The 72,089-nt window shown below is 46.2% G+C and overlaps 2 protein-coding genes, 1 non-coding gene and 1 pseudogene across 4 annotated transcripts; all 4 read right to left on the bottom strand.

The window, feature by feature from the left end:
- Positions 1-31,016: 31,016 nt before the first annotated feature.
- On the bottom strand, positions 31,017-35,347 carry LOC109786222 (trihelix transcription factor GTL1). Of its 2 annotated transcripts, none has more exons than XM_020344804.4 (3): positions 34,247-35,347; positions 31,829-33,422; positions 31,017-31,715 (listed from the first exon to the last, which is right to left on the bottom strand). In XM_020344804.4, the coding sequence occupies exons 1-3, from the start codon at positions 34,630-34,632 to the stop codon at positions 31,458-31,460; spliced, it is 2,238 nt and encodes a 745-aa protein (XP_020200393.1). In that variant the 5' UTR covers positions 34,633-35,347; the 3' UTR covers positions 31,017-31,457. The 2 variants fall into 2 exon arrangements, with proteins under 2 accessions (XP_020200393.1, XP_020200394.1); XM_020344805.4 differs by having other exon boundaries at positions 31,017-31,711.
- Positions 35,348-46,358: 11,011 nt separating this feature from the next.
- LOC109786216 (uncharacterized) lies at positions 46,359-47,429 on the bottom strand. The gene is made up of 2 exons (XR_012203880.1): positions 46,973-47,429; positions 46,359-46,865 (listed from the first exon to the last, which is right to left on the bottom strand). It is a non-coding gene; the product is annotated as an uncharacterized protein (transcript).
- Positions 47,430-47,433: 4 nt separating this feature from the next.
- On the bottom strand, positions 47,434-47,831 carry LOC141020643 (hydroxyproline O-galactosyltransferase GALT6-like). The gene is made up of 2 exons (XM_073507282.1): positions 47,648-47,831; positions 47,434-47,585 (listed from the first exon to the last, which is right to left on the bottom strand). The coding sequence occupies exons 1-2, from the start codon at positions 47,829-47,831 to the stop codon at positions 47,434-47,436; spliced, it is 336 nt and encodes a 111-aa protein (XP_073363383.1).
- On the bottom strand, positions 47,456-49,820 carry LOC141041166 (uncharacterized; annotated as a pseudogene).
- Between the last annotated feature and the right edge of the window lie 22,269 nt (positions 49,821-72,089).

Genomic DNA, 72,089 nt, shown 5'->3' with positions numbered 1-72,089 from the left:
GTTCCAGTGATTCCTATACCAATTAGTGAGGAAGCTAATGATAATGATCATGAAGCTTTTGATTAAGTTACTACCGAACCTCGTAGGTCAACCAGAGTAAGATCCGCACCAGAGTGGTATGGTAATCCTGTTCTAGAAGTCATGTTACTAGACCATGATGAAACTATGAACTATGAGGAAGCGATGATGAGCCCAGATTCTGCGAAATGGCTTGAGGCCATGAAATCTGAGATGGGATCCATGTATGAGAACAAAGTATGGACTTTGATTGACTTGCCCAATGATCGGCAAGCCATTGAGAACAAATGGATCTTCAAGAGGAAGACGGACGCTGATGGTAGTGTTACTATCTACAAAGCTCGAATTGTCGCAAAAAGGTTTTCGGCAAGTTCAAGGTGTTGACTACGATGAGATTTTCTCACTCGTAGCGATGCTTAAGTCTGTCCGAATCATGTTAGCAGTTGTCACATTTTATGAAAACTGGCAAATGGATGTCAAAACTACATTCCTTAATGGATCTCTTAAAGAAGAAGTTGTATATGATGCAACAAGAAGGTTTTGTCTATCCTAAAGGTGCTAACAAAGTGTGCAAGCTCCAGCGATCCATCTATGGACTGGTGCAAGCATCTCGGAGTTGGAATATGTGGCACCCCGATCCGCATGGAGCAGGGGGCCTTCGCACGTCAGCCCAGGATTACGCCTGACGCACGACAGGTCCATGATACAGCATTCCAGGTACAATAATATTCATCAAATACATGTGTATAAGATTACATCATTGATGAATACAATTTTCTGGCATAGCCCTAAGGCTATTTACATGGCAGCGGAAGTCCATATAAATGGCGGAAGTCTTGGTTTGGCAGCGTCTCACTAAGGCTGGGCTCCATAACGCACAGGACTGGCAAGATTACGACCTAGCACGACGGAACAAGCGAACGACCTACAAAACTGGCATGACACGCCAGGTCAGTACATTGAATGTACTTGCAAGACAACCAAATACATAGCATCCAAACAAACAGAAGACAAAGCAAGAACCAAGCATATGCAACAGTCTACATCAACACAACTTCTAAGCATGGCATGATATTACCTAGAATCATAAATCAAACTAGGCATGAACAACATCATAGCATCAACTATCATGGCATATCAAACTTACTTCTAACATAACAACAGCAAAGCATAGCATATCAAAACATGGCATGGCATCATGAAACTATGCTGAAAATAAACTACCAGTTACCTCCCGTGAAGACATGTTGTAATAACCTTATGCAACAATCACTTACTCTGCCACGGCTCCTCGGAGCACAATCATGACTTACCGAGACCTCATCTCGGGGTCATATCAACACATCATCATGACTTCTCACAATTATTTCATAGTCCAAGCCATCACATTAGTTATCACATCTTAGTTATCACATAATTTATTAGCTGATTTATCCTCCATTTCGACCGAGACCCGATAGTGTGACCTTCTACGAACCTGTGCCCATGACCGAGGACGCGGCTATCGATAGATTGAATACACTCTGTAGAGGTAGCGCACTTTACCCACACTACGGAACCCTGGTCTCGCACTCCCATACGTGCGGACTGCTACCTCTTGAGCACTGCGTTGGTTTTCCCTTGAAGAGGAAAGGGTGATGCAGCAAAGTAGCGTAAGTATTTCCCTCAGTTTTTTAGAACCAAGGTATCAATCCAGTAGGAGGCCACGCACGAGTCCCTCGCACCTACACAAACAAATAAATCCTCGCAACCAACGCAATAAAGGGGTTGTCAATCCCTTCACGGTCACTTACGAGAGTGAGATCTGATAGATATGATAAAATAATATTTTGGTATTTTTATGATAAAGATGCAAAGTAAAGAAAACAAAATAAAAATGGCACTAGAAATAACTTGTTGTAGGGAGATTAATATGATGGAAAATAGACCCGGGGGCCATAGGTTTCACTAGTGGCTTCTCTCAAGAGCATAAGTATTACGGTGGGTGAACAAATTACTGTTGAGCAATTGAGAGAATTGAGCATAATTATTAGAGGAATTACTAGGATAAGGCCTAGGATTAAAGTTTCCTCTATACGCGTTGTTACCAAAATTATTCCTACCAACAAAATTCACATCCATAGATTCCTTATTATTCTCAATCAAAGTAGACAAAGGCATATCATTAGGATCAGAAGAAACACTCTTATTAGCAAATAGATTCATAAGTTCTTCCATCTTTCCACTCAAAACATTAATTTCTTCTATCGCATGCACTTTTTTACAAGTAGATCTTTCAGTGTGCCATTGAGAATAATTAACCATAATATTATCTAGGAGTTTAGTGGCTTCTCCTAAAGTGATTTCCATAAAAGTGCCTCCCGCGGCCGAATCTAAAAGATTTCTAGAAGCAAAATTCATCCCGGCATAAAGATTTTGTATGATCATCCATAAATTCAAACCATGTGTAGGACAATTACGTATGATTAATTTCATCCTCTCCCAAGCTTGTGCAACATGTTCATGATCAAGTTGCTTAAAATTCATAATATCGTTTCTAAGAGGGATGATCTTAGCGGGAGGAAAATATTTAGAGATAAAAGCATCTTTGCACTTATTCCAAGAATCAATACTATTTTTAGGCAAAGATGAAACCAAGCTTTAGCACGATCTCTAAGCGAAAAGGGAAATAGCTTCAGTTTAACAATATCATTATCCACATCTTTCTTCTTTTGCATATCACACAAATCAAAGAAGCTATTTAGATGGGTAGCGGCATCTTCACTAGGAAGGCCGACGAATTGATCTTTCATGACAAGATTCAACAAAGCAACATTGATTTCACAAGATTCAATATCGGTAAGAGGAGCAATAGGAGTGCTAAGAAAATCATTGTTGTTGGTATTGCTGAAGTCACACAATTTAGTATTATCTTGAGCCATCGTGACAAACAAGCAATCCAACACACGAGCAAACAAGAAGCGAGCGAAAAAGGCGAACGGAAATGAGCGGGCGAATAAAACGGCAAGGGTGGAGTGGGGGAGAGGAAAACGAGAGGCAAATGGCAAATAATGTAATGCGGGAGATAAGGGTTTGTGATGGGTACTTGGTATGTTGACTTTTGCATAGACTCCCCGGCAACGGCGCCAGAAATCCTTCTTGCTACCTCTTGAGCACTGCGTTGGTTTTCCCTTGAAGAGGAAAGGGTGATGCAGCAAAGTAGCGTAAGTATTTCCCTCAGTTTTTGAGAACCAAGGTATCAATCTAGTAGGAGGCCACGCACGAGTCCCTCGCACCTACACAAACAAATAAATCCTCGCAACCAACGCAATAAAGGGGTTGTCAATCCCTTCACGGTCACTTACGAGAGTGAGATCTGATAGATATGATAAGATAATATTTTTGGTATTTTTATGATAAAGATGCAAAGAAAATAAAACAAAATAAAAACGGCGCTAGAAACAACTTGTTGTAGGGAGATTAATATGATGGAAAATAGACCCGGGGGCCATAGGTTTCACTAGTGGCTTCTCTCAAGAGCATAAGTATTACGGTGGGTGAACAAATTACTGTTGAGCAATTGACAGAATTGAGCATAGTTATGAGAATATCTAGGTATGATCATGTATATAGGCATCACGTCCGAGACAAGTAGACCGACTCCTGCCTGCATCTACTACTATTACTCCACACATCGACCGCTATCCAGCATGCATCTAGAGTATTAAGTTCATAAGAACAGAGTAACGCTTTAAGCAATATGACATGATGTAGAGGGATAAACTCATGCAATATGATATAAACCCCATCTTGTTATCCTCGATGGAAACAATACAATACGTGCCTTGCTGCCCCTACTGTCACTGGGAAAGGACACCGCAAGATTGAACCCAAAGCTAAGCACTTCTCCCTTTGCAAGAAAGATCAATCTAGTAGGCCAAACCAAACTGATAATTCGAAGAGACTTGCAAAGATAACCAATCATACATAAAAGAATTCAGAGGAGATTCAAATATTGTTCATAGATAAACTTGATCATAAACCCACAATTCATCGGTCTCAACAAACACACCGCAAATGAAGATTACATCGAATAGATCTCCACGAGAGAGGGGGAGAACATTGTATTGAGATCCAAAAAGAGAGAAGAAGCCATCTAGCTAATAACTATAGACCCGAAGGTCTGAAGTAAACTACTCACACATCATCGGAGAGGCTATGGTGTTGATGTAGAAGCCCTCCGTGATCGATGCCCGCTCCGGCGGAGCTCCGGAACAGGCCCCAAGATGGGATCTCACGGGTACAGAAGGTTGCAGCGGTGGAATTAGGTTTTTGGCTCCGTATCTGGTAGTTTGGGGGTATGTAGGTATATATAGGAGGAAGAAGTACGTCGGTGGAGCAACATGGGCCCCACGAGGGTGGAGGGCGCGCCCCCCTACCTCGTGCCTTCCTGATTGCTTTCTTGACGTAGGATCCAAGTCCTCTGGATCACGTTCGTTCCGAAAATCACGTTCCCGAAGGTTTCATTCCGTTTGGACTCCGTTTGATATTCTTTTTCTGTGAAACTCTGAAATAGGCAAAAACAGCAATTCTGGGCTGGGCCTCCGGTTAATAGGTTAGTCCCAAAAATAATATAAAAGTGTATAATAAAGCCCAATAATGTCCAAAACACAATATAATATAGCATGGAACAATCAAAAATTATAGATACGTTGGAGACGTGTCACGGACCAAAGCGTTCCGACAAAACCGATCTACTACCATGACACTCTCCCGGCCACTCCGACCAACACCCCTCAAGGGTTCAGTCCTGGGTGGCCCCGTACCTACCAAAGGTACCAACGGCCACCGTCGTGGCAAAACGGTCCCAAACGGGGACATGAGCTCAAAACCAAACCCGGGCACACAAGGCTTATGTCCGCCTACCTGGTCAGGGTAAGCACACCCATAACCTTCCCTCTCGGGAGGCACCGGCGAGAGGCATGAAAATAGACCCAGCTAGGACCTTCCCCACAAGGTAAATGTGGTTGCACTGGAGAAAGCTCGATTTGGTGGCATTATGATATCCCACAGTGATGGCGGAGGAGGTTAGTTATTAAGTCATATTATTAACTTCTCCACCATCATCAACATTATGAGCATATTAAACAAGAATGCAACAATGAACATGCAGCAAACAAATGCATTAACAAATATCACGCTACTCTAGTGAACAGTTATAGCATATGAAACATAACAATACTAGATACTAGTTTATTGACGGTGCAGCAAAATCATCATAACATCAAGACTACTGGCATGATCTAAACTAGACAGAGGCATGATATTATCAACAACAATATAACTAGCATGGCAAAAGCTATCATGAGAGGTAAGCAAGCAGTACTAACATATATCACAACCGAAATAACGGCAAACGAAACAGACAAAAACTACTGCAACTAAGCACACACACGAGGTACCAGCAAAGTCAGCATGCAAGTTCGGGGCTCATGATAAGAGGTTGGCTTGACTGGGGTCGAGGATTACTCCGAAAAAAGTGCGGAACGATCGCGAAAAGATTTGTCGGAAACAGTTCTCTCTTGGAGGGGGCTGTTTACGGGAAAGGGCAAAGTGGTCATTTTCTTTGTGTCAAAACATAATGAAAATGATACCAACGGAAAGAGTTCGACGAGACGAAGACGTGAGCATTGGTTTCACCTCAATCGGAGTTACGGTTGTCGAGATACGCAGGGTTGAAGTTCAGGGACCTATCAATGAAAGTTTTTCAGCAAACAGGCCCCTGGAGAAAAAACTGAACGTGCCTTTGGGCTGAATACCTTTTCCGCACAGGGAAACGCATTTTGAGCCGAAGTGCCCAGGGAATACGTTTTCTGACTTGGAAAGCGTATTCACGAGGAATACGTTTCCAGAGTAGGGAAATGGCTTTTGCGGGCGGGCGCGTCCACTTATCCGACATGGCCAGCGGGGCCATGCCTTCCTCTCGCCGACAGGTGGGTCCCTGATAACCCACAAGTATAGGGGATCGCAACAGTTTTCGAGGGTAGGGTATTCAACCCAAATTTATAGATTCGGCACAAGGGGAGCCAAAGAATATTCTCAAGTATTAGCAGTTGAATTGTCAATTCAACCACACCTGGATAACTTAGTATCTGCAGCAAAGTATTTAGTAGCAAAGTAATATGATAGTAGTGGTAACGGTAACAAAAGTAATATTTTTGGTGTTTTGTAGTGCTTGTAACAGTAGCAACAAAAAAGTAAATAAGCGAAGAACAATATGTGAAAAGCTCGTAGGCATTGGATCGGTGATGGAGAATTATGCCGGATGCAGTTCATCATGTAACAGTCATAACATAGAGTGACACAGAACTAGCTCCAATTCATCAATGTAATGTGGGCATGTATTCCGAATACAGTCATACGTGCTTATGGAAAAGAACTTGCATGACATCTTTTGTCCTACCCTCCCGTGGCAGCGGGGTCCTAATGGAAACTAAGGGATATTAAGGCATCCTTTTAATAGCGTACCGGACCAAAGCATTAACACATAGTGAATACATGAACTCCTCAAACTATGGTCACCGGGAGTGGTCCTGATTATTGTCACTTCGGGGTTGCCGGATCATAACACATAGTAGGTGACTATAGACTTGCAAGATAGGATCAAGAACTCACATATATTCATGAAAACATAATAGGTTCAGATCTGAAATCATGGCACTCGGGCCCTAGTGACAAGCATTAAGCATAGCAAAGTCATAGCAACATCAATCTCAGAACATAGTGGATAATAGGGATCAAACCCTAACAAAACTAACTCGATTACATGATAGATCTCATCCAACCCATCACCGTCCAGCAAGCCTACGATGGAATTACTCACGCACGGCGGTGAGCATCGTGAAATTGGTGATGGAGGATGGTTGATGATGACAACGGCGACGGATTCCCCTCTTCGGAGCCCCGAATGGACTCCAGATCAGCCCTCCCGAGAGGTTTTAGGGCTTGGCGGCGGCTCCGTATCGTAAAATGCGATGAATCCTTCTCCCTGATTTTTTTCTCCCCAAAAGTGAATATATGGAGTAGGAGTTGAGGTCGGTGGAGCGTCAGGGGGCCCACAAGGTAGGGGGCGCGCCCAGGGGGGCAGGCGCGCCCCCCACCCTCGTGGACAGGGTGTGGGCCCGTGACGTGGATTTTTCTTCCAGTATTTTTAATATTTTCCAAAAAGATGTTCCGTGGAGTTTCAGGTCATTCCGAGAACTTTTGTTTCTGCGCATAAATAACACCATGAAAGTCTGCTGAAAACAGCGTCAGTCCGGGTTAGTTCCATTCAAATCATGCAAGTTAGAGTCCAAAACAAGGGCAAAAGTGTTTGGAAAAGTAGATACGACGGAGACGTATCAACTCCCCCAAGCTTAAACCTTTGCTTGTCCTCAAGCAATTCAGGTGATAAACTGAAAGTGATAAAGAAAAACTTTTACAAACTTTGTTTGCTCTTGTTGTTGTAAATATGTAAAGCCAGCATTCAAGTTTTCAGCAAAGATTATGACTAACCACATTCACAATAACTCTTAAGTCTCATGTTTACTCATATCAATGGCATAATCAACTAGCGATAATAATAAATCTCAGATGACAACACTTTCTCAAAACAATCATGATATGATATAATAAGATGGTATCTCGCGAGCCCATTCTAAGACCGCAAAACATAAATGCAGAGCACCTTTAAAGATCCAGGACTGACTAGACATTGTAATTCATGGTAAAAGAGATCCAATCATAGTCATACGCAATATAAATTAATAATGATGGATGCAAATGACAGCAGCGCTCTCCAGCTAGTGCTTTTTAATAAGAGGCTGATGACTCAACATAAAAGTAAATAGATAGGCCCTTCGCAGAGGGAAGCAGGGATTTGTAGAGGTGCCAGAGCTCGGTTTTGAAATAGAGATAAATAATATTTTGAGCGGCATACTTTCATTGTCAACATAACAACCAAGAGATGGCGATATCTTCCATGCTACACACATTATAGGCGGTTCCCAAACAGAATGGTAAAGTTTATACTCCCCCTCCACCAACAAGCATCAATCCATGGCTTGCTCGAAACAACGAGTGCCTCCAACTAGCAACAGTCCCAGGGGGAGTTTTTTTTGCAATTATTCTGATTTAGTTTGCATAAAGCATGGGACTGGGCATCCCGGTGACCAGCCATTTTCTCGTGAATGAGGAGCGGAGTCCACTCCTCTTGAGAATAACCCGCCTAGCATGGAAGATACGAACAGCCCTAGTTGATACATGAGCTATTCGAGCATACAAAACAGAATTTCATTTGAAGGTTTGGAGTTTGGCACATACAAATTTACTTGGAACGGCAGGTAGATACCGCATATAGGAAGGTATAGTGGACTCATATGGAATAACTTTGGGGTTTAAGGAATTGGATGCACAAGCAGTATTTCCGCTTAGTACAAGTGAAGGCTAGCAAAAGACTGGGAAGCGACCAACTAGAGAGCAACAACAGTCATGAACATGCATTAAAATTAATAAACATTGAGTACGAGCATGAGTAGGATATAATCCACCATGAACATAAATATTGTGAAGCTATGTTGATTTGTTTCAACTACATGCGTGAACATGTGCCAAGTCGAGTCACTTAAATCATTCAAAGGAGGATACCACTCCACTATACCACATCACAACCATTTTAATAGCATGTTGGCACGCAAGGTAAACCATTATAACTCATAGCTAATCAAGCATGGCACAAGCAACTATGATCTCTAATTGTCATTGCAAACACGTTTATTCATAATAGGCTGAATCAGGAACAATGAACTAATCATATTTACAAAAACAAGAGAGGTCGAGTTCATACCAGCTTTTCTCATCTCAGTCAGTCCATCATATATCGTCATAATTGCCTTTCACTTGCACGACCGAACGATGTGAATAATAATAAGAGTGCACGTGCATGGGACTAAGCTGGAATCTGCGAGCATTCAATAAACAGGAGAAGACAAGGCAATATGGGCTCTTGGTTAAATCAACAATAATGCATATGAGAGCCACTACAACAATTTAATTATGGTCTTCTCCTATCGACCCCCAAAGAAAAGAAAAGAAATAAAACTATTTACACGGGAAAGCTCCCAACAAGCAAAAGAAGAATGGGAAATATTTTTGGGTTTTCTTTTTAATTATTACTACTACAGCAAGAAAAGTAAACTAGATAAAAGCTACTACTAATTTTTTGGTTTTTCTTAAGGTTTATCAAACACACGAGAAGAAAGCAAGAAAAAGAAAATAAACTAGCATGGATATTACAATGAAAGAGTATGAGCACCGACATCTAGCAATGAGTGTGTGTGAGCATAAATGTAATGTCGGTGGGAAATACGTACTCCCCCAAGCTTAGGCTTTTGGCCTAAGTTGGTTTATTGCCACGGATAGCCTGGCGGATATCCATAGTTGTAGCCGGGGTCGTACTGAGATGCAGCGGCTATCGCCTCCTGAGCTGCAGCGTGGCGACGAGCGGCCTCCGCCCTCCTCTCGTACTCATCTGCCTCCTCTCTGGTAATAACATATCTTCCTTTTTCCTGATAATCAAAGAAGGCAGGAGCAGGGAGAGTAATATGGACAGCACGGCGTCTGTCAAAGATTAAGCGATACTGGAGAGGTGATTCATTCCTCTCAACAAACTGGTGGTGAACCATAGCATTAAAGTCTAGGTAAGCAGGAGGCAATTCAATATCATCATTACGCATGGTTACACCAAGAAAATCAGCTAAGTGGGTTGCATAAATTCCACCGAAGAAATCTCCATTAAATCTATTATTATGCAACCTACGTGCAACAATGGCTCCCAAATTATAAGATTTGTCTCCTAACACAGCACTCCTAAGAATACTGAGGTCAGGGACACACATATGACATGCTTCATCTTTACCATTTATGCACCTACCTATGAAGAGAGCAAAATAATGTATAGCAGGAAAATGAATGCTCCCTATGGTAGCTTGTGCTATATCTCTAGATTCCCCCACAGTTATACTAGCAAGAAAATTTCTAAATTCAGATTTGTGGGGTTCACTAGCACTACCCCATTGCGGAAGTTTGCAAGCAGTGGTAAAATCCTCTAAGTCCATCGTATAAGATTTTTCATAAAGATCAAACAGGACACTTGGAGAATTACGTGAAGATGAAAATTCAAACCTCCTCACAAAGGAACTAGTGAGATAGTGGTATTGGCGGCATTTTTCTGCCTCAAAGCTCACAAGATCAGCGTTACGCAAATATGCGTTAAATTCTTCCTTGATTCCCGCTCGATCCATAAAATTTTCTGAAGGCCATTCACAGGGCCGCACTGGAGCGTCCCTTGGTGGCTCATCGTCAGCATCACGCATTGCAAGCATGGGTCCTTGCTTCCTTGAAGAACCACCTTGGTACATTTTCCTAAGCATATTTTCTTCCTCTGAAAAATTTCTGAAATTTTTAGTAACTTCAAATAAAAGTGAACCAAGCTCAATAAAATTGATAGCAACTACTCCTACAAGTGCCTAAAGACTATATCATGCATTAGAACTACTTGGAACCATATAAATTTGACATGCAAGCTCAAGAACATGGTCACCTAGGCAGCACAAATTTGCAATGAATAGAGCACTAGAACAAAAACTAATTGGACCAATGGAGGAGTCACATACCAAGGAACAATCCCCCCAAGCAGTTTTGTGAGAGGTGCTTTGAGCAAGGAGATCGAAAATCGCAGCAAAATGAGCTAGAACTCGTGCTTGAGCTGGATGGTGATTTTTTTGGGAGGAAGAATAAGTGTGTGGGTGCAGGAATAAGTGGAGGGGAGCCACCATGGGCCCATGAGGCAGGGGGTAGGGCGCGCCCTTGATACGTCTCCGTCGTATCTATAATTTTTTATTGTTCCATGCCAATATTATTCAACTTTCATATACTTTTGGCAACTTTTTATATTATTTTTGGGACAAACATCCAGTGCCCAGTGCCAGTTCCTGTTTGTTGCATGTTTTATGTTTCGTAGAAACCCAATATCAAACGGAGTCCAAACGGGGTAAAAACGGACGGAGAATTATTTTGGAATATTTATGATTTTTGGGAAGTAAAATCAGCACGAGCCGGTGCCCGAGGGGGCCACGAGGCAGGGGGCGCGCCCCAGGGGGCAGGCGCGCCCTGGACCCTCGTCTCGTGGGCACCCCTTAAGGCGGTTGACGCTCTTCTTTTGCCGCAAGAAAGCTAATTTTATGAGAAAGATCTGGGCGAAAGATTCACCCCAATCGGAGTTACGGATCTCCGGTTATAAAAGAAACGGTGAAAGGCCAGATCTGAGAACGCAGAGACAGAGAGAGACAGAGAGATAGATCCAATCTCGGAGGGGCTCTCGCCCCTCCCACGCCATGGAGGCCATGGACCAGAGGGGAAACCCTTCTCCCATCTAGGGAGAAGGTCAAGGAAGAAGAAGGAGGAGGGAGGCTCTCTCCCCCTCGTTTCCGGTGGCGCCGGAACGCCGCCGGGGGCCATCATCATCACCGCGATCTTCACCAACACCTCCGCCATCTTCACCAACATCTCCATCACCTTCCCCCCTCTATCTACAGCGGTCCACTCTCCCGCAACCCGGTGTACCCTCTACTTGAACATGGTGCTTTATGCTTCATATTATTATCCAATGATGTGTTGCCATCCTATGATGTCTGAGTAGATTTTCGTTGTCCTATCGGCGGTTGATGAATTGCTATGATTGATTTAATTTGCTTGTGGTTATGTTGCTGACCTTTGGTGCCCATCATATGAGCGCACGCGTGGATCACACCATAGGGTTAGTTGTATGTTGATAGGACTATGTATTGGAGGGCAAGGGTGACAGAAGCTTCAGCCTAGCATAGAAATTGATGCATACGGGGTTGAAGGGGGACCAATATAACTTAATGCTATGGTTGGGTTTTACCTTAATGAACGTTAGTAGTTGCGGATGCTTGCTAATAGTTCCAATCATAAGTGCATAGAATTCCAAGTAAGGGATGACATGCTAGCAGTGGCCTCTCCCACATGAAACTTGCTATCGGTCTAGTAAAGTAGTCAATTGCTTAGGGACAATTTCGCAACTCCTACCACCACTTTTCCACACTCGCTATATTTACTTTATTGTGTCTTTACTTAAACAACCCCTACTATTTATTTACGTGTTCTTTATTTTCTTGCAAGCCTATCCAACAACACCTACAAAGTACTTCTAGTTTCATACTTGTTCTAGGTAAAGCGAACGTCAAGCGTGCGTAGAGTTGTATCGGTGGTCGATAGAACTTGAGGGAATATTTGTTCTACCTTTAGCTCCTCGTTGGGTTCGACACTCTTACTTATCGAAAGAGGCTACAATTGATCCCCTATACTTGTGGGTTATCGGCCCTCCACCCTCGTGGCCAGGTGCTTGCCCCTCCTGCTGTGTTCTCAGTGCCAGATATTCTCAAATATTCCAGAAAAAATCATATTCCATTTTCAGGGAATTTGGAGAACTTTTATTTTCGGGGTATTTTTATATTGCACGGATAAATCAGAAAACAGACAGAAAAAATACTATTTTTACTTTATTTCAACTAAATAACAGAAAGTAGAGAGAGGGTCCAGAAGGTTGTGCCTTCTAGTTTCATCCATCTCATGCTCATCAAAAGGAATCCACTAACAAGGTTGATCAAGTCTTGTTAACAAACTCATTCCGAATAACATGGAACCGGAGAAATTTTGAATAACACTATGTTACCTCAATGGGGATATGCACATCCCCAATAATAAGAATATCGTATTTCTTATTGACAGTAGGAAGAGGAAATTCAAAACCTCCAAATATAATCGATGGAATTTTTCCAATAGAATTGATACTATGAACCTGAGGTTGCTTCCTCGGGAAGTGTACCGTATGCTCATTACCATTAACATGAAAAGTGACATTGCCTTTGTTGCAATCAATAACAGCCCCTGCAGTATTCAAAAAAGGTCTTCCAAGAATAATAGACATACTATCGTCCTCGGGAATATCAAGAATAACAAAGTCCATTAAAATAGTAACGTTTGCAACCACAACAGGCACATCCTCACAAATACCGACAGGTATAGCAGTTGATTTATCAGCCATTTGCAAAGATATTTCAGTAGGTGTCAACTTATTCAAGTCAAGTCTACGATATAAAGAGAGAGGCATAACACTAACACCGGCTCCAGGATCACATAAAGCAGTTTTAACATAGTTTCTTTTAATGGAGCATGGTATAGTAGGTACTCCTGGATCTCTAAGTTTCTTTGGTATTCCACCCTTAAAAGTATAATTAGCAAGCATGGTGGAAATTTCAGCTTCCGGTATCTTTCTTTTATTAGTAACAATTTCTTTCATGTACTTAACATAAGGATTCATTTTGAGCATATCAGTTAATCGCATACGCAAAAAGATAGGTCTAATCATTTCAGCAAAGCGCTCAAAATCCTCATAATCCTTTTTCTTGGATGGTTTGGGAGGAAAAGGCATGGGTTTCTGAACCCATGGTTCTCTTTCTTTACCATGTTTCCTAGCAACAAAGTCTCTCTTATCATAACGTTGATTCTTTGATTGTGGGTTATCAAGATCAACAGCAGGTTCAATTTCTACATCATTATCATTACTAGGCTGAGCATCATCATGAACATCATCATTGATATTATCACTGGGCTCATGTTCATTACCAGATTGTGTTTCAGCATCAGAAATAGAAATATCATTTGGATTCTCAGGTGGTTCAGCAATAGGTTCACTAGATGCATGCAAAGTCCTATCATTTTTCTTTTTCTTCCTTTTAGAAGGACTAGGTGCATCAATATTATTTCTCTGAGAATCTTGCTCAATTCTCTTAGGGTGGCCTTCAGGATGCAAAGGTTCCTGAGTCATTTTACCAGTTCTAGTAGCCACTCTAACAGCATAATCATTATTCTTATTATTTAATTCATGGAGCAAATCATTTTGAGCTTTAAGTACTTGTTCTACTTGAGTGGTAACCATAGAAGCATGTTTACTAATGAGTTTAAGTTCACCTTTAACTCTAGACATATAATCACCCAAGTGTTCAAGCATATCGGAATTGTATTTCAATTGTCTACCAAAATAAGCATTGAAGTTTTCTTGTTTGACAATAAAATTATCAAACTCTTCTAAGCATTGTATAGCAGACTTATAGTGAGGAATATCACCTTCATCAAATCTATAGAGAGAATTTACCTTTACTACCTGTGTCGGGTTATCAAGACCATGAGTTTCTTCAATAGGTGATGGATTAGGATCATATATTTCTTCAACAGGCGGTAAATTAAGACCATGTATTTCTTTAATAGGAGGTAAATTCTTAACATCTTCAGCTTTTATACCCTTTTCTTTCATAGATTTCTTTGCCTCTTGCATATCTTCGGGACTGACAAATAGAACACCTCTTTTCTTCGGAGTTGGTTTAGGAATAGGCTCAGGAATTGGCTCAGGAGCTGGCTCAGGAAGTGTCCAATTATTTTCATTTTTCAACATATTATTCAATAAAATTTCAACTTCATCCGGTGTTCTTTCCCTAAAAACAGAACCAGCGCAACTATCCAGGTAATCTCTGGAAGCATCGGTTAGTCCATTATAAAAGATATCAAGTATTTCATTTTTCTTCAGAGGATGATCAGGCAAAGTATTAAGTAATCGGAGAAGCCTCCCCCAAGCTTGTGGGAGACTCTCTTCTTCAATTTGCACAAAATTATATATTTCCCTTAAAGCAGTTTGTTTCTTATGAGCGGGGAAATATTTAGCAGAGAAGTAATAAATCATATCCTGGGGACTACGCACACAACCAGGATCAAGAGAATTAAACCATATCTTAGCATCACCCTTTAATGAGAACGGAAATATTTTAAGGATATAAAGATAGCGAGATTTCTCATCATTAGTGAACAGGGTGGCTATATCATTTAATTTAGTAAGATGTGCCACAACAGTTTCAGATTCATAGCCATGAAAAGGATCAGATTCAACCAAAGTAATTATATCAGGATCAACAGAGAATTCATAATCCTTATCAGTAACACAGATAGGTGAAGTAGCAAAAGCAGGGTCAGGTTTCATTCTAGCATTAAGAGATTGCTGCTTCCATTTAGCTAATAATTTCTTAACATCATATCTATCTTTGCAAGAAAAAATAGCTTTAGCAATTTCTTCATCCATAACATAGCCCTCAGGAACAACAGGCAATTCATATTTATTAGGGGGGGAGTCTTCATCATCACTGAAAGATCGTGGATGTCGCCTAGAGGGGGGTGAATAGGCGCTTTAAAATAATAACGGTTTAGGCTTGAAAAAATGCGGAATAAACCTAGCGGTTAATTTATCAAGCACAAAACCTACAACAACTAGGCTCACCTATGTGCACCAACAACTTATGCTAAGCAAGATAAATAACTAGGTGATAGCGAGATATATGACAAGAAACAATATGGCTATCACAAAGTAAAGTGCATAAGTAAAGGGCTCGGGTAAGAGATAACCGAGGCACGCGGAGACGACGATGTATCCCAAAGTTCACACCCTAGCAGATGCTAATCTCCGTTTGGAGCGGTGTGGAGGCACAATGCTCCCCAAGAAGCCACTAGGGCCACCGTAATCTACTCACGCCCTCGCACAATGCAAGATGCCGTGATTCCACTAAGGGAACCTTGAGGGCGGTCACCGAACCCGTACAAATGGCAACCCTTGGGGGCGGTCACTGAACCCATACACTTTGGCAACCCTTGGGGGCGGTCACCGGGATACCCGTCAAATTGCTCGGGGCGATCTCCACAACCTAATTGGAGACCCCGACGCTTTCCCGGAGCTTTGCACCACAATGATTGAGCTCCGAACACCACCAACCGTCTAGGGCGCCCAAGCACTCAAGAGGAACAAGCTCAAGGGTACCAAGCACCCAAGAGTAATAAGCTTCTCAACTTGTAACTTCCACGTATCACCGTGGAGAACTCAAACCGATGCACCAAATGCAATGGCAAGGGCACACGGAGTGCCCAAGTCCTTCTCTCCCAAATCCCACCGAAGCAACTAATGCTAGGGAGGAAAATGAGAGGAAGAACGAAGAAGAGAACACAAAGAACTCCAAGATCTCTATCCAAAGGGTTCCCCTCACATAGAGGAGAAAGTGATTGGTGGAAATGTGGATCTAGATCTCCTCTCTCTTTTCCCCCAAAAACTAGCAAGAATCCATGGAGGGATTGAGAGTTAGCAAGCTCGAAGAAGGTCAACAATGGGGGAAGAACACGAGCTCAAGGGATAAGGTTGAATGGGGAAGAAGACCCCCTTTTATAGGGGCTCCCGAATCCAACCGTTATGTGCTCAGTCCGCGCACAAGCGGTACTACCGCTCAGGGGAGCGGTACTACCGCCCGAGCAGTAGAACACAGAGAGCAGAGCAAAACAGAGGGCGAGGCAGAGCCGTATGAGCGGTACTACCGCTGGAGCCAGCGGTACTACCGTTGGCCACAGCGGTACTGCCGCTTGGCCCAGCGGTACTACCGCTGGGACCGCGCACAGCGCCTACCACGAGCACAGGGAGAAGGAACAGGGAGGAGGGCCATTGAGCGGCACTAGGGGCGGTGGTAGCCACGATACTACCACACACGAGCGGTACTACTGCTCCTACTGCCGCTACTACTGCCGCTGAACCCGACATGAGAAAACCACGTCTCGAGTCGAGGCGGTACCAGCGCGGAACCGGAGCCGTACTACCGCTTATGGCCATGGGCGGTACTACCGCTGTGGGACAGCGGTACTACCTCTTGTGGCGATACGCGGTACTGCCGCTCCGGCCCAGCGGTACTACCGATGGCGCCATCCTTATGCCACTTCCACGAAAACAAGTATACTCCAAGGAAAACCAAAACTGCCAAAACTTCTGCAAATGAGCTCCGAATTGAGCAAACTCAAGCTTGTTAGATACAAGACGATGAGTAGCATCAAAACAGCGACTGGTTATAGTAAGAAGAGGCAGGGGAGGTGTGCCTAACAAATAGAGGAGTGAAACCTCCAACAGAGAAGAACCGACATAACCTCCAACATCGAAAACATCATAGAAGATGCATGAGTGAACTCCGTTTTCGATGAACTCGAGCTTGTCATCAAGATGACCATAAGCTCCAAATCTCACAAAGAGAACCAAATAAGAACCAAGAAAGATGATGCAAGGATGCAATGGTTTGAGCTCTCTACGAACAATACGATCAACCTACTCATCGAGAGCCCCCCTTGATAGTACGACAATCGATCCTATAACCCGGTCTCCCAACTACCACCATGAGACCGGTAAAATAGAATACCTATTAAGGAAAAACCTTTGCCTTGCGCATGGTCCACTTGAGCTAGATGATGACGATCTTGACTCCCTCAAGTTGGACCACCTTTCTTGATTGCGTTGGCTCGATGAAGACTAGTTGATTGCTCCCCCATACTCCACTATGGGTGAGCCACTCTTTCGCACATCTTCACAAGTCCATTGACACCCCAATGGATGGCAAGCTTCAAGCATTTGATCTCTTCTTGATGCTCCACTTGAACTTGCACACCGCAACCTAACCCCACAAAGAAATCTCACATAGACCATGGGTTAGTGCACAAAACATAATGGACAATGCTTACCATACCATGGGATCACTTGATCCCTCTCGGTACATCTTCTATGCTTTGTGAGTTGATCAACTTGATTCACTCTTGACTTAGTCTTGATCAACCTTGCATCTTTCCAACTTTCTTTATTTTGATGATGTCTTGAACGTAAAAATTAATGATCACACAATCTTCTTATTCTTCAAGACATGCTTGCAATAAGCTCAACACTCACATGACCAATCTTTGGATAATTCCTTAATAGCACCTTCGTCACCACATAAACTCCTTGAAACCAACACATGGACTTCAAAGAAATGCCTATGGACAAATCCTTCAAATATAACTCAAGGCAACCATTAGTCCATAGAGATTGTCATTAATTACCAAACCAAACATGGGGGCACCGCATGTTCTTTCAATCACTCTCATCAATATTATCAGTTTCAATAATTTCATTCTCTCTAACCCTAGCAAGTTGTTCATCAAGAAATTCACCAAGTGGCACAGTAGTATCAAGCATAGAAGTAGTTTCATCATAAGTATCATGCATAGCAGAAGTGGCATCATCAATAACATGCGACATATCAGAATGAATAGCAGAAGCAGGTTTAGGTGTCGCAAGCTTACTCAAAACAGAAGGTGAATCAAGTGCAGAGCTAGATGGCAGTTCCTTACCTCCCCTCGTAGTTGAGGGATAGATTTTTGTTTTCTCGTCTTTCAAGTTCTTCATAGTGACCAGCAGATATAAATCCCAAGTGACTCAAAGAATAGAGCTATGCTCCCCGGCAACGGCGCCAGAAAATAGTCTTGATAACCCACAAGTATAGGGGATCGCAACAGTTTTCGAGGGTAGAGTATTCAACCCAAATTTATTGATTCGACACAAGGGGAGCCAAAGAATATTCTCAAGTATTAGCAGTTGAGTTGTCAATTCAACCACACCTGGATAACTTAGTATCTGCAGCAAAGTATTTAGTAGCAAAGTAATATGATAGTAATGGTAACGGTAACAAAAGTAATATTTTTGGTGTTTTGTAGTGATTGTAACAGTAGCAACGGAAAAGTAAATAAGCGAAGAACAATATGTGAAAAGCTCGTAGGCATTGGATCGGTGATGGAAAATTATGCCGGATGCGGTTCATCATGTAACAGTCATAACATAGAGTGACACAGAACTAGCTCCAATTCATCAATGTAATGTAGGCATGTATTCCGAATATAGTCATACGTGCTTATGGAAAAGAACTTGCATGACATCTTTTGTCCTACCCTCCCGTGGAAGCGGGGTCCTAATGGAAACTAAGGGATATTAAGGCCTCCTTTTAATAGAGTACCAGACCAAAGCATTAACACATAGTGAATACATGAACTCCTCAAACTATGGTCATCACCGGGAGTGGTCCCGATTATTGTCACTTCGGGGTTGCCGGATCATAACACATAGTAGGTGACTATAGACTTGCAAGATAGGATCAAGAACTCACATATATTCATGAAAACATAATAGGTTCAGATCTGAAATCATGGCACTCGGGCCCTAGTGACAAGCATTAAGCATAGCAAAGTCATAGCAACATCAATCTCAGAACATAGTGGATACTAGGGATCAAACCCTAACAAAACTAACTTGATTACATGATAGATCTCATCCAACCCATCACCGTCCAGCAAGCCTACAATGGAATTACTCACGCACGGCGGTGAGCATCATGAAATTGGTGATGGGGGATGGTTGATGATGACGACGGCGATGGATTCCCCTCTCCGGAACCCCGAACGGACTCCAGATCAGCCCTCCCGAGAGGTTTTAGGGCTTGGCGGCGGCTCCGTATCATAAAACACGATGAATCCTTCTCCCTGATTTTTTTCTCCCCGAAAGTGAATATATGGAGTTCGAGTTGAGGTCGGTGGAGCGTCAGGGGGCCCACGAGGTAGGGGGCGCGCCCAGGGGGGCAGGCGCGCCCCCCACCCTCATGGACAGGGTGTGGGCCCCCTGATGTGGATTTTTCTTCCAGTATTTTTAATATTTTCCAAAAAGATGTTCCGTGGAGTTTCAGGTCATTCCGAGAACTTTTGTTTCCGCACATAAATAACACCATGGAAAGTCTGCTGAAAACAGTGTCAGTCCTGGTTAGTTCCATTCAAATCATGCAAGTTAGAGTCCAAAACAAGGGCAAAAGTGTTTGGAAAAGTAGATACGACGGAGACGTATCAGTCCCGCAGGGTGGGGCCCGCCTGGCCTGGCTTCTTCTTCCACCCGCGCGTACGCGCGCCTGGCCGAGGGAGACGCCCGCCTCGACGGTGATTGCCGGCGGCTCCGGCCGCCTCAGACGATGGCCGACCTATCCACAAGCTCAGGAGCGAGAGGCGCATCCCGTGGTGGTGTCCATTGCCAGTGAGGAGCACGGGAGAAGGAGCAGCAGGGCTCGCGGCGGAGGTGGTCTTCGGACTCCGGCGAACAGGGGGCTCCGGTGGGGGAACTGGGTGGGCAAGGCTACGGGGAGGTGCACCGGACCTCGGAGAACGCATAGGTGGTGGGGGAACGGGGAGAGGGGCACGGCATCGCCGGAATCGGGCAGAGCCCGAGGCGGCGGCCATGGTGGGGATGGGCGTCAGGGAGCTCCTCGAGCTCGAGCTAGTGGTTCGGGGGCGTTGTGGACTGCGAGGAGGCTCGAGGTCGCTACTTATAGCCGCGGGGATGAGCTCTAAGGGGAGGGGCGAGGCGACACGCGGCACGGCTACGTGTCCGCGCGCCGGCGACGTGGATGCGCGGCCAAAGGCCACGGGAAGCGACGGGGACGCGGCGAGGGAGATGCGGACGACGCGCAGGGGCTAACGGAGACGAGGGGCGCTCGCGGACGAGAGAGAGAAGGGGACAAGAACGAGGAATACGACGGTGCACGGGCGTGCACTGTGCTCGGCGACAGCGATGGCTCAACGAGGAAGCAAACGAAGGGGGAAACAGGCCAAGGCGCACGGCGACGATGAGGCTGAGCTGGTTGACAAGCTTGGACGAGCCAGAGCCAGCCGGAGATGCGCTACTGTGGCCAACAGTGGCTAGACCACCGATTTGGCTGGCACTGCCCGTGGTCACCACCGACAACGCATGCTCTGGTCGTCTGCTTGGTGCCAAATGATGTCTATAGCGTAGTGCCTCCAACGCTCATTAAGACTGAAGTGATGGAACGAGCAAAGGTGTAGTGAGCAGAGGGAAACAGGCTCGACAAGTTTGTTGTTGCAAACTTGGCAACATCCTGGTGATCAGCACAGAGAGGTTAAGGGCAAAACTGGTTGTCTAGGAGGTTTAGGATAGCAAGGACTACGGTCCTGGGAAGTTGGAAAGGATTTGGGCAAGGATTTAGCATAGTTGCAGTTCAAATGCCAAATCTGACCCAGAAAGCAAATGATGAAGAAGCACTCACTAGGAGTGATGGATTGGGCTAAAACTTGGCAAAGCTTCCTTATTTGGTCATATGTAGATGCTGCAAAAAGATATACCAAATGGACTTGCCAAATTGGTACTTGTTTCACAAGCATCAGATCTGACCAGAAACTTTGGAAAAATCCAGGAAAATACTGGCTACATGAAATGAGCCAAAATTGGTTGGAGATAGGTTGTATGGAGAGGATAAGGCTTAGGAATATTTTCAGCCATAATGGAGCAAGATAAAATAGACTTGCTTCACAAACTGAAAATTTTGACAGAAACCAAGAATTGCTCCTGTGCTCACATAGTTCAATGAATTGAACTGAATTTAGGTGGAGGCTAATGATTTGGAATACTTGAAAGTATGGAAAAGTTTCATCCCATTTGGAATCTCTATGAAGGTACTTCCTTCACAAAGTTACAATCTGGTCAGAAACTTTGAACAATTGCACAGGGAGCTAGGATGAATGGATTGAGCTCATCTTTGGTATTCATGGGTGATTTATCAAGGTTAATCACCCTGCCAATTTGCAGCTCAATAGGAATTAGGAATAAGGCACTTTCTTTGCAAAATTTCAAAGAAGGCAGAAACTTGCATTGGATCATGTGCCAAAATTTTGAACTGAGGAACAGGAGATAAGAATGGAACTAGTGATTATATAGCAAGGACAAGCTCCACAATTTATGGGTGAATTTTCCCTGCTATAAAAATAGTAGTTCCTTTAGGAAGTGGCAGAAATGCAATATTTGTATTAAATAGGAAAAGGCATTTTTCCTTATTTAATTGTGGCCAATATCTTTGCCAGAGCTTGGATTAGACATAAATATCAACTCCACCAATTCTCATGAATTTTGGAGATGGCTAGATATGCCTTTGGATTTTATCCCTCAGAAAGGCAAGAAAAGGAATAAATCCTAATTCAAAAATATTGCATGGGACTTGGCAATATTTTTGCATATCCAAGGTTTAAAAGGATAGGAGGGTCTCAGGGAACAGATGGGATGATCAACAGCTCAAGGAAAATGATAGCTCCTTTGTAATCACAAAGGCCATCTTTAAATTCCAACAATTTGGAATTAGGGTTTGAGAGGGTTTGAGCTGAGGCAAATGAGGTCTTGCCCACTGAAAAAGACATGAGCAAGGTTTTGAAAGGTTGGAAATGAAAAAAATTCTCAGAGTCATCCAGCAATTTTGAGAATGAGTGCCAGGAAGGAATAACAGCACAAAAATTGATAACCCAATTTTGGGGCTGTTACAGAATATACGCTTTGATGAGTTGATCAAAGCATATAGTTTTATACAGACTTGCGGTGAAGCCTGTATTTACAAGAAAGTGAGTGGGAGCACTATAGCATTTCTGATAAGTATATGTGAATGACATATTGTTGATTAAAAATAATGTAGAATTTTCTGGAAAGCATAAAGGAGTGTTTGAAAGGAGTTTTTCAAAGAAAGACCTCGGTGAAGCTGCTTACATATTGGGCATCAAGATCTATAGAGATAGATCAAGACGCTTGATAAGATTTTTCAATGAGTACATACCTTGACAAGATTTTTTGAAGTAGTTCAAAATGGAACAGTCAAAGAAGGAGTTCTTGCCTGTATTGCATGGTGTAAAGTTGAGTAAGACTCAAAACACGACCACGGTAGAAAATAGAAAGAGAATGAAAGTCATTCCCTATGCCTCAGTCATAGGTTCTATGAAGTATGCAATGTTGTATACCATACCTATTGTGAACCTCACCATGAGTTTAGCAAGAGGGTACAATAGTGATCCAGGAGTAGATCACTAGACAGTGGTCAAAATTATCCTTAGTGGAATAAGGAGATATTTCTCGGTTATGGAGGTGATAAAGAGTTCGTCGTAAAGAGTTACGCCGATGCAAGCTTTTACACCGATCCGGATGACTCTGAGTCTCAATCTGGATACATATTGAAAGTGGGAGCAATTAGCTAGAGTAGCTCCATGCAGAGCATTGTAGACATAGAAAATTTGCAAAATACATACGGCTCTGAATGTGACAGACCCATTGACTAAGCTTCTCTCACAAGCAAAACATGATCACACCTTAGTACTCTTTGGGTGTTAATCACATAGCAATGTGTACTATATTATTGACTCTAGTAAACCCTTTGGGTATTGGTCACATGGCGATGTGAACTATAGAGTGTTAAATCACATGACGATGTGAACTATTGGTGTTAAATCACATGGCGATGTGAACTAGATTATTGACTCTAGTGCAAGTGGGAGACTGAAGGAAATGTGCCCTAGAGGCAATAATAAAGTTGTTATTTATATTTCCTAATATCATGATAAATGTTTATTATTCATGCTAGAATTGTATTAACCAGAAACTTAGTACATGTGTGAATACATAGACAAACAGAGTGTCACTAGTATGCCTCTACTTGACTAGCTCGCTGATCAAAGATGGTTAAGTTTCCTAGCCATAGACATGAGTTGTCATTTGATTAATGGGATCACATCATTAGAGAATGATGTGATTGACATGACCCATCCATTAGCTTAGCACGATGATCGTTTAGTTTGTCGCTATTGCTTTCTTCATGACTTATACATGTTCCTATGACTATGAGATTATGCAACTCCCGAATACCGGAGGAACACTTAGTGTGCTATCAAACGTCACAACGTAACTGGGTGATTATAAAGACGCTCTACAGGTGTCTTCGATGGTGTTTGTTGAGTTGGCATAGATCGAGATTAGGATTTGTCACTCCGATTGTCGGAGAGGTATCTCTGGGCCCTCTCGGTAATGCACATCACTATAAGCCTTGCAAGCAATGTGACTAATGAGTTAGTTGCGGGATGATGCATTACGGAACGAGTAAAGAGACTTGCCGGTAACGAGATTGAACTAGGTATTGAGATACCGACGATCGAATCTCGGGCAAGTAACATGCCGATGACAAAGGGAACAACATATGTTGTTATGCGATTTGACCGATAAAGATCTTCGTAGAATATGTGGGAGCCAATATGAGCATCCAGGTTCCGCTATTGGTTATTGACCGGAGATGAGTCTCGGTCATGTCTACATAGTTCTCGAACCCGTAGGGTCCGCACGCTTAACGTTTGATGATGATCGGTATTATGAGTTTATGTGTTTTGATGTACTGAAGGTAGTTCGGAGTCCCGGATATGATCACGGACATGACGAGGAGTCTCTAAATGGTCGAGACATAAATATTGATATATTGGAAGATGTTATTCGGACACCGGATGAGTTCCGGGGGTCACCGGATAAATATCAGAGTGCCGGAGAGTTATCGGAACCCCCGGGGGAACTAATGGGCCAACATGGTGTTGGGGAACGTAGTAATTTCAAAAAAATTCTACGCACACGCAAGATCATGGTGATGCATAGCAACGAGAGGGGAGAGTGTTGTCCACGTACCCTCGTAGACCGAAAGCGGAAGCGTTAACACAACGCGGTTGATGTAGTCGTACGTCTTCACGATCCGACCGATCAAGTACCGAACGCACGGCACCTCCGAGTTCAGCACACGTTCAGCTCGATGACGTCCCTCGAACTCCGATCCAGCCGAGTGTTGAGGGAGAGTTTCGTCAGCACGACAGCGTGGTGACGATGATGATGTTCTACCGACGCAGGGCTTCGCCTAAGCTTCGCTACGATATTATCGAGGTGTAATATGGTGGAGGGGGCACCGCACACGGCTAAAAGATCATAGATCAATTGTGTGTCTAGAGGTGCCCCCCTGCCCCCGTATATAAAGGTGCAAGGGGGAGGCCGCCGGCCTAGGAGGTAGAGGCGCGCCAGGAGGAGTCCTACTCCTACCGGGAGTAGGACTCCCCCCCTTTCCATGTTGGAATAGGAGTGGAAGGGGTAAGAGGTGGAGGGGAGGAAGGAAGGGGGGCGCCGCCCCCCTCTCCTTGTCCTATTCGGACTGGGGGGAAGGGGGGCGCGGCCCTGCCCTAGCCTCCTCTCCTCTCTTCCACCTAGGCCCAATAAGGCCCATTAAGTTACCGGGGGGTTCCGGTAACCTCCCGGTACTCCGGAAAAATCCCGATTTCACTCGGAACACTTCCGATGTCCAAACATAGGCTTCCAATATATCAATCTTTATGTCTCGACCATTTCGAGACTCCTCGTCATGTCCGTGATCACATCCGGGACTCCGAACAACCTTCGGTACATCAAAACATATAAACTCATAATATAACTGTCATCGTAACTTTAAGCGTGCGGACCCTACGGGTTCGAGAACTATGTAGACATGACCAAGACTCCTCTCCGGTCAATAACCAATAGCAGAACCTGGATGCTCATATTGGTTCCCACATATTCTACGAAGATCTTTATCAGTCAGACCGCATAACAACATACGTTGTTCCCTTTGTCATCGGTATGTTACTTGCCCGAGATTCGATCGTCGGTATCTCGATACCTAGTTCAATCTCGTTACCGGCAAGTCTCTTTACTCGTTCCGTAATACATCATCCCGCAACTAACTCTTTAGTTACAATGCTTGCAAGGCTTATAGTGATGTGCATTACCGAGTGGGCCCAGAGATACCTCTCCGACAATCGGAGTGACAAATCCTAATCTCGAAATACGCCAACCCAACAAGTACCTTTGGAGACACCTGTAGAGCACCTTTATAATCACCCAGTTACGTTGTGACGTTTGGTAGCACACAAAGTGTTCCTCCGGTAAACGGGAGTTGCATAATCTCATAGTCATAGGAACATGTATAAGTCATGAAGAAAGCAATAGCAACATACTAAACGATCGAGTGCTAAGCTAACGGAATGGGTCACGTCAATCACGTCATTCTCCTAATGAGGTGATCCCGTTAATCAAATGACAACTCATGTCTATGGCTAGGAAACATAACCATCTTTGATTAACGAGCTAGTCAAGTAGAGGCATACTAGTGACACTTTGTTTGTCTATGTATTCACACATGTATTATGTTTCCGGTTAATACAATTCTAGCATGAATAATAAACATTTATCATGATATAAGGAAATAAATAATACTTTATTATTGCCTCTAGGGCATATTTCCTTCACATGGGCCTTGTGAGAGAGAGAGGAGAGGGCCCTAGGGTTGGCCGCGCGCCCCCCTTGAGGAGTGTGAATTGGACTAGGAGGGGGCGGCGCCCCCCTCTCTTTCCCTCTCCCTCTCTCCCTCTCCTTCCTTCCCCCTCTCTTCCTTGTTGGAAACCTACTAGGAATAGGATTCCTAGTAGGAATCCTACTTTGGGCGCGCCCCATGAGGGTCGGCCGGCCTCCCCCTTGCTCCTTTATATACAGGAGCAGGGGGCACCCTAGAACACACAAGTTGACAATTGTTTTAGCCGTGTGCGGTGCCCCCTCCACAGATTTCCACCTCGGTCATATTGTCGTAGTGCTTAGGCGAAGCCCTGCGTCAGTAACTCCATCATCACCATCACCACGCCGTCGTGCTAAAGAAAATCTCCCTCGACCTCAGCTGGATCTAGAGTTCGTGGGACGTCACCGAGCTGAACGTGTGCAGATCGCGGAGGTGCCGTGCGTTCGGTACTTGATCGGTTGGATCGCGAAGACGTTCGACTACATCAACTGTGTTACTTAACGCTTCCGCTTTCGGTCTACGAGGGTACGTGGACACACTCTCCCCGCTCGTTGCTATGCTTCTCCTAGATAGATCTTGCGTGATCGTAGGATTTTTTTTAATACTACGTTCCCCACAATTCCTTCGTAGGCTTGTTGGACGGTGATGGGTTGGATGAGATTTATCATGTAATCGAGTTAGTTTTGTTAGGGCTTGATCCCTAGTATCCACTATGTTCTGAGATTGATGTTTCTATGACTTTGCCATGCTTAATGCTTGTCACTAGAGCCCGAGTGCCATGATTTCAGATCTGAACCCTTTATATTTTCATGAATATATTTGTGTTCTTGATCCGATCTTGCAAGTTATACGCACCTATTACGTGTTATGATCCGCATACCCCAAGGTGACAATAATTGGGATTCTTTTCGGTGTTTACTGTAGTTTGAGGAGTTCATGTATTCACTAAGTGTTAATGCTTTGTTCCGGTTCTCTATTAAAAGGAGGCCTTAATATCCCTTAGTTTCCTTATGGACCCCCTGCCACGGGAGGGTAGGTCAAAAGATGCCATGCAAGTTCTTTTCCATAAGCACGTATGACTATATACGAAATACATGTCTATATTATATTGATGAATTGGAGTTAGTTCTGTGTCGCCCTAGGTTTTGAATGTTACATGATGAATGTTATCCAACGAAATCATCGATCCAATGCCTACGAGCTTTTCACATATTGATCTTTGCTAAGTTACTATTACTACTGCTGCTGTTACTACTGTCACAATTGCTACAAACTATTGCTGCTACTGTTTCTACTATTATCACTGCTATCAAACTACCATATTACTGTGCTACTGATCACTCTGCTGCAGATATTTAGTTTTCAGGTGTGGTTGAATTGACAACTCAACTGCTAAAACTAATTTGATATGTGGATGGACACGTGCTAGGGTGCTGTACTTGCTTGAACAAGCAACCCACTTATGATTACCCCTTCTCACAAGCATGCGCAACTACAGAAGAAGAATTAAGATAAATCTAACCATAGCATGAAACATATGGATCCAAATTAGCCCCTTACGGAATAGTGCACAAACTAGGTTTTAAGCTTCTGTCACTCTCGGACCCATCATCTACTTACTACTCCCCAATGCCTTCCCCTAGGCCCAAACATGGTGAAGTGTCATCTAGTCGATGTTCACACGGCACCACTAGAGGAAGAACAACATACATATCATCAAAACATTGAACGAATACCACACCGGTGAAAAGTGGTAGGTGGCCACTAACGGCTATTCCTGGCTCGGCTCTGATAACGCAATTCAGGGAGGAGTCGATAGTTGGGCACTGCATCCCTTCGAACCTAGAGAACGTGTGACTTCACGCAATTACTTATAACAAGACTTCTCCCATGTCCTCAAGAACAAACCGAACTACTCACAATTCATGTTCATATTCAAGATCAGAGGAGTATAATATATGATTAAGGATCTAAACATATGATCTTCCATCAAATAAACCAACCAGCACCAACTAAAAAATGTAATCAACACTACTAGCAACCCACACGTACCAATCTGAGGTTTTGAGACAAAGATTGAATACAAGAGATGAACTAGGTTTTAGATGAGATGGTGTTGGTGAAGAGGTTGATGGAGATGAGTCCTCCCATGACGAGAGGAATGTTTGGTGATGTCGATGGCTTCAATTTTCTCCTCCCCGAGGGAGGTAGCCTAGGCGGAATTGCTCCGCCAAAAAGCAAAAGTGCTCCTGCCCAGGTTCTGCCTCGAGACGGCGCCGCTTCGTCCTGAAAGTCTTCTTCTATTTTTTTCTAGGGAAAATTGCCATATAGCATAAGGAGGGCATCGAAGGGCATCTGTGGGCCCCGCAAGACATCAGGGTGCGCCTTGTTGCCTTGTGGGCAACTGGTGGCCCCCCTCTGGTGGTTCTTCATTCCAGTATTTTTTTTATTCAATAAAAAATCTTCGTGAAAGTTCAGGTCATTTGGAGCTCCGGGGAATAGCTATCTCTGTTGTAGCTCTTTTGGGTCCAGAATTTCAGCTGCCGAGAATCTCGCCCTTCATGTAAGTCTTGCACATTAAGAGAGAAAAGGTGAATTACATCATAAAGTGAAATATTGATCAAAAAAATATAAATAACAGTAGGAAAACAATATACTGTCATGCATGGTGGGGGTTTAGTCACTCAGGATAAGCTACTTGAGTGGACATTCCCGTCACTCGACTCGGACTAAGAAGGGATATCTTCACTCGGGCGCTCCACTCGGATGAAAGCAGCTCAACGGACAGGGCATTAATTTCAGCGTTACCAAGCCTTCAATCCTAGCATTACTAATAGTGTTAGACCGTCTGGTACTCGCTATAGTGGGTGGGTATTAACTCTTTCTCTCTTAAAATCACATGTAACATAGCATGTAGAGAGGTAGCAAACTCTATATAAGCACATCTTCGGCACCTTGTTACGGGTTTGGAACCTCTGTAATCGCAAACACATGTGCAAGAACAATCTCGGAGAACTGGACTAGGGTTTTTATCTCCACCGCAAGGGGCCTCAGCCTGTATACCTCTTGTGTCACCCTCCTGCGCTTTGCTATGTCAAACTTCGTTTCCTCCCCTCTATTACTTTCGGATTTCACCCCGTGACAAAAACTATCACTTGATTTGGTTTTGAGGATCTCAAGTTATGGACAAAATAAATTTGAATTGAACATGTTCACAATTTTGCCATGGCAGAGAATACCAATGATCATAGTTCAGAACCCCACATAATCCATTTCGTTTTGTAGGTACCATTCGTAGTCCAACCTTTTCTGTGACACTGGAAAACATCACCGAATATGCACATGTCTCGTGACATTGAACCTATGTCACCTAAAATCTGACCAAACCATCGCTGAAGATGCTCGCCGCGGGGGGAGGGGGTGCCCCAGGCTGCCATCAGTCAGTGACAGTCACTGGCACCGAAAATGGTCTTCGGTGACAGTTCTAACTCCGTCACAAGAAATAGTGATTTTTTGTAGTGATATGAGAATTCGTTTAGAGCATAAATATAAATTGTTCCTCTGGCTTCTTGTCCTTGACATGCTTAACACCAGAGATCTCCTCCTCAAGAAAAAAAACCATGTCCATCATCATCATGTGTCCTATGTATGGGCAATGCCAGGGAAACTTATGCCCATTTATTCTTTGAGTGTGACTTCAGTCAAAATTTCTGGTGGATGCTAAATCAGGAATGGAACTTGGACCAGCCTATCATGGAGATACTATTGGACAGTAAACCAGTGAGACAGCAATCTTTCTATGAAATGATGATCCTTGGATGTTGGAGCACTTGGACTCACAGAAATGGAATCATATTTGGGGGTGATGATGTGAACATTCATAAATGCTTTAGGATGTTTAAGAAGTACTTTTCTTATGGGTTTACTCTATGTATAGCAATGGTTGGGTTTACATATGAATGAGTACATAACAATCTAAATGATAAGCCTAGTCTCAAAGAGGGCATGCAACTTTATGAGTATATTCTAGATGAACCCGCCCATTGTACATATTATGCACTTTTTTTGAAAAATGACGCGGTAGGGGCTTTCCTTGTAGTTTTTCGTCACAAAGAATCTATGCATAACAATTTTATTTAATTCTTCGATTGCACAAATGGAATTTATATTTCAAAAGAAATATGGCATGTCATATGAGTTTTGTTTTAGTACAATGAAATGTCTTTAACCAATTTCTTCCATTCCACTTAAATGGCTGAGTGCATGCAAGTAAATAATTGACTAAAGGACACATGGCCATCAGGCCATGTCACTAGAGAAAGAATTTTATTATGCTGTGCGCACAGTTCAGTTTCCTGATCCTACTACCAGTGCATTGTGGGGTGAAGAAAAATAATTCTAACAGTACAAGTGGCTTCTTCTATAAACTAGTCTAGTGGTACCTCTTTTCTTTTTTAGAAAAACTTCCAATCTACAGTACTACTTCATCTTCAATCATGGTAGTCTAGTGGTACTTACATTGATGAGCTCATAATTTCTAACACCTGAGCTTAAGAAAAGTCATATTGGCAAGGTAAAAAATAGTTCCACTGAAAAAAGGTGGGCCACGTAGAATCTCTACAATGAAAACCAAAAACATGTGAACATATGATCAAATAACCACACAAAGTTCCCGCAATAAAAAAAGAATAGGCACACAAAGTATACACTGTAACGACATTTATACTCTCAGGTAAAAAAAGGGGGGGGGGGGGGGGGGGGGGGGGGGCGACACCACGCTAAAAACAGTTTTCGGACCTCTGATCCAAGTTGCTTGAAATGTATGTAATTCATGTATACCTGTATACAAACCTGTATACCGCCGAAAGAAGAAGAAGAAGAAGAAGAAACAGACATCAGGACTCTTACATCGATGTACAATTCTTGGCCTTAACACGACGATGAACACCTATGTTACGCAGGGACTTGCTTGCTCTACCGGCCACCCCCTCTGCCTCCTTGGCCGGTTTAGGGGACAGAAGAGAGGCTCTTATTACACAGAACGAATCAATAAATAATGGAATGGCACGAGAGGAATTACAAGGTGAAAAGGAACAGTCGTCGTCGGTGATGGTGCGATGTGATGGCGATGATCGACTCGAGGAGGTGACGCATGGAACGGTGACTCGGTGATGGTGAATGATGGTGATGCTTCGAGGTTATTGTCTGCCTGGAACTGGAAGTATGCTGATGATCCATGGTGCTGAGCGCCTACTGAACCATGGCGAGGAAGGAGCTCGCGGGGGTCGATGTCGGCGCTGCTGTCGCCGCGGTGGTTGGCGGTGGAGGCGCATTGTTGGTGCCGACCGGGTTTGGCCTCTGGAACTGTATCCTGTACTGCATTTTGCCGTCGTCCTCGCCGTCCTCGCCGTCGTCAGTGTAGTCATCGCCCATGTCGTCGCTGTCGGTCTCGTCCGTCGTGAACTCCCGGTGCGGCTGCTCGTTCAGCTCCCTCACAGCGTCTTCTGGCTTTACGGCAAGCGCATATCCGGTTAGTTTCCACCCCGAAAAACATCCATCGAGATCGACTGATCGAGCTCAAACACGCTAGGCTGCAAGGTAAAAATGGTGTGCGCGATTACCTTTTTTACGCCCAGGTCGAACGTGGCCATCGTCGGCGTTGTCTGCCCGTTGCTTGTCGGCACCTGCGCGGCTCCGACTCCTCCGTTGTTCCTCTTGTCGGTGTCGTTGATCTTCTTCCCCTCGATCTCGATCTCGTGCCGGTTCAGGTTCTGATGCTCCGCGACGGCAGGGACAGACACGACGGCGTTGTTGGCCGCGGCGCCGCTGCTGCCGCCGCCGTTGTGCTTCTTGCGGTAGATGGCCTCGAGCTGGTGGAAGTACGGGCATGTCTTGGAGTCCTCCGGCCGCCTCTTGTTGCTCTCCTTCACCTTCTTGAAGTACTTGTTGATGTTCTCCCACTTCTCCTTGCACCGTTTGGAGTTGCGGCTGTAACCCAGCCGCCGCATCCCGGCGGAGATCTCCTCCCACAGCGGGCCCTTTGGTCCGTTCTCCTGGTAGCGATTGTCCATGTCCATGCGGAGCTGGATAAGCGCGTGCACCTCCGTCTTGGGCCACCGTGACGACGACGGCCCCCCTCCGCTCTCCCCTCCTCCCAGACCAGCGGCCTCGACGACGTGCTGCTCCGTGGCGACGGGAACCAGCGCGAGTGATAAGCCGGCAGAAGTCGGGGCCGGTGCGCTGCGGGGCGTCCCGACCTCTTCGCGCGTCGTTTCCTTGTGCTGCGGTGGTTGCGGCGGCGGTTGCTGTTGGAGGGGCGCAGCTGGGATGGGCTGAGGCTGCGGCTGCGGCTGCTGTGTAGCCTGTGACGGCGGCGGGGGTGGGAGGTGCTGTCGAGGTTTCTTTGGCGGCGGCGGGGTCTGGACCTGCATCGGCGTTGGCATGGGCATGACGACGGGTGGGACATGCACGGTCTGCCCACCGATGCGCTGGAGGAAGGCGATGATGGAGGCGTCGCGGGAGGCCGCCGCTGCGCGCTCTTGGGCGAGCTGCTCCTGCTCGCGGTTAAGCCGGGCCACCTCCTGCCGGCGCCAGGCCTCCTCCCGCGCCGTGCGCTCGGCCTCCCTCTTCTCCATGGTCTCCAGGAACCGCTGCTGCATCTCCTCCTGCCTCTGTACGACCTGCTTCATCAGGCCCTCGAAGAAAGCCATCATCTTCTTGCTGCCGCCGCCGCCGCGCTTGCGCTTGCCGAGGCCATCCGGGCTGCCGCCGGTCTCGGCCGTCATGTCGTCGTCCTCGGAGTCGTCGTCGTCGTCCGACTCAGAGTCGGACATGGACGGGAAGCTCAAGCCTTGCAGGCTGACAGGCGGCGGCTGGGGAGGCTCCACGGCCGGCGCAGGGGCGGCCGAAGATATAGGGGCCGGCTGCATCGGCCCCGGCGGCGGCGGCATTGCGCTCATCGGCTGCGGCGCGGAGAAGGCGTGCATCTGCGGCGGGGGGGCGGCAGTGACGACCAGCGGCAAGTGGTCCTGCTGCTGCTGCTGCGCGGCGGCGGTGGCGGCGTGCAGCGCCTCGAGTTCCTGGAAGAAGCGGTAGCTCTTGCCGTCCTGCCTGCCGGCCCGGCCCTCCTTGGTGCGCTTGTAGTACTTGTGCACGTTCTCGAACTTCTCCTTGCACTTCTTGGCGCTCCTCTTGTAGCCCAGCTCCGCAAGCTTCCTGAGATCACAAAAACGGAAGGTTAATTACTCGCGTTGCGTGGTACTACAACCAACCAATCAATCAATCAAAGGACTGGAAGCAAGAGAAACAGAGCGGATTAAATGAGCAGCGGTGCGTTTACAGGAAGAAGAAGAAGAAGCTTCGCGTGTGTGTGTTCTCTTTTTCTTCCTCTCCGGGCCGACGAAAGAGACAAGGAGAGGCAAGGACGAGAGAGAGAGGGCGAGGAAGGAAGCATATAGGCAGAACGGGAATTGGTTAACCGCAGGCCATCTCGTCTTTTGAGGGATGAGAGGGGAATTGAAGCCGATGGCAGTAGAAAACTGGGGAGGGAAATAAACAAAGATGAGTGAGGCCGCATTGGGATGGGAGAGAAAGGCTGCCTTCCTTCTTTTCCCAAAAACTGAAAGCGAAAAACATTGGCAGACTGCGCCTGCAGCCTGCCTGCCTGCCTGCGCCTGCACTCACACCGTGGTACGAACGATCCCCAGGAGCCCAGATTCTTACCGCCACCCTACGCCTACCACTCCTACTCCTACTCCACGGCCTCGCTGAAACCGAGGCGCATTTGATTAGATCGGCCAGGAAAGGCAAGGAAAACCGGAAATTCGAGGAGAATCGCGGGCAGTAACAACAAGCGCGCATAATTCGCCATCATTTCATGTGCAACCATCCCATTCCATTCCAACCAGCGCTAAATTCCACGAAACCGTTAGTCGCTTGCGCAGGGGGAAATCATGCCCAAGACAAGATGCTGCTGCGGTGAATTGCGAAATGTGTGTGGAAATTACCGTGCGGTTTTACTTTCTCGACCTCTTTCTTACCTGGAGACCTCCTCCCAGAGGGGGCCCTTGAGGGTGGCGTCGCGGAAGGTGGTGTCCATCTCCGACCGGATCCTGATGAGGGCCAGCGTCTCCTCCCGCGGCCACCGGTTGCCGCCCGACCCCAGCCCGCCGCCGCTGTGCCCGCCGGAGTCGCCCAGCATGTCGTCGTCGGGAAAGCCGCTTCCGCCGGCGCCCGACGCGCCGGCCAATTCATCGTAGCTCGGCTGCGAGTTCTGCTGCTGCTGCTGCTGCGTCGGTGGCGGCGGCCGGACGCTCAGCGGCACCGGGCCCGGAGCCTGCTGCGCGGAGAACGGCCCCATGTCCGCCGGCGCCGGCGCCCCGTACTGAGACGCGCCACCCTGGTGCCGCTGCTGCTGCTGCTGCATGGATGATGACACCACTGCACCACCGCCTTGAACGCGCGCTCTCAAATTGTCCGGCTGGGTACCAAGCCAGCAAAGGAAGGCAAAATCTGTATGTGCAGCAGGTGGTTGGCTGTAGAACTGTGTGGAGCAATCGAGAGGGGGGAGGACTAGTGAATTGTAGGGAATTAATTGTGGCTTCTGGGCTGGCTAGCTCATCTCCTTCCTCTCTCTCGCACACACACCGAGTGAGTGTGGTGTGGGCGGAGAGGGAGGAGTAGAATTGGAGGGAGAGGATGAAATAGGAAAAGGAGCCCTGGTGGTACAAGTAGGGGAGGGGTGGGAAGGGAAGGGGAGGTCCGGAGGAGGAGGACGCTGGCTGGGGCGGCGAGGGGAGGGGATGGGAGCGAGCGAGAGGATGGTGAAAAAGAGCGGGGGGAGCGTGGACAACTGGAAAGGGCCCAAAGAGTGTAAGAAAGAGGGAGGAGAGAGGAAGCTGGCTAGGCAAAGGAGAAGAAAAAAGAGAGGGAAAGTAAGGGGGTGCCCCTACAAAAGGGAGGGCTGCTGGTGCCTCTACTGATTGATCTCTCTCTACCCTACGGCCCTTCCTCCCTCCCTCCACCGATCGATCTCCCACCAAGAACCCCAGCGCAACCAAACGAAATACGTACTCAGCAGCAAAGGTATACGAATACGAGCACCGATACCGTGTACTACTGTGTAGAGTTTGTGTGCGCCGACGACGCCGTTTGTTACGGGGCGGTGGCGTTTTATAGCGGCTGGTCCAGGCAGGGCCTGGGCCTGGTGAGGCGATGGATAGATATGGGGAGATTAATGAGCCGGGCATGGGGACAAAAGAGGGAGGGTGCGGACTGCGCAGGCGGTGAAACGGAAACGCCTGCATGGGGTGAGGTCTCACCGGACACGTGTGCGGCCCCGGGCCGACGTGGCGCGGCCGTGCGGGGACAAGTGCGCCGCGCTGACATCGCCCTCGTCCTCGTCGGAGCGCGGCGCGTAGCCACACATGACACACAGCCCTCTCACGCCGCGCGCGTGCGTGCATGCACCCATGCATGGGCGGCCGGCAGCCCCCCGCGCCGCCGTGCCACATACGCGATATGCCTCGCGAAATACGGTGGAGATAGATAGATAGATAGAGCCTTTTTTATTTTGTATTTGTAGAAACGGTGGGGATAGAGTGACTGGATAGGTATATCTCCTAGCCCGCTTTCTATCCTGGAGCTACGCCGATATATTTTTGTACCAGTAGTAGTAGAAAAGATCTGCCTTTGCGTGCATGCCGGCCGCGTGCCCGCGTGCATGGGCATCCTCTCACCGCGTACGTGTTGCCGCGCTGCATGCATGGCGTGCCGTGTCGTGCTCGGGTCGAGCCTCTTCCGACCCGCCGGATGGGCAGGCCGGCGCCCCTTGTATCTACCCGCCGCGGGTGGTACCGTGCCCGGACGCGCGCCTCGTCACTGTGTCGGCAGGTTCAATGCGCGCCCGCGCGCGTGGTGAAAAACGTACCGCATGCGGCGCAGGTTGGCGCCGCTGCTCCACCATTAATAACCCGACTCGTCGTCTAGTTCCAGATAGATAGATAGATATCGCGCATTAGTTCTGCGGATTTCAGCATTAGTCCCGCAAGATATCCGCATTTGTTTTGCGCGTTTGGTCACTAATCTGGTATGATATGAGTATCCTTTTTCCCGATCTATACTCGGCTGGCTAGATCTACGTATGCATGTGCATGAGAAGCATGTCCGCGTGGCTGGTCTGGTTAGGCAATTAATCACCGCACCCGCGTCGTGAATGAACCTTTGCGTATCGATCGATCGATCCGTAATCCTCGTGCTGCAGCTGTCGCTGTAATTTCGACGACGGAGAATTAATAGTGGCCTATACTGCATAAAAATACACAGAGTATATAAAAATAAGAGAGTATGAGGCCTGGACGCTAACGGCTCAAAACGGGATAGTACATCGGTGCTGGGGCCCGGGCCGAAACGGACGGTTCTGAATTTCTGATGAGGTGTGGACGCCGCCGCTGTACAACAGCATGGTTGGTGGTGGGCCGGGTACCCTGTAGGCCCACAGTAGCAGTAAAAACTGCCTTTTTACTTCCACGTCGGTTGCTCAAAAAAGTCTATACTGTTTCTCAATATGCATTCAGACAAACTATATAAATGTACAAATTAAAGGCACTCCGTTTATACCCGTACCGCCCCATACAAAATTAAACGTGTACAGTGCTGTACAACTGCACATGTGTCCGGTACAGTAATATTACGGTAAAATACCACTTGTTGAGGCCCACCGCAGCCTGTGTTTTTAGATTCCATTGGAAGCGTCCCGTCACAGGGCTCACATGTCAACCAGTAATCATGTTTGCAACTCTGGCACGTATCAAATTAGTTGCATTTTTGTATCAATATGTCAAATAGATCGAGCTGTGCGTGTATATATACTACTCCCTCCGTTCCTAAATATTTGTCTTTCTAGACATTTCAACAAGTGACTACATACGGAGCAAAATGAGTGAATCTACACTCTAAAATATGTCTAGATACATCCGTATGTGGTAGTCATTTGAAATGTCTGGAAAGACAAATATTTAGGAACAGAGGGAGTACAGCTAGGCGATCAATCAATAATTACAAGGAGGGTGGACGAAGCAACAGAGAATATGCAGTACATGTCTTGGTTGAAAATTTCACACCCAACCACCCGGCCGCCACTACTAATAAATTATTTGTGACTACCGCAAGAAAATTATACTATGCCCGTGGCCATGATTAATCGAAGCATCAGGCTAACTGTTTATTTACGGCGATGAAAAACCTATCTATTTGGACCACGAACAGATGGATAGAGCCCAGTTAATTCATGTTATTTAGGCCCAATCAATCAGTCTCTTAATTGAGCAGTCGTGTACATGTACCTTTCAACTATCTGCTGATTGTACTCAATTTTCCCTGATTTCTTTCTTTTACTAGAAATAGACGGGACCAGTTAAACAGATGGCTTGTGAGCCTGGAAGAGAGCAATAATACAAGATGCATAATGCCCACCATTCCCCTGATTTATTTATTTACTTATTACCAAAAGTGATGTATTTGCGTATTTAGATATGTATGTGTCCATGTGAGGACGGCGGGCCCAGTGAAACAGAATGGCTTGTGAGCTTGGAAGAGGGCAATAATACAAATCTTTTTGTGGCTAACCAACAAAATGTGTTTGGGATTATGTAGAAAGAAAAAAAAAGGTTCGGTGGTGCTGGCTGGACCCTCGCTCGCCCTTGCTGTACCGTCCGCCTAACAGTCATGCATGTCGCATTTGTTGCCATTCCACCGTTGCGCCATCTTTCCGCTGAATTATTGCGTGCACGGAAAAAAGAGGCCCGCCAAAATCACCTCTGAAAAAAAAATGCTGGTACCCGCCAAGTTACCTGACGAGCCGTGCGGCGAAATGTTGGAAGCCAGCGCGCATGCAGGCGGCAGAGTTGAAATTCTTTTCCAGAAGAGACGATGAAGAGGGTTGCTTTGCTTGCGTCGTTAAAAAGGTAGCCATGCATGGCGTGGCTGAAAATTGGAACGGGGACGGTTTTTGGAGAAGAGAAAGAGGCCGCGGTAGGCGACAACAGTGCACCGCAACAGCGGTGCGGGGAGGTCCACCCTACGGGACGGGGGCGTAACAGGGAAGCTACAACGGAACGTGGCGGGCGTTTATCGCGGATCCTTTCCTACCCCACACCTCCGTCCAATATTCCTACCGTGCCAGCCTGGTAACACCACCTCGGCACACCACCCGTGCACCATGCTCCCGGCCACGCGCGGAGAAAAAAAGAGCGCACCAAATCTCTACTTGGGGTTTAGAGAACGTTTGTGCAGTTTTTCAAAGGGCAGTACCTGGTCGACGCGCAGCCGCCAGATTTCAGCGATCACAGCCGTTCGATCTGGCTTCCCCGTTTCGTCCACCTCGCCCCGCACGGGATTGACTCTGTCATGGCTCCGCCTCCGCCTCCCCGTGAGCCCTCCCACCTCTGCCTCCGCCTTCGACTACCTCGCCCCCACCTGCTTGCAGCTCCGGTGGACACTCATGTCGTCGACGCCGTCGTGCCGGGCACAGCCCTGCCGTGACGGTTCAAGCTCTGCTTTGGCTGGTTGTAGCAAAAACGATTGCTAGTTCCAGCAAAAAACAAAAATTGTAGCAAAAATCATGACGGTGACGGCAACATCTTCTCGATTTGTAGCAACATAGAAAAGGGATTCCGGCAAAAATCTTAAGTGGTTCCAGCAAAAAATAAAACACGGCGCCACCGTTGGTCGCTGCCCGAGCGTCACCTTCGCCTACCACAGCAAAATCAAATGTTGGTTCCAGCAAAAAAACAAAATTATAGCAAAAATCATTACGGCAATGGCAAAATCTTCTCGATTTGTAGCAAAATAGAAAAAGGGTTCCAGCAAAAATCTTAAGTGTTTCCAGCAAAAAAAAAGATGTAGCAAAAAAAATTGCACAAACCTCTCAGTTGGAACAAAACGAAAAGAAGTTGCAGCAAAAAAAAATGATGTAGCGAAAAAAATGATGGCGGCAACGGCACCACCAACCTTCAATTGCAGCAAAATCAAAAGAAGGTTCTAGCAAAAAAAATGATGCAGCAAGCAAATTCCCCCTCCCCCCCCCCCCCCGCGAGGCTGGTCCCCTAGCACTGCACCTCGTAGGTGTCGTTGGCCATGTCCGATCGCCTACCACCGCACCTCGTCGGTGTCGCCGGCCATGCCCCCCCCCCCCCCCTCTTGATGCGCATGGTGGTAGCGCCATTTGCGGGGGAGGACGTACGAATGGTGGCTGTCAGGTTGGCGCGGGCTCGGTGGCGCTCATCGCCGGCGAGATTTATTTGAGAGCCCGCAGGGAAAGAAAGATGGGTGAGGGGATAAGAGGAGGCTTAGGGGTGGAAAGTGAGTGGCTAGGAAGCTCATCGTGTGATGGGATAAGGAAGGCTGAAGCGGTGTGTGCGTGGACCCGCTGCCAGGTTGGACGTGACCGGCAGAGTTTCAGCCGATCGTCCGGCCCGCAACGTTTTCCTTTTTCAAAACACGTTCACACAATGGTTTTAGAGACGGGTTGTAGTATAATTTTTCATGTCCATAACGAAGGATTGTAGAAGAGATTACTAATGAACAGGGAGGAGCTCACTCATGAACGCTCTCGCATATCGTGAGCCCAGCACCTACGGCCTAGTTATTTTGGCGGCTTACAAAATACCCACAAAATAAAGCCCCCCCCCCCCCCCCGCCGCCCTTAGCAAATGGGTGGAGGGAGTGGGATCTCGGATACAGTTGACTTATTTCTCGATCTAGTGAAAAAGTGATGAATCCAGGCAAGTTGTCGCGACCTCGAACAGAACTAGAGGAGGTCGAGGAATTGCGAAAGAAGTGGGCGGCGAGGGAGCAGCCACGGGGAGACTCCTAAAAAACATCGATACAGAGGGCGGTTCTATGGTGTGGGCTTCGAAGGAGGAGCGGGCGAGGATGTTTGCAGCGGGAATACCAGCACGCTGACCAGGTTGTGTGGGCAGCGATAGAGGCAGAGTTCTTATTCCAGACCCAACGAGGTAGGTGGAAGGACTTGGGGGTGCAAGCTCCTCCTTCCTAAATCCAAATCTCACCGGAGCCCAGTCATTATCGTCCTCCCCACTTGGTTTGAGCAATTTTCTCTGTCGCACACAATTAGTAGAAGGCTCAAAAGGGAGAATACATTCACATCCCTCCATCAGAACACTTCAATCCTTTAAGAAAAACCTTGAGAAGCCCCCGATTTAAATCAATCCCCTTTGAGTTCACCGTTGACTTGTTACTCTTAAAGGTTGGAGACTCCTAAGGAGTAGAAGTCCACGGAAAGGATTGAAGTCTTTTAGTGGCTCACAAAATAAGCCGCCACTCTCCAAATTCTCTCGTAAACCATCTGCCCCATTGGTTGGGACTCATGGACAACTACTTATCCATTGGTTCCTCGCAGTGCCTCGGTTATCTTCTCTATTATCCTATGTGTGAGCTCACGAAGGAAGAAGTAGCAAATGGGTGGAGGGAGTGGGATATCGGATGCGGTGGACAAATTTCTTGGCTTGAGAAAAAGGGATGGATCAGCAAGCCATGGCGACCTCGAACGGAACTATAGGTGGTCGAGGAACTACGGAAGAAGTGGGCGGCAAGGGAACGGGACACGACGACCAACAAACACCGAACAAGAGGGCGGTGCAGGCGGTGGTGTGGTCTTTGAAGGAGGAGCGGGCGAGGATGTTTGCGTCTGGAATGCCATCACACTGGACCATGTGCTTGTGTGGACGGAGGCACAGGCGGAGTCCTCCTTTCTAACCCAACGGGGCAGATGGAAGGACTTAGGGGTGCAAGGTCCTCCTTCCTATATCCAATCTCACCGAAGCCCGACCATTATATTCTTCCCCACTCGAGTTGATAAATTTTCTCTCTCGCACTCAATTATTCCAAGGCTCAAAAGGTCAAATACATTCACCCCCCCCCCCCCCCCCCATCATAACACTCCAATCCTTTGAGGGAAAAGTTAGAGGAGCCCCCAATCTAAATCAGGCCCTTTTGAGTTCATTATTGGCTTGTAACTCTGAGAGGTTTAAGACTTCTAGGTGGTAGAAGTCCCTGGGGAGGAATCAACTTGTGATGTACCCCAAAGCTTGTAAATGTTTGGAAGCCTCATCGTGGCTAGTTAGAAAGCTCATCTATGCGAGTACGTCATTCAACCCCGAGGAAAAAATAAACAATATATAAAAACAAGTTAAGCACCCCCCCCCCCCCCCTCCTCTGAAATATCGATGTGGGCACCCGATGATGCCACATTACTCCGTAAGTTTCAGTCTATATGCTATTTAGCCGTAAGTGTTACTTGGCTCTAAGAATATAGGTACCCCACCCATATCACACATGTACACACCATGACAACTTTAAGGAAATTTGTAAGACATGGCAAAAATTACAAAAAAGAAGAAAAGATGGTATTAAGCACACGACAACTTTACTTCTTTTTTCCCTACACATATTGATGGTCACATGGCAATTTTCAAAGGTTTTTGTCCTATTCAATAATTGCAAATTATAAAAATATACCACCGGCGTTATAATTTTATTTCCCACAGTTTTTGTAACTGTCAAAACGGCAACTTTTTCCAGAATTTTTAGTGGTAGATAGATTCATTTTTTTTAATATGTGGTAGTTTTATTCACTAGAGCATGACAACTTTTTTTGTGTGATGTAGCTGTACCTAGATGGATTTCACTAGTAATAGAATGCGAGTAATGCTACACTTATGGGAAGATTTTATGGATCGAATTTACAAGATGATGTGCTGGTTCACGGTGAATATCAGAGGAGTCTGCAGTGAAATCATGGAAGGTTAATTAGTATGGAAGATGACATTCACAGAATGCCGACTTAAAATTCTGTCACGGGAGTGCACAGAACTAGTAGGTATTAATCGACTAGGATCGGAGGATTTGGAGCGTAGGACATTCTGGTTGCCAGCGAAGCCTATCACTAATGCAGGGCACTACAACCGCTGGAATCAAATACGTACTAGCCTTGTGTCTACCGTAGTGGTAGTTCTACACCGTAATCATACTCCGTTGATCATTGCCAAAGCAAAGTTACAAAAGGACGGGAGCATTTGCGTGTGTGTGTTTGGTGTGGAATCTAATCTCGCGTGCATCCAGGTGGCGCACGATGGACCTCCTGCGCTTGGCATCTCCGTGGTTGTACAGCCTGATCCATCTTAACTCGAGGTGATAATGATTGATGATGCCCTTGGGAGCACTATAAAAGTGGACCTCAGACTCCAAGCAGACAAATGATGGGCGCACATAAAGCGGCCAGAACGAAATAACTTCTTTTAACTGCCGGTAGCAGGCATGTCGAGGTTGACATTGTTTACAAGGTTAATGCCTGAAGCCTGCCTGACGTGCTGGTTTCCATGTAAGTAACGCCTGCCTGTCGCGGCGGTTGTGTTAGATGCTGTCAACATGGGAATGCGATGAAGCAAGCTATAATTTACACGTATCATCCTGCCTGTTGTGCCCTGGGTGTGCAGGGGCATGCCGTTCGCGTTGTCCGCGCATTTGCTAGACGCAGAAGCCACATCGTTACTTGTCGAGCGCGATGATCTCATATGAGGCCTGAAGCCTGAAGAAAAACACTTGCTCGGTTCGTCATGTGAATTCAACATACACCAGCAGGGTGGTGAAGATGTCTCGTCAATTTTCAGGCATTTGGAGACCCTTGCAAGGAAAGGAATGTTGAATCGTTGAAGAAACGAAATCTGCTGATAAACTAAACAGCTACTACTACTGTGGACCCATTGATATGAGGTGCTCCTGATCTGGTCAATAAACAATAGTGTATGTAGCTAACCCATCGGTTCATGTTTAACGTGCAAATCCATCCCCCTTGGTACCCACAAGTAAGAAGAGAACAGTTACTGCAATGCAGCGGGATTAAATGTGGAAACTTGACAAACGTTTTACATGTGACGACGGATCGAAACGGCCGGTCAGAGGCAGCATCTGAAATTTGATCCCCAAATTTCGAAAAAAAAATTCTGAAACTAACAGCAGCCTGCAGGTTGTTGCCCTGTTGCTGTACCAAAAATAAGTGAACATCTGATCATATAAACTTTCCTGTCGGCCTTCGTTTTTCTTTAGAAAAAAAAGAACACTTAATCTGTTCTAATACACGCCGTATTATACTACTACTAGTCGTAGTAAACTGTTAGAACGTGCCTATCTTGATGGTTGCTGAAGAAATGAGGCGGAAAGCAGACACAGGCTGGATGCCGCAGCGGTCCGGGAAAGCATAATTTATTTATTTGTTTTCAACCTTGGGGGAGCATAATTACAAGCTGTAACAACAGCGCAGCAATCATGTACAGTTGGTTATCTGAAACAAAACAATTGCTTCTGATTGGTTTAGCTGTTGGATAGTTAATCATTGACAAGATACTGGATGAGATAGGCTACGGCCAGAAGCACACCTAGGCCTAGCTAGCATGACGCTGGCTACTCTTATCTCCAGATAAATATCATGATGATCTGGTAATGCACGCATAAATATTACTTTAAACATCGTGTTTGCTAATAGCAGCAAAGTCAAGCATCTGTTCTTTTTCATGTATAGGTATGGCCCGCTTTCAGTTCAGTTGCTAGCCTTGACAGTTGACACTTCCCCCGTTACTGCACGGCTCTTTTCTGACATCGGGGATTCAGAAATGTTACTGTCAGGCACGTCTAATTCTCTGCAGTCGTTCTTAAGGTTGGGTCAGGGTCAGGTTCAGGGATTCAAAATGTTACTGTCGCGTCCAATTCCCTGCGATCCTTGGAATTGTGAGCTGCTAGTCAACGACGGAGACTCACCGCACTGTACCTCTCTCTCTCTCTCTCGTTTGCCCTGTGTAACGCGGACACAAGCCATCAAATTGTTCAGGTTAATTAAGCGGCTTGGCGAGACGATCGATCGACTGGGTACGATGTAGCGCCAGAAAAGCACTACAAGACAAGCGCGTGTGCCATCAATAGATGATTGATTAGTTCGTCCGCGGAATCGACAGCTCTCTAACCTATTCAATGAACGGCATTCGTCGAGGTTATGTTAATCGGCGATCCACTGTCTGACCACTGCTCTAGGCTCATCGAATGATGTCCGTGCTCTAGCGTATACGTTTTCTTTTCTCATATATGGTTCTATTAACCATGTAATAAGAGACTCGCAGAAAAGAAAGAAAATTCATATGTGGCTGCCGGGGGGGGACCGTGTGAGGGATGGGCTCGCTCCAACAAGCGTGAGGGTGGCCCATGGCTCCAGTCTGTATTCTCTAGTGGCGCGACGTCGTCCCTCCGTCGACCTTGGATGCGTCGCGCCATCTTCGATCCATCCGTCCGTCCGTCCGTCAGGACCACACTGCCGCTGTAGCAGCTTGGTCTTTTTCTTTTCTTCCTCACTCACTTCCCCTACTTCCTTCTTTGTTTATGCACACAGCACAGACGGATCGCATCTGGATGCCGCCCAGAAACGGCCTGCGCCGCGCCGATCGAGCAAGCTTGGATTCCACTTCGGTTTTGTTTACTGTCAGTCAGGCACTTGGCTCCTCCGTATCCGCATTTAAACGCCCATGGCGCCAAGAAGAAAGAGATGCCTAGGCTTGTGTACAGTCTCCAGAACAGTACACCCTGGGCCGCGTGCCTAGCTCTATCTACATATGGCCGGGGGTTATCATGTTGGCTTTTACTCGTCCCGCGCTCATGCCGGCACATGACCCTGTTCTTCCATCCTGGACGGTCGATCCATCGATCCGTCTCCTCGCTGGCCAGCCAGGCGCGCGCTATGGCTACGAGCTCGATCGATCGTCGCCTGCATGTGTGGCCAAGGGTGTGCGTGGCAAAAGCGCTTGGCTTTCCGCAAAAGGACGCGCGCGCTCTATCCCTCCCGGCGTGGGCGTGGGCGTGGGTTAAACCGCACCGCGCGCACCACCCCGCACGGCGGCCTCCATGTTACCCTGTTCCCCTTGCAATCCTTCCTTTCCAGCGGCTTGCCGCGCCCGAGCCAGCCTGGCCTGGGGCGTGCAAGGCGTTCGATCGGTGATGGTCGGCTGCGATTGCCTTGCTTGATCAACCGGCCGGCGTAAAAAGTCTTCCGAACCGGGCGAGAGGGGTAAATTGATTTGATTGATCGATGAATTAACGCCGCGCGCGGGCGGCCACGCAGGGCTGGTGTACATGTGTCGGCCGGCTGCATGCGCGGGAGGGGAGTAAATTACACAAAAGTACCACAATTGAGGCATTGGAAACAGATTGATACCAAGATTGGTAATTTTTACGTGTCAGTATCAACTTTGAGGCGAGACGTTGCAAAAGAGGCTAAAAATGCTTTTTATACGGATTGACAGGGAAACTGACCGATTAGGCCCGCCCGTCAGGTGCCACGCTGGCCAGTTGGCGCGTGCCCGCGCGCTGACTCGGACAAGGCTGGGTCGCACCGTTTAGTCGTAGCCCGAGCCTCCGTCTCCGTCTGTCGCGCCCGTCGCCACCGCCGACCGGCCGCGCCGCCGCGAGCTCGAGGTCCGCTCCTCGACGACTGCGGCCCCGCTCCGACCCCACACGCGCACCTTCCCGACCCCCGACCCGCCCCACCGCGCCCGCCTCGCGCTCCTCCATCTGCTTCAGCCGCGGCGCCAACTCCTCCTCCGCCTCCTCCGCCTTCGCCGCCGCGGCTACCCTCCTGCCCCACCTCCTCTTCCCTTCCGCCGTCGCCTCCTCCTCATCCCCTCCCCCCTCCCCGTCAGCCCCCGCGTCCTGCCTCGCCACCGGCTCGGCGTCCCGTGCTGGCGCCCCGGTGGCCGTGGAGCTGCCGTGCGGGATGGCCGTCGGCTCGCGCGTCACGGTGGTGGCCCGACCAACGAGGAGGGACGGGGCGGCGTCGTCGCAGTTCATGGTGGAGCTGCTCGGCACCAAGGCCGTCCAGGGGGAGGAGCCGCCCAGGATCAGAGGCGACTTCAGCGGCCGCCCCGTCATTGAGCTCAACACCTGCTACCGCATGCAGTGGGCGCTGCCGTAGCGCTGCGTGGCACGAGCATGTCGCGGAGCTTCAACCGGCATCTGCGACATGCATACTTCTTAGAACAATTAGACTTGCAGGTGGAATTGACAATGCACAGGAGCAGCTCTGAACACACAAAATGATTTACTCGAAACATCTATTATGTATATATAAGAACAACCGGTATACAAGTGAGATCAGCAGAGCTGTTAGTTCCTAGGTCAAAAACAATTGACACATGTACATGGTGACAGCATCTAGCTAGTGTCAGAGTCAGCAACTGAAAAATTAACCAGCCACTGACCAAAAGAATGAGCGAATTATGCAAGCTAACTATCTAGAGGGCCTCCAAATCAAGATCAAACTCGAACTCATCCTTGCTGTTTGATTCTCCAGAGAGCCGGGTGCTGCTTTTCAACTACCAAGCAGTCTCATTGTCATCTGGCGTTGCAGCATTGAGCTCTCCCGGACTGCAGCTTCCTCCAGAGGCAGATCATGTGCTGCGGTGACTAGTAGTGCGCGGTGTAGTAGCCGTCGAAGCAGCCGGCCTGGAAGAACTTGACGTCGTGGGAATACTCCACCGGCTGGCGAGTCTTGTCGAACTTCTGAACCCACATGCCCATGCTCACGTCTTCCATCTTGAACAACTGCAACAATCAGGGGAAAGCACATCCGTTTGTTAGCCTTTAGACACATTGACACAAATGCTTGGATATTTACTTACTGACTGACAAGGATGGTGGTAATGACTTACTCTCAGTTTCTGGTTGTCAAACTCAGATACGATGTACTCAGCGATGTCTGATGAAATCACATAGCCTGGTCCGTTTGCGTAAGGTGGGTATACTTCTTCTTCCCATTCCTGAAGAGCAGCGGGAAAATTACATCACACTCATGTATGCAGGGTGAAATATATCACTACCAGTACCAGAACTTTGCCAGAAAGATTATACTCTATTTTTTTCTAAAATAAATATGATACTCTAATACCACTAGTAGGCATGATAAACATAACACCCTGTGTTTAGAAGACGATCATTAGATTTGCAATCATAATCATAGTTCCAGCTGGAGTTAAACCCATGCTTGCTTTATGGAAGGCAGAGGCTAGCATGAACGCACTAAAACATGAGACTGGAAAGGGGAACTAACAGATATGACCCGTTAAACACGTACTAGTTTTTCTTACCCCATACTCAGCAATGGCAATAGTCTTTAAAACAATGAGGTCATAGCAATGGCAATAGTCTTTAAAACAATGAGGTCATAGCTATCCAAGAAAGGGACCAGAACAATGTCACCAAAGAACTCTGCCTCCTTCTTCAGCTCCTCGCTGACCTCTTTTTCCCATTCTATAAAGAAGTCTTCTATTAGAGTTTGCAAAAATTAGCAATATAACTTCAAAGTTGTAGCAATCATCCACAGGTACTTACCAGAGCGACGAAGAACCGGCCAACACTGTTAGATGATTTCCTTGTAGCAATCATCCATGACTTGCGGCCGGCCATCCACTCGGCGAAATTGTTGGCTGCAGAAAGGATGCCAATGAACAGCTCGACAGGTTCAGTCGGCAGAGGTGAGGCCTTCCACTGTGCAGACATTCCCGAGTCCATTTCTCACACTTGACTGGTTCAGTCGGCAGAGGTGAGGCCATCAACTGAAATTGGAACCAATAGCAAGCAAATTCACTGATGAAATTTGTGTTGGTTTTAACGAACAAATAGCTTTAAAATTGAGATGCTACTATTAAATTTCTTAGCGAACGACGAGGAAAAAGCGAGATTGAACTGTGGAATCAAAGGAGCTCACCTCTGTCCTCGTCGGGCCGGGACGCCGGGCCCTCGCAGCGCTGCGGCAGCGCCCACTGCATGTGGTAGCAGGTGTTGAGCTCGATGACGGGGCGGCCGCTGAAGTCGCCTCTGATCCTGGGCGGCTCCTCCCCCTGGACGGCCTTGGTGTCGAGCAGCTCCACCATGAACTGCGACGACGCCGCCCTGTCCCTCCTCGTCGGCTGGGCCACCACCGTGACGCGCGAGCCGACGGCCATCCCGCACGGCAGCTCCACGGCCACCGGGGCGCCAGCGGAGGCGCCGAGACGGTGGCGGGGAAGGACGCGGGGGCTGACGGAGAGGGGGAAGGGGATGAGGAGGAGGAGGCGGCGCAAGGGGAGAGGAGGTGGGGCAGGAGGGTAGCCGCGGCGGCGAAGGCGGAGGAGGCTGCGGCGTCGATGGAGGAGGCGGAGGAGGAGTTGGCGCCGCGGCGGAAGCGGATGGAGGAGAGCGCGAGGCGGGCGCGGCGGGGCGGGGCCGCGGTCGTGGAGGAGCGGTCCTCGAGCTCGCGGCGGCGGGGGCGGTCGGCGGTGGCGACGGAGGAGACGGAGGCAGCAACGACTAAATGGTCCGACCCAGCCTTGTCCGAGTCAGCGCGCGGGCACGCGCCAACTGGCCAGCGTGGCACTTGACGGGCGGGCCCAACCGGTCAGTTTCCCTGTCAATACGTATAAACATCACTTTTAGCCTCTTTTGCAATGCCTCGCCTCAAAGTTGATACTGACACGTAAAAATTACCAATCTTGGTACCAATCTGCTTCCAATGCCTCAATTGTTGTACTTTTGTACAATTTACTCCGGCCGGCGTAAAAAGAGTCTTCCGAACCGGGCGAGAGGGGTAAATTGATTTGTTTGAGCGATGAATTAACGCCGCGCGCGGGCGGCCACGCAGGGCTGGTGTACATGTGTCGGCCGGCTGCATGCGCGGGAGGGCGATACGATTGCGGTGTGGAGGGTACGGTGAAAATGGGCAGGCACCAGTACCGCGGAATGAAAGCCGCCGGGGCCTCGCCTCCTCGTCGTCGTCATGTGCGTTGGCGCCTGACTCGCCCAGACACTACTCTATGCACCAAACCGGACGTACGCCTGACTCGACCGTTGCCACGAAGCTGCACATTGGTGAACAGCGTGGACGAGTGGAGTGGGTGATCGTATATATAATCATCCATTCATTTCATCTCCGGCAGGCAAGGCAAGGCAGGCACCAACTGATGTGAATGAACGCGAGCTTTGTGGGGAGCTCTTGTGTGGCTGTCTGTCAGAGCTGCTGTCATTCAGCGCAAGTACTACTCTATATAGTCTGCTGCCGCACGCCTGGCGCCACCACTGTGGTGTCAGATCGGCCGGGTTCCATGCGCTGCGATGCCATGCCATGCCATGCGAGTAGTACTATGCTGCAACCGAATTTCACTGGCTGCTGCTGGTACGGACCGCGTGACAGAAAGGCGCGCGTACGTACGCTCGCGGTCACTCACGGTTTAGCTGCCTGCCTGCCTGTCTGCCCCGGGGCCCTGGACGGGCGACTCGACTCAACCTGAGAGAATAATTAACGCCCGCGATTCTGGACAAACCTACAGCGTGGCGCACGCATCGATCGTCACGTGTGAGCGAGTGAGTGAGTGACACTGTCGCCGTGGTGTCGCGCTGGATGCCCCTGCTTACTGGCAAATCGAAGATGACAGGCACTGATCGGTCGGCCGGATCATGCACGCCCCACTGTTCCAAGCCGAGCGGTCGGTCGATCGATCGGTCTCCACTGATCCGGTCGACCATTCGTTCGTTCGACTCATAACTTGCTGCCCCATCCCTCTCGATCGGCGGTCGGTCGGGTCGATTACGTGACGTGAGAGGGCGCGCGCACGCGTCCGGCGTGCATGGCCAGCCCGGCCGCCGTACCTCTGCCGCCGTACGTAAAACACGAGTTACCACGTAGTACGATCAACGGACTTACCATGGAGCTCTCCCGCGTAGGCCATGCGGTGCAAATGCAGCCCCTCGATCGCAGCTCCAGGGCGGATGAGCTGGGCGGCGAGGGCTACTACTGTTCACGCAAGTAGCTACCCCTCACCACATGCCTTGTGTGGTGGTCCCTTGACGCAACGCGAACGCACAAGTGCGGCTAGCACCGCACTGCAGTGCAGGTACGGCCGAATCTCACAGGGGTTAACAGGCGCCTCCTTAACAGCCCATCCCAGGCTTAGGTTAGGGTAGGCAACATCTATCAGCAGCAGTTAATACTGCAATTTGGCTGTAGCTGCACGTAAAAGATAGGAGGCCAGGGCCCAAGGACCCGTCCGGGAATATAACCATGTTCGTCTCACATCCCGTGCGTAAAGACGCCACGTTGTGTGGCATGATTACCATGATGCACTGCTGCTCACCTGTATTTGCCTCCGATCCCCAAGCTGTAACGGGCTAGCGAACTAGCTGCCTCACACATGGAGTACTTACCAAGCTAGCATGGGAGCACCTGCGTGTAGATGGATGAGTGGGATGCAGATGCACGCACGCACGTATGCGTGCGGAGTTATACGGCACCACATCGCCCCCATCTCTTGCCCACGAGACGAGCTGTGGGCTAGCTAGGCCGTGGGGGCTGGCGGTGCATGCATGCTTGGTTGGTTGCAACTGTCAGCCTCCACATAAAGCGTGCGTGACACCTTCATTATTTGCCGTCGCACGCCGCCGCTTAGGGCAACCGTAACCCATCACGAGCAGTAACCGCAATCCGCCGTTCACCGGGCCTTTTACGCCCGCGCCGACAGGTTGGAACCGGGCGCAGCGGCCGGCCACCGCCCATGCCTGCCCGCTCGTGCGTTACCCGGCCGAGCCCCGTGCCGCCGGTCGGTCGCGTTCCGTGCCATCCGTGCGCGCGCGAAGCCTGCCCCGGCCGGTCCCGCGCATCGCCGACGCCGAATCTGGCCGCCGGTCCACTGGTCGATCTCACGTTTCTCGCCTCGCGGCTCTGGCATGGTCGCGTACGCCGTCCCATTACGGCATGCCTGTAGCAGTCGTCACCCGTGACCCCTTCCTGCGGCGGGCGCGCGGCTGGGCGATCCAAGGCTATTATGGCATTTTCAACAGCAACCCGCAAAAAAGCCTCCACGTTCGTCCACGCACATGGATATGAGAGGCAACTGTCCACCGCTAGCCACATATGTTTTGAACTATTTTTTAACATACCAGATGAAATTCATACAAATATGGATGGATTTTGTACAAACATGATGGATTTTTATGAACACGACGGATTTAACTACAGCCCCTAAACCTATCCTACGGCGGCGCCGTCCGGCGTTCAAACCCGTGTCGTCCTCCTTCCGCCGTATCCATGAACACCGGCATAAGACCGATGAAGTAAAGGTGCGGTCACCGATGAGGAAGAGTAGAACACGGAAGACAGACCGGCCCGCATGGGATACCAGGGTCCGCTGCCTCCTGTGGCCTACTCATCCTCAGAGGAGTCCGCGCCTTATCCGTCGCCTGTGGACGTGAGGTCCACGAGGAAAATGGTGGCGCCTTGGCTGTCCTCGTCCCACCGAGCCAATTGATGGTTCGTCTGCGGCGTATAGGAGGCACAACTGGCTTATGTTCTCCTCCGCGATCGCCTGTAGCTGCGCCTCCGCGGCCGCCGCTTCCTATCGAGCTGCGACCTGAGCGCAGACGGCATCATAGATGGCATGCATGCTGCTCCGCGAAAAAATTTGGGTTCGCTGCGGCCATGGCCGCCGCGGCCTCCTCGCTCGCGCGCTCGCCGTAGATCTGGCCATCCGCCAGCCGGTGTTGCTTCAAAAGGAACAGGTTGTACCGTTGTTCCTCCTACGCCTGCTGGAATGCCGACAAAGGCGCCGGTGCAGGCTGCACCTCCGTCATGGCGACGATGAACTGCACTTTTGCGCTGCTCCATGTGAAGTCGGCGTGCACATGAGGCGCGAGAGCCGGGGCGAAGTCGTTAGAGCCCATCTACATCGTCGTGTCGTCCTCGTCGTCGGCCACCTCGGGCGAGCTGGTCGATCGGCAAGCCGGCCTCAATCCGCTGGCACGACGGCTAAGCCAGGCGGCGGCAAGGGCCGTAACCACGTACTTCATCTACGGCGACAGACTGTCCCACAATGCTTTCCTGCTGGCGGTCATGGCGGATGCACTGCAAGCGAGGGGGATGTTGAGGGGCTGGTGTTGTGGTGTGGTGTTAGCCGGGTGTGGCCGCCTTTATATAGCGGATTTCAGTGAGGCCAGACGTCCGTGTATGTCAATGCGCGGCGCTGGAGTGGGTTTCTCGAACGACGAGCCTGCTTAATGGCAGCAGGCGGACGGATAGCAGCATTGAACGAGCGAGGTAGATATACGTCCCGTCCAGTCACGCGTCTCCAGCATTGAACAAGTGCGGACACCGGGGACGCGTCACGGGCGGCGTCCTTGGCCGACGCGCCACTTCAATGGCGGAGGTAGTAAGAGGTCGTGTCCACCCTGAGTCGTCTTCAATGTTAAGCGGCGCGCTCTACAGCGGCATGAATGCGGGTAGCTGGCATCGGGCGGGAGCGCGTGCGGGAGGGGAAGGGGTATTTGGTGGGCCAGGGCGGTCAGAAAACGGGGTTGGGATCGGTCCGAACTCCCGCACCCCACCCCACCCCCCCCCCCCCCTCCCCCCCCCCCCCCCCACACACATTTTTCCCCGATTTGCGGGAGAAATTATGTCCGTACTGTTTCAAGGACCAGTATAAATTGACGTTGGATGGCTTCCCGGTCTTGACGGTTGCGGGAGGTTTACATATCCAACTTGAAGATGCCCTGAGTAGAATCTTACTGTCGCTGAAGATAATTAACCAGTGCGAGACGACAGGCGATTATATTAGATCCAATCACGGCCGGGGTGCATCCAGATCTGACAGACAGACAGGCCTGGATCGATCGCAAGTGAATCCCAATCTAACTGCCTGCCCGATTTGACACCTCGTCCACGTTCGCGCGTGGGACGGACGGGCGGGCGGTTTCTTGCTGGCGCCCGGTGATTAAACGTGACGACGATACACGCCCGATCGAGCATCCGTAGCAGCTGGCCCCATCCGCCCAGATGAACCAACAACTTGCCGGGGAGTAAAAAAAGAGTACTGCATATGCAAAGGCACGACATGACGCAGCCGTTGCAGCTAACTTAACCGCAGATCGAATCGCGGCGGTGGATCGATCCATCCATCCATCAGAGATACAGTATAAAAAGGTCCCACGATTCCACCATGACCTCAAGTAGCGGCCGGTTGCAGGCTTTGCAGCCGCCCGCCTACCTGCCTGCCTGCACAAATCCCTGAAGCCGTGTACTTTGTTGGCTCCTCTTTGCCATATTATACTCGTGGTACCACGATTGATCGATCGGCCTAATCTAAATCTAATCCAGCTCTCTCCCCTGGGACATCTGACGGAGCATCTTCCAAACCGCCGGCCGGCTGGTGTTCACCGCGCGCGTCGGGTGGGTCGCATGTTCGCCGCGCGCGCACCGCGTCACCTCGATTGGGAATGTTCGCGCCAAAAGGGGAGGGGGGCAGCTCGTGCCATCTCTTCTGTTGCTGGTGTTGATGCTGCTGTTGGTGTTGCATGCGAACTGCATAGCACTGGGGAAGGCTTCTTTCGTGGAGATCCAACTGAAATGATGCCCGTAAAATAAAAGCGTGCCTGATATCTCTCTCAAAGAATCCCTTGCTTTTCTGGCCTCGTCCGATAGGCGGAATCAAAGTAGGGTTCGTCGCTCGTACTGGCTCATACTTTTGCCGAAAGAACGCAAGACCCGTGATTCATACACTACACCTACTGGAAGTGGAGTGCTTGTAATGCGGGTACTTAACCAATAGTACAGTGAACGCGCAGGCGCGTCGTTGTCGGTGTTGCCCAGGACAATGGGGCTTTTGGAGCTTCCGAGGTGGCATCAATTAGAGAAAAATCAGTTCGGTGTTCACACGGAGGAGAATGTGCTACGGCGAAGCAGATTCTTTCTTTGCCGTGGTAATTGTGGTGTTGAGGTTGTTGTTGTTGCGTAGCAGAGCATATGTCGTTATAGTTATACTACCAACTGCCTCTGAAAGAAGGTAGCTTGTGCTTTCCTGAAGCCTGACAGAAAGATTGTACTGTAAAGTCTGCAAAGCTGGAGAAAAAGAAGTGGACAAGGGGCGCATCAGTGTGCCACGCATATTATCCTTCGTTGCACATGCTTTTAGGAAGGCTTCTGACACAAGAAGCATCCGTTTTGGGCGTACGACTCCGCTCTGCTCAACCACATGACCCAGCGTCAAAAAAAGCTTGATTGACGCTGCTACTCCTACTCCCTGAGGAAACCTGTACTGTATACATATGATGATGGGCCATTAGCCTACTCGGGATGAGCATTACAGGGAACTTTACTGAGCCGAGAGCTCTTTCCGAATGGAACCCCATCAATTTCTTTCCGAATGGAAGCCCATCAATTAGCAAGCCACAAAAAACATAACTTTTCTTTTAACAGGACACAAGCATAGCTGGGGCCCAACTTCTAGTCATGCTAACTACCAGCAGTCGATGGGAGCAACTAGTTCATGAGCGCTTCTTCGGGAGCCTCGCAACGATCACTTGCGGGTGGGCTATGAGCGCGCCACCGTCGCCAGGTGTCGCGCTCTGGGTGCTCCCTCCGTTTTTTTTTTCTATTTTCCGCACGCGTTTTTGGCTTTTAAACCATTTTTTCCGGGTTTTTTTTTACTTTTTAGTTTTCTACCGGTCTTTCTTAGCTTTTGGACAAAAAAATCTCCCCAAAAACACATTTCCTTATTTTTTTTTTTTCGCGAGAGGCACGATTTTGCTTTCGCGAGAGGCACGGCCGTGCTTCTCGGAAATGAAAAAAACAAAACGCGTTTTCTTTTTTTCCTTCCACGAGAGACACGGTTTTTGCTTCCGCGAGAGGCACGGCCGTGCCTCTCAGAGACGGGAAAACACGCGTTTTCTATTTTTTTTCTTCCACGAGAGGCACGGCCGTGCCTCTCGGAAACGAAAAAAACGCGTTTTCTATTTTTTCTTCTTCTTCTGTGAGATGCACAATTTTGATTTTCAATTTAGGATTTCAATATCCAAAAATATTTATAACTTATCCTTATTTGATTTTTGATTTGTTCGAAATAAATTGTTAATTAAAAATTGAGAATTGTTTTTCAAATTTTAAGAATGATTTTTTAATACACTCAAACATTTTTTTTAAAGTCGATACATTTTGCAGAATCGTGAATATTATCTTAAAAATTGGAAACATTTTTTCATATACGTGAAAAACTCGATAATATAACTGAATATTGTTTTTATTTTTACAATTTTAATGTATTAAAAACTACCAAGGGATTTTTCAGGAAAACTGGCTAAAAATTAAAAGAAAAAAAACTGAGCTAACAGGAAGTCGCGCAAAGCAAAATAATTATTCCATAGTAGCCGCACGAAGCTTGCGAGTGGGTCAAAACATAGCGATCGATCTCTGCTCGACAATACGAGACACAAAGCGTTAAAATAGGGGCAGTCCTATTTGGCACTTTGTGTTTTCTTTTGCCTTTTCCTTCTGGTTTTTATCTGTTTCTTCTTTCTTTTTCCTTTTGATTTGGTTTTGCTTCTGGTTTTCTATTTTGGTTCTTTCTTCAGTTTCTTTTTTTTCTTTCTTAAAAACATTCCAACTTCTGAAAAATGTTTTAGAAATTTCTTAAAATTGTTCAGAATTTCAAAGCATGATCATGCTATAAAAGAATGATAATAAATTTCAAGTCATGTTTGTATCTTCATATTTTTGTTAGAGTTCCAAAAAAATCTATTTCTAAAAATTGTTACGAATTTCAGAAAAATGGTTTCCAGTTTTGTTCACTAATTAGAAAATGATCGTATTTTAAAACAAATCTCAACTTCAAACAATGTTTGAAATTTTTTATTTATTATTTATGCAGAATAAATATTTAATATGTAGTGAACAATTCTTTAATATAAGATGACCATTTTTTAAATACCCACCAAATATTTTTGTAATACTATTGAACAAGCATTTTTAAATACACACTAAACATTTTCTATTATAGACTTTAAGTTTATATATATACTATGAACATATTTTTGGTATGGGTCAAACATATTGACAAATTTGTGATTGTTTTATGGATTTCAGAATTCGTCTAAAATTTGAAAAGATTTGTTAATTTATGACCATTTAAAAAATGAAAAAAAATTGAAATCCGGCAACATTTTCGAAGTACGTGGACGTTCTTTTGACCTGAACATTGTTTGAAGTTTGGAACATTTACCAAAATAAAAACGGGAAAAAGCAATGGAAAAAAACTCACGTAACAAGGTGGCTGGACATTGGCACACACTTTTACAATGCCTACACTGCTATATGCCTGGTGGCCCACAAGTATAGGGGATCAATCGTAGTCCTTTCGATAAGTAAGAGTGTTGAATCCAACAAGGAGCACAAAGAAATGACAAACGTTTTTAAGAAGGTATTCTCTGCAGGTACCGAAAATAGCCGTGGACAGATAGTTTTGTAACAGGGTATTTTGTAACAAGTAACAATAGTAACAAAGATGCGGCAAGGTGGCCCAATACTTTTTATAGCAAAGGACAAGCCGAAAGTACATCTTATAGTGAGCAAAGCATTCTTGATGACACATGGGAATTCTCGTCTAGCCACGTTCATCATGCAACAAGACTTCTCCCATGTCCTCAAGAACAAAAGTAACTACTCATAAATAATATTCATGTTCGAGATCAGAGATGTATTGAATATGCTTAAGGATTTTAACATATAATCTTCCACCAAATAAACCAACTAGCATTCTATAAAATGTAATCAACTCTACTAGCAACCGAGAGGTGCCAGTATGAGATTTTGGGACAAAGATGAACTAGGGTTTGAGAGGAAATAGTGTTGGTGAATATGTTGATGAAGATTGGTTTCACGACGAGAGGATCATTGGTGATGTCGATGGCTTCGATTTCCCCCTCCCGGAGGGAAGTATCCCCGGCGAAATCGCTCCATCGGAGGGCAAAAGTGCTCCTGCCCAGGTTCCTCCTCAAGACGGCACCGCTACATCCCAAAAGTATTCTCTTATTTTTTTCTAGGGAAAAAGGCTTCATGTAGCAGAAGGAGGGCACCAAATGGCTGCTATGGGACCCACAAGGCATTAGAGCGCGCCCTGGGGGTGGGGTGCCATTTTTCCTTATGAGCAGCAAGCGGCCCCCTCTGCTGGTTCTTCGTTCCAATATTTTTATATATTTAATAAAAAATCTCTATAAAGTTTCAGGTCATTTGGAGCTCATAGAACAGCTATCTCTATTGTAGCTCTTTTAGTTCCAGAATCCAGCTGCAGGTAATTTCCCTCTTCATATAGATCTTGCAATTTAAGAGAGAGAAGGCATTAGAATTGCAAAATATAGTGAAATAATGACCAAAAGCATTATAAATAGTAGTAGAAAAACATGATGCAAAATGGACGTATCAACTCCCCCAAGCTTAGACCTGGCTTGTCCTCAAGCAAAAGCTGAACTCAATAATCATGACCACATGTTTAGAGAGAGAGGTGTCGATAAAATAAAATAAAATAAGGACATGGTAGCATCATGATCATTATCATAGCAATAATTATTCATCATATAATTTCTCATAATCAAGTAACTATTCGTTCAAAATTTTAAAGTATGAAGCATAAACTTTCTTGAAAACGAGCAAACTATGTTCTCAGTCATTGAAACAACTACAATTCATCATATTTTCAGAAAGAGTCTATGTAAGAGCTTTTGTTTCAGCAAGTCCACATATTTAACTATCATATAGTCTTCTACGATTGCTAACACTGAAAGCATATTTTTGGGAACAAATGTTTCCATCGGACACAAAGGAAGATGGGGGTTTATTGTTTTCACCACCCAATTTATTTACATCAAGGATAATGTCAACAATTATTAATAACTCATGAACCTACCACATGGATATATGTGTCTAGATCTTTCACCAACTGGATATATGTGTCTAGATCTTTCCCTACCACATGATGCTTCCCAAGTGGAGAATAATTAAGGATGGAATAGGGATGCACATTATTGACTCTTACATAAAAGTAAAAACAGAAAAGTAAAAGATAGTCCCTTCGTAGAGGGAAGCAGAGGTTGTCATGCGCTTTTTATTTTTGGATGTGCAAGCTCTTAATGTAAAGGAACGTCACTTTGTATTGTCCCTTGCGATAACAACCTTTATTATGCCGTCTGTCGCTTTTATTTCTTTGCCATCACAAGTTCGTACAGAGTTTATTTTTCCTTACAATAAAAGATCATAAATATTCAGGAGCAATTTTTATTGCTTTTTGCACCGATGAAAACTTACTTGAATGATCGTGTTCAATCCATAGGTAGATACGGTGGACTCTCATGGCAAGAAACCGGGTTTGAGGGGTTTCAGATGTAAAAGTAGTATCTCTACTTAGTACGGAATTTTGGCTACAAAAGATTATAAGCAAGCACCACATGTTAGAGAATCCATGACAATATAACTTCTGTGTGAATATAAACAAACATAACTCATTCCATTGTCTTCTTGTCCAACATCAACTATTTGACCAAGCTAAAAATATTTGATGGGGGCTTTTAATCATAAAAGATGTCCAAGATAGTGTATTTATATGTGAATCCTCTCTTAGTTTATTAATCTTGCATGAATTTCATCAATGACCAATGCTATATTTGTTAATTCCCAATTAAATTTATCAACTATACTTTCTTTATGTGAAGTCATTACTCCCCATGGGATTAGCATATGATCTTTTATTCTTTTCATTGCTAAGAATGAAGCAAGAAGGTAAAGGAACAAAACTCAAACCACTCTTTATTATGTAACTCTACACACAATTACATAGATAGATAGATCACGAAGCAAACACTCGAAACTAAATCATACTAAAACTTTTGTTCTTCTAAATCACGAAATAACTAAGGATCGAACTAAGATAGATAATGATAAAAGTGATGGTGATACGATACCGGGGCACCTCCCCCAAGCTTGGAATAAGCCAAGGGTGGTGCCCATACCCGTGTACTCAAGTTTCTTTCTTCGGGTGATGGTTGTGATGAAGTGGTGGGCTTGTCCTTCGTAATATTAATCAAGATATCCTTCAAGCTTTGAATCTCCCGAAGCAACTTTTGAATCATGGTTTCATTCTTTTGCACCTCCATCATAATATGTTTGTTTTTTGTCCACCACGAGCCCTTTCCTGAATCACTCTCATTTGGACGGGAGATGTCCCAATTGGAAGCTATGTGCATAGGCGGGGGTGGGGGGGGGTGTTTTCAACCCCATAATTGTGAATCAAATTATGAAAATTGTTCCCATGAAACTTGCTTAGGGACCTCCTAGGGGCAAGCCCCTCTTGTACCTCTTGACTTTCTTGGGCCCCACGTCGTCCTCGTGGCTTGACGGGGGTTTGGAGTGGTGGAGATGCCAGCTAGGGTGCCCCTCTCAGAAGCATGAAGGCGAACCTCTACTGAGTCTCCAACATCTTCTTTGATGATGACGTCCTCAGCTCCCTCTCTTTCGAGTTCCATCTGCAGCAACCAAACATCGTCTCCCATGCTGTTGGAGGAAGAAGAAGACATGACGCTTGGTCTTGAAAATCTAAAAGAAAACAGCCTGAAACAAGAATAGAGGAGAAACTTGCGATACAGTGGTCAAAACATACGAATGTATATATAATGAATTTTTATCTGCCGAAACAAGTATCCAGAAAGAAAACGGAGTCGGGAAGGCACACGAGGGGCCCATAAGGCAACACGGCACACCCGGGGGGTAGGGCGCGCCCTGTTGGCTTGTGACCTCCTCACGGGTCCTCTCGAATGTTTCTTATTTTCCTAAAAAATTTAATATTCCAAAACGGACAAAAAATATGTTATGGAATTTTTGGAGTCGATTTACTTACCGTATCACATACCTAGTCCTTTTTAGGATTCGGGAGCGTTCTGGAAGGTCTCCTCTATGTGTTCCTCCGGTGTCATTGTTTGAATAATATTGGCTTCAACATTAATGGGCGTAACTGAAATATAATGTTTAATTCTTTGCCCATTAACCACCTTCGGGTTAGTTCCCTCGGCATTATTGATCTTGATAGCTCCGGAGCGATAAACTTCTTCGATGTTATATGGTCCTACCCATTTGGAGAGGAGTTTTCCTGTAAAGAATCTGAAGCGAGAATTGTACAATAGAACTTTGTCTCCAACATTAAATTCTCGTTTTTGTATCCTTTTGTCATGCCATCTTTTAACTTTTTCTTTAAATAACTTGACATTTTCTTAAGCTTGTGTTCTCCATTCATCTAGAAAGCTAATATCAAATAACCTATTTTCACTGGCAAGTTTGAAATCATAATTGTGTTCTTTAATTGCCCAATAAGCTTTATGTTCTAATTCAAGAGGTAATGACATGTTTTTTCATAGACCATTTTATATGGAGACATGCCCGTGCATCATCAAGTTTTTTAGACCAATTCTTCGTAGATCTATTAACAGTCTTTTGCAAGATTAATTTTATTTCTCTATTTCTCAATTCAACTTGACCACAAGACTGATGATGATAAGGTGATGCAATTCTATGGTTAACATCATATTTAGCTAGGAGTTTATGGAATGCTCCATGAATAAAATGTGAACCACCATCAATCATTAAATATCTAGGGACTCCAAACCTCGGAAAGATAACTTATTTAAGCATTCTAATAGATGTGTTGTGATCAGCACTACTAGTTGGAATAGCTTCTACTCACTTAGTAACATAATCAACAGCAATTAAAATATGAGTGTAACCATTAGAGGAAGGAAAAGGTCCCATATAGTCAAAGATCCAAACATCAAATGGTTCAATACAAGTGATAATTCATAGGCATTTCCCGATGTCTATCAATATTACCAATTCTTTGACATTCATCACAAGAAAGGACAAACTTACGTGCATCCTTAAAGAGAGTAGGCCAGAAAAAACTGATTGTAATACCTTATGTGCAGTTCTGTCTCTCGCATGGTGCCCTCTGTATGCTTCAGAATGACACTTCCTCATGATTTGTTCTCGTTGACGCTTAGGTACAGAATGTCTAATAACACCATCTACTCCTTTATATAGATGTGGGTCATCCCAAAAGTAATGTCTTAAATTGAACAAGATTTTTTTCTTTTGTTGGTATGTGTAACTAGGTGCTATATATTTAGGAACAATGAAATTAGCATAGTATGCATACCGTGTTGGGGAACGTAGTATTTCAAAAAAAAATCCTACGATCACGCAAGATCTATCTAGGAGAAGCATAGCAACGAGCGGGAAGAGTGTGTCCACGTACCCTCATAGACCGAAAGCGGAAGCGTTTAGTAACGCGGTTGATGTAGTCGAACGTCTTCGCGATCCAACCGATCAAGTACCGAACGCACGACACCTCCACGATCTGCACACGTTCAGCTCGGTGACGTCCCTCGAACTCTAGATCTAGCTGAGGCCGAGGGAGAGTTTCTCCAGCACAACGGTGTGGTGACGGTGATGATGAAGTTACCGACGCAGGGCTTCGCTTAAGCACTACGACAATATGACCGAGGTGGAAAACTGTGGAGGGGGGCACCGCACACGGCTAAGAAATCAACTTGTGTGTCTATGGGGTGCTCCCTTCCCCCATATATAAAGGAGGGGAGGAGGGGGCCGGCCTCAAGGGGCGCGCCCAAAGGGGCGGATCCTACTCCTACTAGGAGTAGGTTCCCCCCTTTCCTAGTCCAACTAGGAGGGGAAGGAAAGAGGAAGGGGAGAGAAGGAAGGAGGGGGGCGCCGCCCCCACCCCTTGTCCAATTCGGACTGGGGCGCGCGCGCCACCTCCTGGCCGGCCCTCTCTCCTCTAAGGCCCATAGTGGCCCACTAACTTCCGGGGGGGGGGGGGGGGGGGGTTCTGGTAACCCTCCAGCACTCCGGTTTTATCCGAAACTCTCTGGAACACTTCCGATGTCCGAACAACATGGTCCAATATATCAATATTTATGTCTCGACCATTTCGAGACTCCTCGTCATGTCCGTGATCTCATTTGGGACTCCGAACAACCTTCGGTACATCAAATCAAATAAACTCATAATACCAATCGTCATCGAACGTTAAGTGTGCGGACCCTACGGGCTCGAGAACTATGTAGACATGACCGAGACACATCTCCAGTCAATAACCAATAGCGGAACCTGGATGCTCATATTGGTTCCTACATATTCTACGAAGATCTTTATCGGTCAAACTGCACAACAACATACGTTGTTCCCTTTGTCATCGGTATGTTACTAACCCGAGATTCGATCGTTTGTATCATCATACCTAGTTCAATCTCGTTACCGGCAAGTCTCTTTACTCATTCCGTAATGCATCATCCCGCAACTAACTCATTAGTCACATTGCTTGCAAGGCTTATAGTGATGTGCATTACCGAGAGGGCCCAAAGATACCTCTCAATCGAAGTGACAAATCCTAATCTCGATCTATGCCAACTTAACAAACACCATCGGAGACACCTGTAGAGCATCTTTATAATCACCTAGTTACGTTGTGATGTTTGATAGCACACTAAGTGTTCCTCTGGTATTCGGGAGTTGCATAATCTCATAGTCATAGGAACATGTATAAGTCATAAAGAAAGCAATAGCAATAAACTAAACGATCATAGTGCTAAGCTAACGGATGGGTCTTGTCCATCACATCATTCTCTAATGATATGATCCCATTCATCAAATGACAACACATGTTTATGGCTAGGAAACTTAACCATCTTTGATTAACGTGCTAGTCTAGTAGAGGCATACTAGGGACACGGTGTTTTGTCTATGTATCCACACATGTATCAAGTTTCTGGTTAATACAATTCTAGCATGAATAATAAACATTTATCATGATATAAGGAAATATAAATAACAACTTTATTATTGCCTCTAGGGTATATTTCCTTCAGTCTCCCACTTGCACTAGAGTCAATAATCTAGATTACATAGTAATGATTCTAACACCCATGGAGTCTTGGTGCTGATCATGTTTTGCTCGTGACAGAGGCTTAGTCAACAGGTCTGCAACATTCAGATCCGTATGTATCTTGCAAATCTCTATGTCTCCCTCCCTGACTTGATCCCGGATGGAATTGAAGCGTCTCTTGATGTGCTTGGTTCTCTTGTGAAATCTGGATTCCTTTGCCAAGGCAATTGCACTAGTATTGTCACAAAAGATTTTCATTGGACCCGATGCACTAGGTATGACACCTAGATCGGATATGAACTCCTTCATCCAGACTCCTTCATTTGCTGCTTTCGAAGCAGCTATGTACTCCGCTTCACATGTAGATCCCGCCACGACGCTCTGCTTGGAACTGCACCAACTTACAGCTCCTCCATTTAATATAAATACGTATCCGATTTGTGACTTGGAGTCATCCGGATCAGTGTCAAAGCTTCCATCGACGTAACCATTTATGACGAGCTCTTTGTCACCTCCATAAACGAGAAACATATCCTTGGTCCTTTTCAGGTATTTCAGGATGTTCTTGACCGTTGTCCAGTAATCCACTCCTGGATTACTTTGGCACCTCCCTGCTAAACTAAGAGCAAGGCACACATCAGGTCTGGTACACAGCATTGCGTACATGATAGAACCTATGGCTGAAGCATAGGGAATGACTTTCATTTTCTCTCTATCTTCTGCAGTGGTTGGGCATTGAGTCTGACTCAACTTCACACCATGCAACACAGGCAAGAACCCTTTCTTTGATTGATCCATTTCGAACTTCTTCAAAACTTTATCAAGGTATGTGCTTTGTGAAAGTCCAATTAAGCGTCTTGATCTATCTCTATAGATCTTGATGCCCAATATATAAGCAGCTTCACCGAGGTCTTTCATTGAAAAATTCTTATTCAAGTATCCTTTTATGCCATTCAGAAATTCAGTATCATTTCCGATCAACAATATGTCATCCACATATAATATCAGAAATGCTACAGAGCTCCCACTCACTTTCTTGTAAATACAGGTTTCTCCAAAAGTCTGTATAAAACCATATGCTTTGATCACACTATCAAAGCGTATATTCCAACTCCGAGATGCTTGCACCAGTCCATAAATGGATCGCTGGAGCTTGCACACTTTGTTAGCACCTTTTGGATCGACAAAACCTTCTGGTTGCATCATATACAACTCTTCTTTAAGATATCCATTAAGGAATGCAGTTTTGACATCCATTTGCCAAGTTTCATAATCATAAAATGCGGCAATTGCTAACATGATTCGGATGGAATTAAGCATCGCTACGGGTGAGAAGGTCTCATTGTAGTCAACTCCTTGAACTTGTCGAAAACCTTTCGCAACAAGTCAAGCTTTGTAGACAGTAACATTACCGTCAGCGCCAGTCTTCTTCTTGAAGATCCATTTATTCTCTATGGCTTGCCGATCATCGGGCAAGTCAACCAAAGTCCACAATTTGTTCTCATACATGGACCCCATCTCAGATTTCATGGCCTCAAGCCATTTCGCGGAATCTGGGATCATCATCGCTTCCTCATAGTTCGTAGGTTCGTCATGGTCAACTAACATGACTTCCAGAACAGGATTACCGTACCACTCTGGTGCAGATCTTACTCTGGTTGACCTACGAGGTTCGGTAGTAACTTGATCAGAAGTTTCATGATCATCATCATTAGCTTCCTCACTAATTGGTGTAGGAATCACTGGAACTGATTTATGTGATGAACTACTTTCCAATAAGGGAGCAGGTACAATTACCTCATCAAGTTATACTTTCCTCCCACTCACTTCTTTCGAGAGAAACTCCTTCTCTAGAAAGGATCTATTCTTAGCAACGAATATCTTGCCTTCGGATCTCTGATAGAAGACGTACCCAACAGTCTCTTTTGGGTATCCTACGAAGACACATTTCTCCGATTTGGGTTCGAGCTTATCAGGTTGAAGCTTTTTCACATAAGCATCGCAGCCCCAAACTTTAAGAAACGACAACTTGGGTTTCTTGCCAAACCACAGTTCATATGGTGTCGTGTCAACGGATTTAGATGGTGCCCTATTTAACGTGAATGCAGCCGTCTCTAAAGCATAACCCCAAAACGATAGCGGTAAATCAGTAAGAGATATCATAGATCGCGCCACATCTAATAAAGTGCGGTTACGACGTTCGGACACACCATTACGCTGTAGTGTTCCAGGTGGCGCGAGTTGCGAAATTATTCCGCATTGTTTCAAATGAAGACCAAACTCGTAACTCAAATATTCTCCTCCACGATCAGATCGTAGAAACTTTATTTTCTTGTTGTGATGATTTTCCACTTCACTCTGAAATTCTTTGAACTTTTCAAATGTTTCAGACTTATGTTTCATCAAGTAGATGTACCCATATCTGCTCAAATCATCTGTGAAGGTCAGAAAATAACGATACCCGCCGCGAGCATCAACACTCATCGGACCACATACATTAGTATGTATTATTTCCAACAAGTCTGTTGCTCGCTCCATTGTTCCGGAGAATGGAGTCATAGTCATCTTGCCCATGAGGCATGGTTCGCAAGCATCAAGTGATTCATAATCAAGTGATTCCAGAAGCCCATCAGCATGGAGTTTCTTCATGCGCTTTACACCAATATGACCTAAATGGCAGTGCCACAAATAAGTTGCACTATCATTATTAAACTTATATCTTTTGGCTTCAATACTATTAATATGTGTATCACTACTATTGAGATTCATAAAAATAGACCACTCATCAAGGGTGCATGACCATAAAAGATATTACTTATATAAATAGAACAACCATTATTCATTATTTAAATGAATAACCCTCTCGCATCAAACAAGATCCAGATATAATGTTCATGCTTAACGTTGGCACCAAATAACAATTATTCAGGTCTAAAACTAATCCCGAAGGTAGATGTAGAGGTAGCGTGCCGACGGCGATCACATCGACTTTGGAACCATTTCCCACGCGCATCGTCACCTCGTACTTAGCCAATCTTCGTTTAATCCGTAGCCCCTATTTGGAGTTGCAAATATGAGCAACAGAACTAGTATCAAATACCCAGACGCCACTACAAGCATTAGTAAGGTACACATCAATAACATGTATATTAAATATACCTTTCACTTTGCCATCCTTCTTATCCGCCAAATACTTGGGGCAGTTCCGCTTCCAGTGACCAGTTCCTTTGCAGTAGAAGCACTCAGTCTCAGGCTTAGGTCCAGACTTGGGTTTCTTCACTTGAGCAGCAACTTGCTTGCCGTTTTTCTTTAAGTTCCCCTTCTTCCCTTTGCCCTTCTTCTTGAAACTAGTGGTCTTGTTGACCATCAACACTTGATGCTCCTTCTTGATTTCTACCTCCGCAGCCTTTAGCATCGCGAAGAGCTCGAAAATTGTCTTATCCATCCCTTGCATATTATAGTTCATCACGAAGCTTTTGTAGCTTGGTGGCAGTGATTGAAGAACTCTGTCAATGACACTATCAACCAGAATATTAACTCCCAGCTGAGTCAAGTGATTGTGGTACCCATACATTCTAAGTATATGTTCACTGACAGAACTATTCTCCTCCATTTTGCAGTTGTAGAACTTATTGGAGACTTCATATCTCTCAATCCGGGCATTTGCTTGAAATATTAACTTCAACTCCTGGAACATCTCATATGCTCCATGACGTTCAAAACGTCGTTGAAGTCCTAGTTCTAAGCCGTAAAGCATGGCACACTGAACTATCGAGTAGTCATCAACTTTGCTCTGCCAGGCGTTCATAACGTCCGGCGTTGCTCCTGCAGCAGGTTTGGCACTCAGCGGTGCTTCCAGGACGTAATTCTTCTGTGCAGCAATGAGGATAATCCTCAAGTTACAGACCCAGCCTGTGTAGTTGCTACCATCATCCTTCAACTTAGCTTTCTCTAGGAATGCATTAAAATTCAACGGAACAGTAGCACGTGCCATTTATCTACAACAACATAGACATGCAAAATACTATCAGGTACTAAGTTCATGATAAATTAAAGTTCAATTAATCATATTACTTAAGAACTCCCACTTAGATAGACATCCCTCTAATCATCTAAGTGATCACGTGATCCATATCAACGGAACCATGTCCGATCATCATGTGGGATGGAGTAGTTTTCAATGGTGAACATCACTATGTTGATCATATCTACTATATGATTCACGCTCGACCTTCGGTCTCAGTGTTTCGAGGCCATATCTGCATATGCTAGGCTCGTCAAGTTTAACCCGAGTATTCTGCGTGTGCAAAACTGGCTTGCACCCATTGTATGTGATCGTAGAGTTTATCACACCCGATCATCACGTGGTGTCTCGGCACGACGAACTATAACAACAGTGTATACTCAGGGAGAACACTTATACCTTGAAATTTAGTGAGAGATCATCTTATAATGCTACCGCCGTACTAAGCAAAATAAGATGCATAAAGGATAAACATCACATGCAATCAATATAAGTGATATTATATTGCCATCATCATCTTGTGCCTTTGATCTCCATCTCCAAAGCACCGTCATGATCACCATCATCACCGGCTTGACACCTTGATCTCCATCGAAGCATCGTTGTCGTCTCGCCAACTATTGCTACTACGACTATCGCTACCGCTTAGTGATAAAGTAAAGCAATTACATGGCGATTGCATTTCATACAATAAAGCGACAACCACATGGCTGCTGCCAGTTTCCGATAACTGTTACAAAACATGATCATCTCATACAACAATTTATATATCATCACGTCTTGACCATATCACATCACAGCAAGCCCTGCAAAAACAAGTTAGACGTCCTCTACTTTGTTGTTGCAAGTTTTACGTGGCTGCGACGGGCTTAGCAAGAACCGTTCTTACCTACGCATCAAAACCACAATGATTTTTCGTCAAGTGTGTTGTTTTAACCTTCAACAAGGACCGGGCGTAGTCACACTCGATTCAGCTAAAGCTGGAGAAACAGACACCCACTAGCCACCTGTGTGCAAAGCACGGCTGTAGAACCAGTCTCATGAACGCAGTCGTGTAATGTCGGTCTGGGCCGCTTCATCCAACAATACCGCCAAATCAAAGTATGACATGCTGGTAAGCAGTATGACTATTATCGCCCACAACTCTTTGTGTTCTACTCGTGCATATAACATCTACGCATAGACCTGGCTCGGATGCCACTGTTGGGGAACATAGTATTTCAAAAAATTCCTACGATCACGCAAGATCTATCTAGGAGAAGCATAGAAACGAGTGGGGAGAGTGTGTCCACGTACCCTCGTAGACCGAAAGCGGAAGCGTTTAGTAACGCGGTTGATGTAGTCGAACGCCTTCGCGATCCAACCGATCAAGTACCAAACGTATGACACCTCCGCGATCTGCACACGTTCAGCTCGGTGACGGCCCTCGAACTCTAGATCCAGCTGAGGCCGAGGGAGAGTTTCGCCTGCACGACGGCGTGGTGACGGTTATGATGAAGTTACCGACGCAGGGCTTCGCCTAAGCACTACGCCAATATGACCGAGGTGGAATACTGTGGAGTGGGGCACCGCACACGGCTAACAAATCAACTTGTGTGTCTATGGGGTGCCCCCTTCCCCCGTGTATAAAGGAGGGGAGGAGGGGGCCGGCCGGCCTCAAGGGGCGCGCCCAAAGGGGGGAATCCTACTCCTAGTAGGAGTATGTTCCTCCCTTTCCTAGTCCAACTAGGAGGGGGAGGAAGGAGGAAGGGGAGAGAAGGAAGGAGGGGGCGCCGCCCATTTCGGACTGGGGGGAGCGTGCCACCTCCTCGCCTGCCCTCTCTCCTCTAAGGCCCATAGTGGCCCACTAACTTCCGGGGGGGGGGGGTCCGGTAACCCTCGGGCACTCCGGTTTTATCCGAAACTCTTTGGAACACTTCCGATGTCCGAATAACATGGTCCAATATATCAATCTTTATGTCTCGACCATTTCGAGACTCCTCGTCATGTCCGTGATCTCACCCGGGACTCGGAACAACCTTCGGTACCTCAAATCACATAAACACATAATACCAATCGTCATCAAACGTTAAGCGTGCGGACCCTACGGGTTCGAGAACTATGTAGGCATGACCGAGACACATCTCTGGTCAATAACCAATAGAGGAACCTGGATGCTCATATTGGTTCCTACATATTCTACGAAGATCTTTATCGGTCAAACCGCACGACAACATACGTTGTTCCCTTTGTCATCGGTATGTTACTTGCCCGAGATTCGATCGTCGGTATCATCATACCTAGTTCAATCTCGTTACCAGCAAGTCTCTTTACTCGTTCCGTAATGCATCATCCCGCAACTAACTCATTAGTCACATTGCTTGCAAGGCTTATAGTGATGTGCATTACCGAGAGGGCCCAGAGATACCTCTCCGATAATCGGAGTGACAAATCCTAATCTCGATGTATGCCAACTTAACAAACACTATCGGAGACACCTGTAGAGCATCTTTATAATCACCCAGTTACGTTGTGACGTTTGATAGCGCACTAAGTGTTCCTCCGGTATTCGGGAGTTGCATAATCTCATAGTCATAGGAACATGTATAAGTCATGAAGAAAGCAATAGCCATAAACTAAACGGTCATAGTGCTAAGCTAACGGATGGGTCTTGTCCATCACATCATTCTCTAATGATGTGATCCCGTTCATCAAATGACAACACATGTCTATGGCTAGGAAACTTAACCATCTTTGATTAACGAGCTAGTCTAGTAGAGGAATACTATGGACACTTTGTTTGTCTATGTACTCACACATGTACTAAGTTTTCGGTTAATACAATTCTAGCATGAATAATAAACATTTACCATGATATAAGGAAATATAAATAACAACTTTATTATTGCCTCTAGGGCATATTTCCTTCATACCGAGGGTTATTACAAGAAGTGGAAGTATTTATAACAACTAATTTCTTATCAGGAAAACTATCATTAATAGGTAGTGGGTTATCAAGAAGATTTTCCATCCTAGCCAAATTATCTGCTACAGGATTCTCAGCTCCTTTTCTATCAATAATATGCAAACCAAACTCTTGTAATAATAGAACCCACCTAATCAATCTAGGTTTAGCATCTTCTTTTCCATACTATATTTAATAGCAGCATGATCGGTGTGAATAGTAACTTTAGAATCAACAATATAATGTCTGAATTTATCACATGCAACGCACAACTGCTACAAATTCCTTCTCGGTAGTAGCATAATTTCTTTGAGCACTATCCAAAGTTTTACTATCATAATGAATAACATTTGATTTTTTATCAACTCTTTAACCTAGAACAACACCAATAGCATAATCACTAGCATCACACATAATTTCAAAGGGTAGGTTCGAATCAGGTGGTTGAAAAATAGGTGCAGAGTTTAAGGATTTCTTAAGTATTTCGAAGGCAAAATCATCATAAAAAACAAATGGAACATCCTTTTGCAGAAGATTAGTAAGAGGACTAGAAATTTTAGAAAATTCTTTGGGGACCTCCTATAGAAACCAGCATGACTAAGGAAACTTCTTATACCTTTAGTATCTTTAGGACATGGCATTTTCTCAATTGCATTAACTTTAGCTTTATCTGCCTCAATACCTCTTTCAGAAATTTTATACCCAAGGACTATACATTCATTCACCATAAAAGTGACACTTCTCCCAGTTCAAGACAAGATTAGTCTCTTCACATCTCTGCAAAACTCGTTAAAGGTTGCTTAAACAATCATCAAAAGAGGTTTTGTAAACGAAAAAATCATCCATGAATACCTCAACAATTTGCTTACGGAAATCAGAGGATATAACAGTCATACACCTTTGAGAGCTAGCAGGTGCATTGCATAAACAAAAAGGCATACGTCTATAAGCATAAGTTCCGAAGGGACAAGTGAAAGTAGTTTTTTCTTGATCTTCTTATGATACAGGTATTTGAGAAAAACCAGAATAGCCATCTAGGAAGCAGACATGTGTATGCTTAGATAATCTTTCTAACATTTGATCAATAAAAGGCAAGGGGTAAAGATCTTTTCCAGTAGCCTTATTTAATTTCCTGATATCAATTACCATCCTATAACCAGTTACAATTCTTTGTGGAATAAGTTCATTTTTATCATTAGGAATAACAACAATGCCTCCTTTTTTAGGAACACAATGAACACGACTTACCCACCTACAGTTATAGGATAAATTATACCTGCTTCTAGAAGATTTAATATTTCAATTCTTACCACATCCTTCATTTTGGGATTAAGGCGACGTTGATGATTAACAACTAGTTTACCGCCAGGCTCCATATTAATCTTGTGTTGGCATAAAGTGGGACTAATGCCCTTAATATCATTAAGAATATATCCAATTGTAGCACAATGCTTCCTTAAGGTTTTACGTAATCTTTTTTCTTCGTGCACTCAAAGGTTAGCATTGATAATAACAAGATATATCTTTGTTTCATCAAGATAAGCATACTTCAATGTATCAGGGAGTTTCTTTAATTCAAACACATGATCTTCTTAGGTGGGAGAGGGTCTCCCAAAGTTTCAACAGGAAAATTATGTCTAATGTAGGTGCTTGTTTGAAGAATATCTCATCTATTGCATTTGTTTCATTCATATGCATATCATTTTCATGGTCTAGCAAATCTTGTTCTAATGGATCAGTAGGGGGCATAGCAATAGAAGCAAGACCAATAATTTCAACTTTACTAGGCAATTATTTATCATGAGGCTGTCTACGAAACTTGTAGAAATTAAATTCATGAGATACATCACCAAAGTTAACACTGACTATTTCCCTGGTACAATCAATTTTAGCATTAACAGTGTCAGGAAAGGTCTACCAAATACGATGGGACAAAAATCATCTTGTGGTGATCCAAGGACTAGAAAATCAGTAGGATATTTGATCTTACCACACAAGACTTCAACATCTCTAACAATCCCAGCGGCGAAATAGTATCTCTATTTGCAAGCTTAATAGTAACATCAATA

The sequence above is a fragment of the Aegilops tauschii genome, chromosome 2 (assembly GCF_002575655.3).
Source record: "Aegilops tauschii subsp. strangulata cultivar AL8/78 chromosome 2, Aet v6.0, whole genome shotgun sequence".
Classification (NCBI taxonomy): domain Eukaryota; kingdom Viridiplantae; phylum Streptophyta; class Magnoliopsida; order Poales; family Poaceae; genus Aegilops; species Aegilops tauschii.
Note: the sequence above shows the minus strand (reverse complement) of the source record. Positions and strands in the feature narration are given on the sequence as shown.

Bases quoted from the DNA above. Each gene is read 5' to 3' on its own strand.
- LOC109786222 (XM_020344804.4), bottom strand. From the start codon at position 34,632: ATGCAGCAGCAGCAGCAGCGGCACCAGGGTGGCGCGTCTCAGTACGGG. The intron at 33,423-34,246 runs GTAAGAAAGAGG...TTGTGATCTCAG, and splicing joins CTCTGGGAGGAGGTCTCCAG to GAAGCTTGCGGAGCTGGGCT. The intron at 31,716-31,828 runs GTAATCGCGCAC...CTTGCCGTAAAG, and splicing joins TCGACCTGGGCGTAAAAAAG to CCAGAAGACGCTGTGAGGGA.
- LOC141020643 (XM_073507282.1), bottom strand. From the start codon at position 47,831: ATGGACTCGGGAATGTCTGCACAGTGGAAGGCCTCACCTCTGCCGACT. The intron at 47,586-47,647 runs GTACCTGTGGAT...AAACTCTAATAG, and splicing joins GTTCTTCGTCGCTCTGGTAA to AAGACTTCTTTATAGAATGG.